Source organism: Cinclus cinclus, chromosome 5 (genome assembly GCF_963662255.1).
Source record: "Cinclus cinclus chromosome 5, bCinCin1.1, whole genome shotgun sequence".
In the NCBI taxonomy this organism is placed as follows: domain Eukaryota; kingdom Metazoa; phylum Chordata; class Aves; order Passeriformes; family Cinclidae; genus Cinclus; species Cinclus cinclus.
In genome coordinates this window covers 17127273-17199361 of record NC_085050.1, presented here as the reverse complement: position 1 = coordinate 17199361, position 72089 = coordinate 17127273, and the positions used below count along the sequence as shown (strand labels likewise).

The window sequence follows — 72089 nt, the reverse complement described above, 5'->3', positions numbered from 1 at the left end:
CCTTTGAACCACTAAGTCATCAGTTTCGAAACACCCCGTTTTACTGGCTAATTACTCAGCAGAACATGACATGATCAATGATCTGAAAGTTTTCAGCTGGTTGTATTGATCAAATATATAAACAAAACACAGCTGTCAGCTGCTTTGAGTTTACTGCTGATGAAGTGATGTTTAAAACAATTAATTAATTAATGCTCAAACACAGATGAAAAAAAACCTTAGCCAATATAAAGGAGCAAAAATGTTTACTAGTCAATTAATTTGCCTTATAATTGATTTTTTTAATTGTTTGACTGGCAAAACAGAAGTGTGAGCTATAATTACCAGCTACCTATATTAGCTCCTTGTTTTCAAAAATCTCTGTTAATTATTTCTAAAGTGAAGGAAGTAGGACCACTGGTGCTGCCAAACCCTTTTCAAATTATTGGTGCTAAAAAAAATAAATATCAGAAAATGCAAATTATTACAAAATGTGAAGGTTGATTACTTTTTGTAGAAAAAGCAGACAGATGAGCAAATGCTATGAAATGCTGAGGCAGAGCTGGGGCACACAAAGGAGTTATGGTAAACTAATGAGCTTCCAGGTGTTGGCTGAGCTTGGGTAGCTAATAATATTTGCACTCTTAGCCTGGAGCAAACCTGAAACAAAAGGTGTTGGATAAATCTTCAGAGAAAGCATCCTCTGTTAGTAGGACCAACCCCAAACAAGAGTCAAAGTTTGCAAAGGCACACCACTTTATGAAGAACAACTTACTTCACTCCTCCTTGACCTACTCTGAAAATAGGAACAATTTCAACTTTTAAAGGTGGTAATTTAATTTCTTTCTGACAGCAACAGAATGATCCAGGACTCAGTACTATCTTGCCTTTTCAGAAGTGTCTATAAAACAGGGGTTGCTTTCAAAAAGGGACTTGGAGTCAAATTCATTATTGGTCTTCTGGAAAATGTAATTTATGTCTTGCTTAGCCAGGTAGGAGGCAATCTAGCTGTTAGAAAATAAGGAGCTGAGTTAAAGGAAATGGAAGGGGAAAGAATTAAGCATTAAAAGAATACTATTTAAAGAAAGAGTGAAAACTGAGAGATTAATTCACTGTTAGTTCCATTTTATCTCTTGTAAGTACATTTTTTAATTCTTTAAATCGAAGTGCTTCTGCTCTATGTGCATTGCCATTATTTCCCTGGAATTGAAAATGTCTGTTTTGTTCAGCAAGTGCATGTTAGAAATCTTGTGCTATTAAAAGATGGTGCCAATGTTAACTATAATACAAAGGATTAAATCTTAACTAAGTAGTATTAAAAAGCTACTCTATAAACCTTTAGGTTATTGGTACTTAAAGATTTTTCAAAGAAAAGAAGACCAATATGAAGGATTAATAGTTAAGGTTATGCAAAATCCACTTAATCAGCATGGCTAATTTTAGCTTTGACTAAAGCTGCTGGCAACTATGTGTATTTTGCTTTGGGGCTTTACTTTTGAAGAGAGTGATGAATATATTTTTGAGGTAAATTTATCTTAACTGAAAGTCTACCTAATGCTCCTTAATTGCTGAAAAAGTGACTTTAATAGCATTTGCATTTAGGAGAGGAAGAAGATCTTCAGCTGCTCATCTTTAAGACCCTAAAACAAGCATTTTATTTTCACATTTATGTAATATACTGCTTGGCTATAAAACAGGTGAATTTTATAAACAATGCATTCATCAACATGGGCATTGCTAATGAAGAAATAATTTTTCTCCTGATAGTACATACTCTATTCAGAAAAGAGCCTAGAAAAACTGGAGCATACTCTGAGGATACAATTACTTGCCAAACTATCTGGGGCACAAATGCTGAGAATGAGGGTCTTTCATTGACAAATTCTACCTAAGGAAGGCAGATGCACAGTGTCAGCTCAAGTAGCCCAGGCATTTTAAACCAGAAATAAAAACTTGCTAATACTTACAGCACTTTTACCTGGCTCCAAAATCACAACTGATTAGATCAGTCAACATGAAGTAGATTAAATGTGGTTATGTTCTTAGCTTAAACCAAACTATATGAATACAAGCTCTATGCTTTCTGTCCTGAAGATAAAATCTGACTGCATCTTAAACTGGTGGGGTGAGGTGTTGAGAAAGCAAGGGCTGGGCATTTCATGAACTCACCTTCACAAGGCTGTCAAAATCTTGCAGGAGGAGCTACCCTTTATATTACAAAAATGAAGAGCCATGGTCATAATTCCATAGTGGATGATAAAGGGCTTTATCTCATGAAAAAAGTGGGTAAACCTAGTTAAATGAGATTATTAATATACAATTATGTGAAATTTGGGTAAGTGTACCTATGTTAGCTCACTGCAATTATTCACACAAACAAGGTAATGTTATGTTCAAACATATGGCAAGATCCTAGTGTACTGCTATAGAGCAATTTAATTTATCATTAATTGAAGTCTCTTCAGGTACTTTCGATGCAGCTTTTTTTCAGTGTCATGAATTAATTAATTCATTGAAATTCATGCAGCTTTGCTTTCCTACACCTGCTGTCATGGCCTGAGAAGGTCATCCCACTTTCCCATTCTCTTAGCATTTTCATGATACTTTTTCAGTGGAACATATTTATCTCTCAGCTAGAATCATAAGGCATGATATACTGGAATAGATTCATCCAACTATGAGAGTATTCTGTGTGTAGCAATAATCAGCATTTTCAGAAGAAAGCCCAAAAACTCCCAGTGAGCAAATAAACTCTCTCAGCCAATGGTAAGGTCTGGAGAAGGCCTAGGCACTTTGTACCAGAGCTGACAACTGCATGAAATTAAGTCAGTACACTCTGTCTAAAATTAGGCAAAGTGAGTAACTGAACAAAAGGACTTAGGGGAAACACAGAATCTCAACCTGTCAGGAGTGACGCTTTTCCTTCCGGTAGAGAATTTATTCTGTAATGAAGGTTGTGTTTAGCTCTGTGTATTTACAAAGGTTGAGTTTCAGCTAACTAGTTGATGTGCTGATAGCACTGTTATTTTGATAGCAATTCTGCACTTGACTAAAGACTCACATAAATATTTGGGTGGCAAACTTATGCTGCTCTTGGTGCTGCCATGGCCACATCGCTATACACAGCTGTGTTACAGATTGCCTCTCCTACAGGCAATATCTGCAAGGGCCAGTGTTACAGGGTTTTTCAGTGTTATAGGGTTTTGGCATGTCTTGGATATATGTCCCACTAGAAACCACGTGTCCCCCCATGGCCATGTTAGAAAAGATGCCTTCCAAATTGCAAATGGCAATTGAGTTTAGATTTACTAGATTCAATGAAACTGAGATAATACATACTGTACTATTTCCCTTGGTTAAATGTCATCCAGTAATAGAATTCTGCCTTTTAAAAATCTTCCTACTCCTGCCCTCTACTCTTACTCAGATATTGTCTTTGATTCTTGTTTTAGATAATTGCATGGTAGACCACTGCATGGTACTCTTTGCTATACCTCAGAAGAAGCTGTACCTCTTTGATTGGAAAAAAATTGTCAGTAGAGATTTGTAGGAAGTATGTCTTTGAAAATGAATTATGCTAATAGTTCGGTTAAGCATCTTCAAAGTAATAACTTTTCTGGTTTTCATTGTAGACTAGCAATTGAAGAACAGTAACTATGAGGAATAACGATCTGAGCCTGAAATTTCCTGTGCAGCTATAATTCAAATTTCTTCACCTTCAGAGAATCACACAGCCCCCATTTCCTTATACAGGTGCTCTTTTTTTTTTTTTCTGAAGGTATTCAGAAAGGGCATATGTATCTTTATATCTTAACATTTTTTATCTTGTTTTGCATTTTACTTATTTATGTGACCTAATGCATTTCTGTGGGGTAGAACTGAAAAACACTTTAAAACTTTGAGAACTACTTATCTATGTGTTTCTACATAGGTATTTATGGTATTTATGTATATGTTTCTACGTAGATATTTATATTACATCTTCTCAATTAATAAAGGAAAAAAACTACCCTTCTATATCTTCTAGGAAACATTCCTGAAAATGTATTTTAAGCTCTGATTAGACCTCCCTATATCAGAGGCAGTTACTTTGGGTTTTTTTTAAGTGAAAGTATTGCTACTTATGAATAAATTTGTTTAGGTATGCTATAAACAATGGTTTTAGTTTCAGAGTAGATGCATCTATATCCATTATAACTCACAACAAAGAATTGTAAACTTTGGAGGCTATGTAAATCTCTGTACTCTTCACTGTGCTGCTTCAAAATACCAGGGTCTAAAAAAAGGCTGAGAATAACCTGGAATGTAAAAATTGGGACATTAGACAGAGTATACTATTCCAAGCAACTTTTGAAAGCATGCCTGGCACATTACTTCCTCTAAAAGAAGAGGTAATGGTGTGTGGGCTTCTTAAAATGCCCTTACTGCCTGTTGAGAGAAACTTAAAAGATCTCATGTCTGCTGTTTTCACACTGCATCAACTCCAGCCATGTGGGCCTCCAACAGCAGCAACTCCAGAGTCACTCTTGTTTACTGCCTATTCCACCCATCATAAGCAAAATTTCCCCTCTGTATACTGCATATACCCTTTATTTTCTTCTCAGCTAGAAGTGCTTCCAATCGAATATGTATTTGTATGCTGTTAAAGGTTGCTGCCATTCTTTTCTACCAAGTGAACGTGTCTAAGTAGAAATTGAGTCATAAGGGGAAAAAACTCTAAATCCATCAGTTTAAATTTCGTATTTTAGACTCTTAAATTTATCCTAAGACAATATTGTGATGGTACTAGTACACTCATATAAAGTAGCATTCATTATGAGGGAAAACAAAGTTACCTTCATCTTTGCATCTTTACATGTGATTCTTTCCCTAAAATAAAGCCCAGTGAAGTAATTTTCTACTATTTAAAATATAAGTTCATAACTTTTTAACCCCAATCTATCTAATAATGTTGTATCCTTGCCCCTTTTAAAATTCACTATTCAAGCCATGTGGTACTTGACTGAAATGAGAAGGCTCACTGCTTATGAGTCCAAAGCTATTCCTGGGGAAGTCAGAAGCAATTTTGCATTTATTTCAATTTTAATGTAATCTGGATTACATTAAGGGTGTAAAAATGACCATGGCAAAAATTTTATTGACTAGGATTTTATTTGTGCCATATAAATACATATATATTTATTGTACTTTAAAATAAACACTATTGAAATCTATGTACCAACAAAATCAACTCTTTAATAATTAATGCTATTTGCTTTTACTTGTATAAAATACTTAGTTCATTGTATCTGCCTATTATCTGTGCTCTGTATTTCAGTCTTTGGTTGTTTTTTTTTTTTATTAACAATTGATGTCTCCTCTCACCATTATATTTTTATTCTAACACTAAAATACATTTGTTGTGTTTTATTGTCAGATTTGATTAGTTCACCTGCTGTTCAGGTGTGTGCTAGCCTTCTTAACTTGGAAAGGTTGTCTCATAAGAATCTGCAAAACTAACTCGATAATCATCCTTTAAAACTTCTAAAAATGTTCCTTTCCTCTAACTGCAATGAAAAGTCACAATGATGACTGAGACAATGCTCCTGCTACAATTGTTGTCTGTAAGTAATATAGTCGCCAAAAAATAGAGGTGACTTTTTCCCTCTTCACCAAAAATCAATTATTGCAAAACCAGTGCATGGCCCTACCTGCCAACAACTATTTGCTGCGGTAAAAACAAATAAATAATCATATGAATCTTTATTAGATTTCATAAAGAAAACAGAGCAAAAGATCCCAAAGACATGTAGTGCCAGTAGACATATTTTTTTCACTCAGTGAAAACAAAAAGACACAAACATTTCATGAATCCTGCAATTTTAGATGAATGGACAGAAATACCATTCAACAGAAGCAATGTCAATAAATAAATTTGAGATAATCCTGCAGCAACCAAAGCTCTATTTAGATATGCTTTGGAATATTTAACGTATCTAAATAAAGCAAGTCAGCTGTGTAGCAGAAAACTGATGCTGATGTAAGCTGTTCTGGTGCTGGCATAGAACCAAAATGGCTGTCATTTTTGCTGGTCTGCTCAGTTTCTTTATTTAGGTGTTTCTTACATGAGATGCTATTTTATGGGGTTGGTTTTTGTTTGTTTGTTTTTTTTTTTTTTTTACTTAAGAAAAAAAAGAATCCCTTCAGGTCTAAATTGAGATGTGTAAGATGTTTGATCATGAAAATTGTTTCTGATCTACTCCCGGCTATCAGCTCAGCTGGAAAAGTTTTTCAGTGTTTGATTTATTTACCTGTGTGTTCATTTTGTGCCGGTTCAATTTAATCCAACTAAACTTCTTTTTGAGAGTGCCATGTGCAACCAGGATCAGTGTTTTACTAATGTTAAGAAATTCTGTCTACCACTTTTGCTTTGTGCATTCATTACTTCATCGAAGAAACCAATTAGTTTGGTTTCACTTGATTTATGCTTTTTTCAAATGTGTTACCGATTTATCACTGAATTTTCTTCAACCTGTTTACATACTGATTGCTCTTGCTTTACTAATTGTTCCAGTTATTTGTCAGATATTGAAGTTAAATTCAGTGGCCTATAATTCTTCATTTTCCCTCAACCCTCAGTTATTCTCTTCTTTTAAACTGTGATATAATTTCAGCCTCCAGAGGCAAAGAAACATAGATGGATATTAAACTGAGCAGTAAGCAACAGTGCAACTAATAAAATCTAGATCAATTAACCAATGACTTAATGGGCAAAGGAGAAAGTTCTGCTTAAACAGGCCTAGCAAGGTCCCTTCCACTCTTGGCTTACAAGACCATATCATATCCTCTCTTAATTCCTGTACTTCTTGTTTTCTGTGAGTGTGTATTTCTTCAGGGTGCAAGGGAGAGTGGAGTAAAATGTTGTCAGTTGTCTGTTTAGCACTTTAAATATAAATCAGCTGAGATTAAAGTTCACTGCTTCAGCCAAACTAGAGCTACAACGGCAACATCAGTGCTAAGACTGTATAGCAAGAAATAGATGGCAAGAGCCAAAAGTTATGTAATCCATGTCTTTATGTGAGTGTCACGGTTTAACCTTGCTCACCACCTAAGGCCCACACAGCTGCTGCTCACTGCCCTGGTGGAAGATAGGGGAAAAAACTGGAAAGGTAGAAAAGAAAACTCATGGGTTGAGATAAGACAGTTTAATGGAAAAGCTGCCACCCAAAAAAAGCAAGGAATTCATTCACCATTTCCAATGGGCAGGGAGGTGTTTAGACATTTCCAGGAGAGCAGGGCACCATCAAACACTGGCTATCACTCCATATGTGCCCAGCTTCCTCCTCCTCCTCCCCCGAGCTGTATATGCTGATCATGATGCCACAGGATATGGAATATCTCTTGGTTCAATTGGGGTCAGCTGGCCATGACCCCTGCCAATTCCTTGTGCATGCCCATCCTCCTCACTAAAGGAGTGGAGTGAGAAGAAAAGGCCTTGATGCTGTGTAAGGATAGCTCAGCAACTGCTAAAACATCCCTGTGTTTTCAATACAGGTATATCTGGGCATGGTATCTAGACAGCACAAAGAACTGAAGGTAGATCTATAAATTAACACACAGTTCAATGGGCTCCCGATTCTCAATGTTCAGTTGCAGAAAAAAACCACAGTAATTGAAAATAATGGTAAATGGGAACAAAGAAGTTATATGGCATTGATGAGGCTAGTATTGTAATAAGGTATACAGGGTATACAGTTTTGGTAACTGTTTGGGGGCTGTGGGGCAGCTTGAGAAACTGGAGGGAGTAAAGTAGAGATCCACAGAAGGGAAGACCTTTGTACGACAGAGATGGTTTGGCTTTAAAAAGACTGTGACATGATATGATTTCAGTGTATTGATACAATTCCTGTGCATTAGATAAAGAGTGTTGAATAATGCCTTTGTACTAGTTTTTTTAAAAAACATAAATAATTTTTAAAACTAAACAGTCACTGGAAATAGATTACTAAAAGAAGCAATAAATTCTCTAGCTCTGGATGTTCACAGAAATATCTTTCTAGAGAGCTTGAATCAGTTACAATCTACTGAGTTCAATATGGACTTGTAATGGCTTCTTATATGTTAGATTATATGACTGAACAGTTTCTTCTGACATTAATTTCAAGGATTCTTCACCCTTTCTCCAAAGAAATTATCTCTTACCAAAATACTCTGATGCCAATCATTGCTCATAGCAATGCAGCCTTCATCAAGGTCTACAGGCACCAATATTGCAGCTTCTCACATTTATTGCAGAGGACAAGGGATAGAGTCACTTTTAGATCACCACTGTGGAAATCATGATTCATTTAAACAATAAAAGTATTTCAAATTTTTCATTGAGACATCTGATCCTGAGAGTTGGTAGTTTTGCAAACTAGAAATGTGCAAATCCCACTGACAAATTTTGACTTTTCTATATTTTGGTTTTATCTTGGTTTTAATGAACTGCTGAAAGTCAGTTCCTTCAGCCAATAAGTGATTGCTTTTCCTACACAAACATGTGATATTTTAGTATCATTATTATCTACAGATAATTCTAATTACACTGGAAGAAAATGGGTGAGAATCTTTATTATAGCTGTTGGCAGAGAACCTTGTGTGAGAAGAATGTGATTCACAGTTATTCAGAGCACCTAGTAACTAGATTCTAAATGAAACAAACTCAGTCTTTAACACTAGTTTTAATGGAAAAATATAAAACAAAGATCAGATCTGCTGGGAAAATAGACAACCTTTTAAATTAATATTCCCTGAGCCACAATTAATTTAGATTTAATAGGACAGTTAGTGTATGTTATATGAATACTGATTATTAAACACTCAGCAGTGATTAAAAGTTATGTAATAGATTCATAACAGTGAAATTGATATGGACCTATAGCTTCACCATAATACTCTTGCAAATATGCTTTAGTATGTAGCTGCTGTTTGTTTAATATATAATAACTGTTCAATGAAGTCTAAATTAAATTCTTGAATCTCAATTGCCTGGGAAGTACAAAAGACAATTTGAAATGTGTTTACTATGCTGTGTTATCATGATAAAATCACATTGTTTTGAAAAAAAAAAAAAAAAAAAGATGAGCAGTCTGAAGTGCCTGCTTGAACAAAAAGTTTTCCCTGGATAGTTTTACTGCCAAAAATCCCATGGAAGTGCCTAGATGTCAGGATGATTAAGTATGCAAAGACCAAGATCCAGAAGTTTTGCTGATGTTGACATCAAAATGAAATGTTTTCTCCATTTCCTTCTGTCTTTGGAAGAAAACTTTAATTATATATTAATTGCTATTTATTATTATATTTCCTACTGTTCTACTTTTTATGCTTTGTGATTATTTACCAGAACTATAAATAATCCTACGGATAAAATGTACTTGAAGAAAAGATCAGTACAAGTCTCATTGCAGATTGTTTAGACTGTAGTTTTATTTAGAAATTGAGGGTGCCACAGAGATCACTTCTTTAATGATACAGCTCTGCAAGCAGACAGGCAGCTATAACCTACTGCTGTGGCTCCACCTGCTGAAAGGTAAGGGTTTGAGTTCCGAAGGAGTGCCACAGTAAGGCACCGTGCTTCTCCCATCCACTGACTGCTTTTTTCTCATCTCTGCACGATATGGCTGTGCCAGGTGTGTGTGTGCCATACACAGTGTACATGCATCCTGGGTACTCGACAGCAAGGATCCCAACCCCTGTTTCAAAGGCAACATCTTACTTATTGTCATCAGTGTGCCCTCCTTCACTGTGGGTACACCTCTGAGTCCAGGAGAGCTTGCTATCATCCTCCCTTTCTGCTCTTCTGACTATTGCCAGGCCTGGCTCAATCCTGCAGGATACTGTCTGAGCCTCAGTCTTGTATCAGTGTGGGACTCAGCTGTCACTGGCCTCAGGCCAGTGTAGACTTTTTTATTTTTGTTATCACATTAGCCTTTTCCCTCCGGTTTTTCCATTTAAATTTTCTGCCTGAGTTCGAGATATCATGCAGGGAAGAAAAAGAGAATCTCTTGCTTCAGGCAACATTATACAACCAATAAATTTGGGAGTTTTCTAGAGTTAATGTTCTGTAAAATATAAGGTGAAAATATTTGGGAATGAAGGACATGCTTCAAACTATTCCTCTTAAGGAAGCTTAACTTCTGAACCGTTTGAATTGCTTAAGCATCAGACAGCTTTTCTTTCATATGCATTGTTCACACAACAGCACAAATCCCCATCTATCTACCTAGACATAACCACCACCACCACCTTATAACAACATCACCTTCCTTTAAGCCATAAGCCCTGCTATGTTAGTAATGAAGCAGTCCAGGTTTTGTTTTCCATTACAATTTTCCCCATAATTCTGAGTGTTTGAAACCTACCTACATTATAACATCTATTGAAATATATAGCGAAGTATGACAAGGAGTAGAAGGAAAATTATTTTATTTCCACTTTTATTAGTAGATTATTACTTAGAAACCTCTAAGTACATTAATGCTGAGTAATGTGCCTAACAGATGAAAATATTTTCAAAAGGGGCTGGAATTACAGTCACGCATTTTAGAAAAATTTTAATGTTAGTTAAATGCTAGTTAATTTTAAAAACCCCTACATTTATCTCTTGCTCTTCCATGCAAATATATATTTTTATAGCTTTATCTTTATTTTTTTGTGAGAAATCATGTAAGATATAGAGAAAGTCAAAATGTTACAAAATTACATGAAACAATTATTTGAAGGCCAAATACATAAAAAGCAGTAATGGAATTTGTATGTTAAAAAGAAATCTTGTACAACATATTTTACATATTTTTGAGCCCTTCACATTGCTTTCTAAAATTTAGAGATAGAACAATATTTCAAAGTCAGTGCTCAATTATACAATATACAATTATAGGCTAAAACAGCAGAAGAGGAGTGAGACCCTGTATGAGTCTGCTGAATCCACTTACAATGCGTTTTTTTTTCCCTTCAGTCATGGCAAAGAAAATGAAAATCAAACATGAAAATATTCAAGGACTGACTATCCTTTCCGCAGAATTGAATCTGGTGGTACTTCAAGTTCTAATACACAACATTTCAGTGTAATTCAGTGCAATTCTAGCTTAATTTGGGATTTATTGATAACCAAACCCAGAGATCTCTAAATGAACACCTTGGAGAGCACTCTCCTTTTAAGCATTTCCAAAAAGTTTTCCATAAGAAGTATACAAACTAAGTCAATGAATGTTTATTATTCTGTCAAAGTATTTGTGAAATATGTCTGCTTAAAGAGCAACCAGGTAAAGGAAAATACTGTTTCTCCTCAGACTCCCACCAGAGGCTAAAAACTCAGTTTTCTCCATTACGCTACTAAAGCTGAAGGTCTCTGACCCTTGGCTTCTCCAAACTGGGGAGAGGGGCTTGCAGAGAATATCTCTGTGTCTGAGAAGAAATGGAGAATTTCCAGCATGAAAACATTAGCCAAGCATTTAGGAATACCTGTGTATTTCACACAGCAGAGCTTGGGGTAACTCAGTGAACTGGCTGACAGAGGCAGGGGTGCAGTACTACAACCTGCAGCTGTGTAAGAAGTAGTTGTACAAAGGTGACTCTGTGCCTGCTTAGATTTAGTGATTACCAACAGCAAGCCAGCATGTGTCAGCAGTTATCATCACCTCCCTGTACTTGGAATATCAAATAACCACAGTATTGCAGACATAGCTGAGGGCAAACCAAACGCTTCCTCTTTCTTGACAGTTGCTGTAGCAAACAAAATGTAATTGATGATGTCCCAAACCATGAAATGTGGTTGATAAAAAAAACTCTGTGACAGTGAGGGGAAAAAAACCCGTAAGACATGAAGGTAGAGGTAGCCTGGGAGTCCCTTGAGAGAAGAAATAGGGAGCAACCATTTCAGTGAAGGTGATATTAGCCCAGGAGAATGTGAAGTGATGTAAAATAATGGATGATTTAAAAAAAAAGAACAGGAATAAGCAAAGAAAAGAATCAGAATGAAAGACATAATGTAAAAGTTCCTATTTATCTCTCTGACCTGAGGACAAATGAAGAACTTGAAATGCTGCCAAAGCTACCTTTGTTTACACATAAACACCATAAAAATTTAGTTGCTTTGCTCTCTTTCCCAGATCCTTCTCCTTATATATACTGGGTACAAAAAGTTACTAATTAGTAGACTAGAAAGAAGGGAGGAAATATTGTCCATTTCTGTTGTTTCCCTTCCCTGCATAAATTTTTCCATTAGTACATTCAATTTTGAAAAGTAATTTAAAGTGAATGTACTAGTGGCAAACTTTAAGGAGGGAAGGGAAACCACAGAACTGGATAAAATATGCTTGTTGGCAATTGGGAAGAAAAAGCACATTCAAAAAAGTTCCAAGTTATAAGGCTCACTGTGAAGAAAGCATCACCAGCACCAACATCATCACCAACACTGGTGGAGAATGAGGGGATTGAGGGAAAGTCCGGGGATTTTTCAGTGCAGAAAAAGAATCAAGAATTGCAGAAAGAAGTGATATTTTAAAGCAGATGCTACCCCAGCTGTAGCAGTAAGCTTTGGGAACAACTTGTTTTTTTTTCTTGTATCAGCTATTATAATAAAAGGTATCTCCTCCCTCTATAAACCTTGTCTTTCTTGAAGTTACATAGGATGGCTTACTTTGCTGCCCAGGTGGGAGGTTTCACCCTCTTCCCTCGTGCCCACCTCTCTCTTCAGCTCTGACATTATTTTAACCCTTTCCTGTTGTGACTCAATAACCTGGCAGAAAACTAAACACAAAAAAACTTTTTTGTTGAATGAAATTGGTTCGTTGAAAAATCAGGTAATTACAGCAGGTGGAGCAAGAGTGAGGGCATATATCCTGAAGGTAAAGAGGCTGTTAGAAAAGCAAAACCAACAGGACTTTCTGGTTTTTGAAGCAGCTATACTATGTGGCTTTGTTCTCATATCCTTAAACACTACAACTACAATAAAAGTAGTGACCTAATAAACTTGACATAGGTATACTGCATTTCAAAAAAACCCCAAACCCACACATGAAATTTGTTAAGTGACTCCTGTGGGACATATGTTTTGGATTAAGGGCTTTCCTGAGACAATGTAAGAAAATACATTTTCAAATATTTGGCACAGAACAGAAGTTGCAGTAATTTGCATGAGAGGAAAGATGAAGGGACAAGCATAAGCCTTCAAGAAGAGACTTGTGCTTGAGGCCTTCAAGCTTTTGGAAAACAGGTGAGGAACAGTGGAATTAGATTCATTGCAGAAGCAGTAAAACTAAGGAGAAAAATCAACAGAGAGCAAGACTTGTAGGTTTCCATAGTAGCATCTTAAACAGAGGCATAATTTGAAATTGTAGTTTTGCAACTGGCATCCATAGTTAGATATCTTAGTAGGAGTGGTTTCAGCAGAGATGAAAGAAGAGAGCAAATAGTGCAGAAACATCAAGCATAAGTAACACACAAATCTGTACATTAGAAAGAAAGGAATCTGACGTGACATTAAGATGAAAAGCAGTAACAAGAAATTTGTCTCTCTGGGACTTTAGGAAAATGGAAAATTATGATTGGCTGTGATCACAGACATCAGAAGCAACAGTTCACCATTTCCATCATCATTATCTTTAGATTATGTGACCACATGGATCACCTCAGTGATACAACTGATCAAAACATGCATTGCCACAAACACAAGACAAGGTTGAGAAGCAAGTAGCTTGAGAAAAACAGGAGAATATTTCTTTCAGTAGCACTGAAGTGCAATCTTGATTAGCTATGCTGAAAGTGTGGTGATGCCAAACCAAAATTCTGGTTGGATCAATAGTCTAAACTGGCATATACTGCCCCCACTGCCATAAGAGGCAGTTTATGCCCTACCTCCATGCTGATCCATCACTCAACACAAACATTTATGTGGCTGTGCAGAAAATTGGGTCATGTTATTGATGTAGGTAAAGGCTCTGGGAAGAAAGCAGAAAAAGGGAAGAACTGTTTAACCCAGCAGTAGTTCTGAGGGAAAATGTAGCTTGGGCCATGGTTTGATATAGTTAATCTAGCTTTACAACTCCTGATGCCAGATAAAAAATTATAAAACTCTATGATACAAAGCACTTATCCAACACAATTAGCAGTAGTTTGAATTTGTTTAAAACAGTGCCCAGAATGGAAGAATTACCTGTATACTGGTGAATTTTATGCTAATTAGACCTCTCTTCTCTTACAGTTAGTATAACTGCAGCATAAGAGCAAAAAGGGATTGTCAGCTTTGCATTTTGTGTCTGACCTAATTTGGTTCAAGTGTAACAGTGGCCTCACATCTCACCCAGATCAGGTTGGTCCTGTTGAATGACTGCGTGGCACACAGACATCATATTAAAGTTCAGGGACCAGTGTCTTCACTCTGGTCAACAATTTCAGTACTTAGAACTTGTTTCATCTTCATTTGTAAGAGGACACAGAATCTAGGAGTAAAGGGTGATCGTGAAGTTTTTTACTGCAATCTCGTTCCTTTTGTTCCAATAATTCCAATGGTTTGCCAGTATCCTTTTTTGGTTACATTTAAAACTGAGTCACAGTCTGAGTGTTCAGCATTATTCAAGGACACCTTATGTTAAAGATTTTGTAAGACTCATTTTGGCAGCTGTTACTGCCAATATCCAAAATGGCATTTCTGTGTAACAGCAGGTAGTTTGCAGGATGCCATTTGCCAGTTCTCTACTCAAAGGCTGGGGCACTGCGAGCTCTTGTTTAGTTACCAGAACTTCCTTTGGGTTCTGCAAAATCTGTCTTAAAATTTTTAAAGTAGGTCCTGCCACTTCTTGTAATTTGATTAAGAGTTCAGTAACAGTTATTTTATTATCCTCACACCTACCAGAGGCAAAGAACACATTGAGAATTTCAGCTGTCTTTGGCACAAAAGTGTTCATGCCTGGCTGTCCTGGCTGCAGAGAAATACGAGGACATGACCTAATTACACCCGAGAAAGCAGTTTCAAGTGTGCCATGGAAACACACGTTGCAGGTAGGTGGGGCTTTGTGTGTGTGGCTTTTTCTACAGTTGAGATGAAAGATACTCAAATAACTTTTTGCTATCAAGTGGGAATAACTGGTTGCCTCATTTTGCAGGGACAATTTGAGGAAGAATGTTTAATAAGTATAATTTACTTGGGGTTATGAATTTTGAAGCCATTCAGTAGCTAGGCAGGGGATTATCTTTCCTCCACGAAGCACAATCAGCGACAATCCCCCTTGCAAGATTAAGGAACTGGAGCAGGAGGGCAAAAGCCAAGCTATGGAAGCGGAGGAGAGTTAAAGCAAAGCGCCTTATCGAGGAGGACAGAGCTCCCGGCAGTCGCAGGGCCGCCGGGCTCTCAGCCCGGGAGAACCACAGCCGCGGCCATGAGGGAACCGGGGCCACAGTTGCTGTCCCGGCCGCGGCCCCCGCCGGCGCTGCGCATGCGCGGGGGATCCGGCCGCCACCGCGGCGCTTGCGCAGTGGGGCCGCGGCCCGGCGGGCGCGCTCGGTACCGCGGGGTCCGGCCCCGGCGGGAGGCGGCGCTGCTGCCGCCGCGCTCGGCCCGGCCCGACCCGACCCGCGCCACACAAAGGCGGCCGCGGCCGCCACGGCTCCCGTCCGCCCGCCGCTCCCGCGGCACCGCATGGCGGCGGCACCGCCCCCGCGGGGCTAGGCCGGGGCGGACCGGAGCCCCCTTCTTCCCTCCCTCCGGCCTCTCCCGCCCGGCCCGTCCGTCGCCGGGAGGAGCGGAGCAGGGTCCTGCTCGGCCCCGCCATGCTGCCCCCGGGTCGCCGCGCTCTCTGCCGCTCGCAGCGCCGTCGCCGCCGCCCGGCGCGGCTCCTGCCCGCGCTGCTGCTGCTGGCGGCGCTGGGCGGCGGCGGTGCCGCGCTGCCTCCGGGCTGTAAGTACGACGGGCGTCCCAAGAGTGCCGGCAAAGCGGCAGCGGGCGGCCCGGCGGAGGTGAAGGTAGTTTGTAGCAATCTGGAGCTCGCTCAGGTCCTGCCTCCCGAGGCGCTGCCCAACCGGACGGTCACCCTGTGAGTACCGTCCCCGCGTGGGGGGTGGGCAGCCTCGGTGTAACGTGGACGGGCGGAGGGGAATGGGAGCGGCGGTCTGAGGCAAAGTGGGGTGGGGTGTGGGGGAGTGGGAGCGTAGGTGATTCGCCCTGTTACTGGGGAAAGCGCCGAGAGCGGATGTACTTTTCGTGTTTTCCGGTAGTGTCTCGGGATGGTGATTTAGAAGGAGGCGAGGTGTCCCTTAACTCACCGGTGGGGAGGCACCGTCCCGTGGAGCTCCCTCTGCGCCTCCGCTCGCCCCATGGAACGGCATCCCCAACTCTCCTTCGTCCCTCAGTAGGCGGGCTGTTTTTGTGCGGAGGCAATCCTTGTTTATTTATTTGAATAACAAGTTTCAAACAGGATATGCAACCTAATCCCAAGTAAAAAAATAGGTTGCCATTTACTTAGACGTAAGTGTGCGCATGTAAAGAGAGGCTTTGTAATTTGTTTTCCTTCCTGAGACATCACCAGATCACTCTAGCAAGGAAGTTCTTAGAATGGTTTGGGTTGGAAGGGAGATCCCAAGATTAGGTGGCCCAATTCCTCTGGCATGGGCACGCAAGATGACTCAGTAGTAGATCTCGTCAGTGAATGGTCCCAAAAGTGTAACCCTTGTCCTTTCTTTAGAGAGGCTTATTGTGCTTGTGCTACCATGGGAGGACTCAAGTGCAGCCAAATAGCGTCCAAGAAAACGAATTAAAAGAAACTGAAATATATGGTCTAGATTAAGATATTTGTCTACTTAACTGGAAATCACAGGTTTGAAAGCTCTGCCAGTAATTCAACATTTAAAAAGTGCAGAATGTGCTGTCATGAGAGCAACAATCAGCTGCTTTTGTGAATGTTGACAGCACTGAAACCCCAAGGAAGAGTGTTCTTCCAGAAGTCTTAGTGAGGTGTGAGCCCAACAGATGCATGGACCTGGACCTGTGAGAAGAGGGAACACAATAAATGGGAGCTGAATAAGGCTGAAGTAGTTGTTCTTAGTTGGAAGTCTGCTAGGGTTCAGATAATATTTCTAAATTACGGTGAGAAATGATTATAGATGTTCCTATGTGAAGTTTCTGAAGTAGAAAAGAAGGCAACAAGTAGGAGTGATGGTAGTTTGATCAACAAATCTCTTAGTCTTTGTTAGCCTCAAATGCTTTGCAGCTGATTAAATGTTATGAGTATGGTACTATCCATAAAAATTTTGATACAAATAGATGTTAGTATGGTTGATATACTGAAGTTCACTGTGGGGTTCTTTTGGTTTAAAAAATTTGAATCATAGCTATGACTGCTGTGAAAGACTAGCAGATACCAAACACAGCAGCCTTGCTGTGAGTGGATCTTTGTTCATCATTGCAGTGACAAAAGAATTTGGAAGAATGGCTCATGTTTCATCTTGATTTTCATACTCCTTCAATATCTACATACACTAATTAGTAGCTTTCAATTTACCAGCCTTTGAAGTTCATAGCAACTTCTGAAACGTTTATTTTTTTGATTTGAGCTTTTTAGTAGACAAAGCAAGAAGCAATGTCATTGTTTCATTGTTACTTGTAAGAAACATCATAATTGTGTTGATGAATATACACTTCAAAATTTTGCTTATATATAAGGCAAGGATTATTAAGCCTATGACCTCCTTCTTCCAAGAGAGTGGACCCTAACTGTTGTGTTCAGGTTCAGAATTAAGCATGTTTGTTGGCTCTTGAGGCCTGGCTTTCTGTTCTGTCAGAGGTTTTTTTGTGGGGTTTTTTTGTGGGTTTTTTGTGGGTTTTTTTTGTTGTTGTTGTTGGGGGTTTTTTTTGTTTTGTTTTGGTTTGGTTTTTTGTTGTTTTTTTGTTGGTTTTTTTTTAGTTATTATTACCAAATCCGTGTTAATTTAGATAGAAAGTGTTGTGATCTGTGGGGTTTATCACCAAATGTCACTTGACTAACATGTTGATTAGTAGTGCCTGGATTAGTTGTTACCTAATCTGCCTAAAAACGATGTTTTTCCCCACCCCCCAAGTTGATACTTAAAATTGCAGCACTTGATGAATAGTTGTCTGATTAGAGTCAAACTGCCCTGAGTTATCTTGAATCTTGATTCTTGTGGGATTCGTCTATTAAGTACTATTTCTATTAAATCTTTATGGATTATTGGATCACTGCAGAGAGATGTAGCTGAAAATAGATCGCTGTTGTGTATATCAGCTACATTTTAGTTCAGTTAATTTTCTCTTATATAACTTCTTGTTTTTGAATGAGTTAGGAATAATGCAAATGAAGTGATTATATGCTGAAATACTGATTTCTCGCTTATCAAGCTCTTAGATTTTCAGCAGATTAGCTACTGTGCCTTCAGCATTGACCATTTCTTTTTTCCCAGTGAAATAGTTCTGAGGACAATAGTCTCCAAGAAGGGAGAAAATAAGAGAAATAGTGAAAAGTAGGATAAGCATACAGCATTTTAGGATGCTGGCCAGGTTCCTTTATTGCTGCACAGCATTGTAGCTAGTGGTTAATGATGATACAAGTTGGACAAGGTCACTTACAAAATACGTTGGGCTGTATTTGCCACAAAATATGTTATTGCCCCAGTAATTAGGTCAGTGTGATGAGAGTCTTCAATTACAATTCAGGGAAAAAAAAAATCCTAATTTGATTTCAACTGATAGGAGGTTAAGTTGTTTCATGGCTGAGGAAGAAAAGCAGACATGGTTGATTCATGATTGAGGAAGAAAAGCAGACACGGGATGAAGAGTATTAAGGTATGGAGGCTGTTTATGGGAGAGTAAGTAATGTGTAGGATTTCTGCCAGACCTGTGAATTGGTTTTCCTTTACAATCCGGGTCGAACTAGCTGTTGCTTTATGGGGCACTTGGGTAAAATTCCAAGGTGAATTCAAGTTCATTTATAGCTAAGGAAGGGACTTTTTCCTAGCATTATATAATGACAGCTGATTTGGATGTAAATGAAGGGTGTATCTACATTAACACCATCGATGGCTTTGACCTTTGTAGGTTAAGCAGACCTATGACATGCTTTTGGTTTGAAGATAGCACAACAGGATGAATGTAGCTGTGGTTTGTCTGCCATCCTCTTTATTGTAGTAGACATTAAAGCCATTGCCATGTTGCACATTTAAGCGAGGAATGCACTGTACTCTTGTAATAGAAGCCTGAGATGAAATATCTGTTGCTGTCTGTTGTGTTTCTTGGTGCAAACCCAAATGATGATGGAGGATACATTGTTTCAATTCATTGGCTGTTAGCCACTTGTTTTTTGAAGAGAATGTGTAAATCCATTGAAGACAGGCTCATGAAGCTTATTATTTGTTGAGAATATTATTTACCTGTTACACATGTTATTAGAACAGGAATCTAAATAAGCAAAGGAAAGGCATATATGCTCAGTAAAGAATTGCATTCAGGAGGCTTACTGGTCTGCAAACAACTTTGCCTAAGCACATATCCTCATAGGAGCATAGGAGTGTCAGTGTTTGCACTTTAAAAAGTATTAGGATTTGCAAGCCAGAACGTTTGCCTGGGTTAATGTTCAGAGCTTTTCAAAGGTACCTTTAACTGGATTGCTGTGAGGAAACATTTTAAAATGTTACAGTTTTCATCCATCTCCTAAATTAAATCACATCAAACCACATACTTACTTGGACTTCCAAATAGCTCTGCAATTTTTTTATTTATGACACAAATTTAAATTTCAAAAGTTCCAAAGCAAAATGTGTCACTGATATTGCAAGAAGCCACTTGTATTGCAGTGTGTGATTACATTGTAATTATCTGAGTCGTGTAATGTAAATGTCCTCTGTGGAAGTTGGCCTCTTTTAAAGTACATTTCTGTTTACTAACTTGGTGGTACTCTTGATAGCTGTTGGTTTGTTTGTTTTTTTTGTTTTGTGGGGGTTTGCTTGTTTGTTTTTTTAATAGTCAATTTTAGACTGTTAAAGTGATCAGTACTAATAATTTGGGCAGTGATACCATTTTTGAAGGTACAACGTGCTAATAATCCCCATTAAAACTTTTCTTTAATACACAGACTATGCAAAATGCATCTACTTATGAACACAAGGCAGTACAGAGATAGTAACTGAGAACCATGCAGTAATTCACAAGTACATGTCTTTTTATCAGTGACATCTGACTCCTAAAAATCATTAGTGTGTAATTTACTGATAGGCTTGTGTTCTCTACTTCTATCACATTTTGTGTGTCTTTTACCTTATTGAGAAGATAACCAATTTTGTGCTTTTCTGTATGTACTTTTCCAGCAGGTATTCATTGCAGTAGGATATTGAGTATGTGCACTATTCTCTTATTGTATACAGTTTTGTATTATATTTTGAGCAAGAAAATTCCAACATCATAATATGAACAGTGTTTTCTTCTAAATTGCAATATTTTAGTTCTATCTGAAAAATTATTCTGCTTTGGAAGACATCATGTTAGGTGGTTTATATGTGTCCACTGGGATACACTGTCAAGATTGAATAGTGTTTTCCTATTTCATGGAGGGCTGCAGTAATGACTTTAACATACATGGTGGTTTTGTAACTAGCAATAGTCTTCATGCAATCTTGTATTCAATTATTGTATTGATTCATAGTTCTTTTTAATAAAAAACCCCACTTCTGTATAAGCATTTTTAAGTTCTTTTATGTGCCTTTCACAATGAGATAACTGTACTTTTGATTAAATACATGAGATAATTAGAAATACGGCTTCTGTACAAGCGATACAACTGCAGCAGTTGTTACAAACCTGGGGCTGAGGTTTTGCATCAGAGCTGCGTATTGGTTACTGTTGAGTTGAAAGAAAGGGAGAAGGACAGAGCTAAGAGCTGCAAAATTCTGGAGACCAAATTTGAGTTTTTGTAGTGGAATTTCCTAAGAAGATACCATAAGCAATGCTCTTCATGTGTTTATTAGCCCATTAGTTAGCCCAAAAGCGACTATTAAATGTTGAATGTGTTATGCTGTTTCTAGCCACAGGAAGATAGATGTTAATCTTCACAATTAATACATTTTTTATTTTATTGTTGCCTTTTATTGATCAGTAGTATTCCTGCGTTTGCTTCAGAACTGTAAAATACTAAAATTTTTATTTTTATTTAATGCGAAGAGTAAAAGAATTTAACTAGAATTTGTGCTGCAGTGAAGAATGAGTAACTTCTTATGTCTCATTGCTTGAAGTTTGCTCATGTTTCAGAGGTTATTTTTGTAATTTAAAACAACTATGGAACTGCAAGTTTAGATTTTTCAGAATGTAATGGTCCCCATATGTACTTGCATGGGCCAGATATGTTGCAGGTTTATGGATTTTTCATTATGGCCTTATATAGTCTATCTTCACCATTACAGTCTATAATTTTTGAATCTATTTAGTTTAAATGCATTTTTATATTACTAGTTAATCCATGAAGATAAAAGCAGTGGAGCATTTCTTTTCATCAATGATAATAAACTTTAAGTATGCCACATAAAGTATGTTTTTTGTGAGTTTTGCTTTCTGTATTCACCTCGTATTCACTCTTCAGCTGTTCAGCAGTGAAAACTGCAATGTCTTGTTGCTCTAGAGTGCTGGAGATCATATCCCATACTAATGACTGTTCATGTGGATCACTGTTGTGGCTTCTCCTTGTGCACTGCCGCAGGGCACGTCCAGTGGTGCAGTACAGCGCTGTCCTACGGCTCTCCAGTCTGCCCTGGAGTGAGTCAGATGCCAGTGCACTGAAGTGCAGAGCTTTTAGGTCCCCAGGAGAGCAGACCACCTGCTTTGGTTGAGTGTGGGATCCAAGCTGGTCAGCCAATTTTGGCTGGGCTGCAGAGTTGTCACTTCTCGAGAAGGAACTTGACCCTTTTGGTAAGACAGACCAAGAGCTTTTTTCAGGGAGAAAGAAACCCAAACTTAATGAATGCAGACTGATTAAAGACATTTAAGAAATATGCAGCTTAATTCCACAGTTCTGTCTGCACTGGACAGTGTGTTATAGGATTTATCCAGACTCCAGCTGACTTGAGGGCTGTGCTGTCTTCAGGTGTTTTGTCTAAGAGTACAGGCTGTGCCCTCTGCTATGTCACTTCAGAAAGAAGGTGCTTCGAGGTACGGGGAGGAAGGTTCAAGTCTAGATACAGAGTGAATTATGCATTAAGAGGCAGAAGCTGTTGCTGAGAGTTGGTGTGGAAGTATGGGTTTCTTTGAGTGGATATCTCAGTTATAGAGGTGGGAAACCAGTAAGCTTAAAAGGGAATTAAAGGGGATGAAGGCTGAGTATAAACTGGCTTGATGAATTCCCAAGCAAGATTCTTGGGAATTTAGCAGCTACCCCCAAAATCATTGAAGACAGGATTGACATCTTCTATGATATGGGTCATATAAGGAATGGTAGTGGTATAACACAGTCCAGGAAGGTTCTTCTGTTGCTGTCCACATGATGTGCTGTTTCCACCTGAACCAAGTTACCCTTAGGTTTCTAAAATGAGTCCTGTCAGACATTCTGGACAACTTATTCCAATGCTCAAACTGTTGTTTTAGGATAGCAGCCTCTGGTGTTAACAGGAATTTAAAGCAATTCTCAAATTTGTGTGCTAATGGGCTTATTGATGTTTCTGTGGGTTCTGGTGACTTGACTTAGGGCTGTGTGCTGGAGATCCCCTTCAACCCTCACTTCCTGCTTATGACACAGGGATCATGAGATGCAAAGGCTGAGGAGAGAAGATTTCACCCTCTGAGTGGGGAATGTCTGTTGGTAAAACTGCAGCCTAAACTGGAGCTCATGTGTTCATACCTTCACCTCCCAGTCTGTCGCTGTGTGAATGTTTGTGGGTTTTGCCCTCCCCTCCCTGGCTTCAGTACTAGCATTTGTCTGGCTCCATGCCTAGTCAGTTCAGGGAGCTAAGCAATTCAAAAACTGTTTACTTCTGTAGGATTAGGATATAAATTTTTGTAAATGTATCTCTGTGTGCCAGCAGCTGACAGGAAGTGCTTGTTAACATGTCTAGACAAAGCACTTTCTAGAGAGCAGGTGCACCTGATAGGAAATGTGAATACATGTGAGATTGGGTGTGACAGTCTACGCTCTAGTTAGTACTACTGTGATATGACATGGAGAATTTATTAATTTATGGGCCATAGCTGCTAAAGTTAGGAGTGGCTGGCAAGGCTTCAGTGTGCAGTGTTTTGTATGAAGCAAGTTGCTTTCTTGCATGTATGTGTGAAGTTTGTTTGGGTCAGGTAAACTTGCACTGAACTGCAAATCACTAGGAATCCTAAAAAGTGTACAGCTGGTGGTTAAGTGGGAAAATCAGGCGGGAGCAGAAGGTAGTAAAACAAGATAGTTATTACAGAAAAAGTTGATCACGACATCTTAAAATAGTGCAGATGCTACAGATAAAACCAGGGGAGAGAGAACTTGGAGGAAGCTTCCTAGAATGAAGTGGTCACAAGGGTTAGAATTCCAGTGCTTTTTATTTGCTTTAACTAACACAGTTAGTGTTGGAAGAAACTTGGTGTAGCTGTGTCCTCTGAATTTTCTCTTTGGTAGGCTTTTGAACCTTGGGATAACTACGAGAAAGAAAGAAAGAAAAGTTTGGTAATTTTGTAATTTCACAAGAACATATTTTGAAATTAGTGTGATTTTCAGCAACAATGCTACTCATTCTTGCATTATATTTTCTCCCTCAGTTCTGTCCTTTTCTAAGGTGATTTTTATTTGATACTTTTACATAGAAAACTTGCTGTGTTGCTCCAGTGATTGGCACTGTATTTCACTAGAAATAATTTCTGTCCTTAAGAACAATTTGTTTTTAATGAGAAGCAATAAATCAAGCCACATACTGAATATCAAGAAAAAGATTCTTTAATGGCACTGCGTAGTGAGCATTGCTGCTTGAATGATCCAGGGGTTGTGTAGGAAAATAAAGATTCCTCATTAGATTATATAAATTTAGAACATTACCAGTTAAAAATGGAGCAGTATAAATAGACACGGTTTTAATTCTGTAATTTCATTACTTCTGAGAGGTTTAGTTTACAATTTTAATATTGTTTAATATGCATAATAATGAAAGATTGCAGGAAATCTTTTATCTGTTGCAACTTCTATTTTGCAAATGTTTTATTGCTAAACTTCCCTAATTATAATGTTTTTGTTGAATTGGAAAATACTGCCTCCTTTTGTTAGTGTTTTGGAATGATTCATAGTTCTTTCTCTGTATAAAGCTTATGGAGTGCTTTCAGAGTTACTTTTAAGCAAGTACAGTTTGTGTTCTGTTCAGTCTAGGTTTCTTTTCTTTTGATTCACTAGTTGGCAGTGACTAGTAACTCACTAGAAGACAAAATACTAACTGTTCAAAAGTACTGGGTTTATATCCTTGTTAAGTCACAATTTCTGCAAGATAAACTTTGAGAAATGTGTTTCTTTTTCTATGTTCACTACTTTCAGCAGAAAGCATTTTTCTTGGCTGTTTGCAGAAGGTTATTTTAATCTGACTTTTGCTGGCTTTTCCCAGTTCTTGGGAGTATGCAGTCACTGTGAATTGATCTGATTTATTATCAATTTCCTGGCTCTCCACTTGTGTCTTCTAAACTGTGTTTTGGAAGCTACTTCAGCATTCAGCTAACAGTAACACTGTTGCCCAGGCTTCATACAGTTTTCTTGGTGGCCATTTTGACTATTTGGTAATGGTGTTAATGAATGTGTGTGTGTTTTGATATCATCTTCTGGATCAGGATTAATTTGTGATGTTAGGGGGTGCTTTATAAATTACTGTCTAGTTGACTGCTGTCTTAGTGATACTTGTTTCATAGCTGACAAGCCAAAATTGTTTCACAGAACAAAACTTCTTCTACTTAGTACTCATTACCTCATTTTAATGGTAAAAATGGACCCTCTCTAGAAAGAGAAAATTCAGTACAACATCTTTAGTATCTATTGCTAAAATTCCTCATAGTACAAAGGATAGACTTTGGGTTTGACTGTTTTTGTGTTTTGCATGCTGGGCATCTACTGCTAAAGGTCTCACCAATAAGTTAAGAGTCATAATTTAGTTTCTTTGCAGTTTTGCCAAATTTGTCTGCCAGTTTATAGAGCAAAAGGGAAAATGGGCTTTCTAATCCAAGATATATTCAACAAAGAAACATTTCAGCAACATTTTTGGAATAGGTGAAATGCATCTCTCTACAGCAGCTCTGCTCAGAGGAGGAGGGAATTGCTTTCTTGTAAGGTGACTTGAGACGTCCATAATTCTTTCCAGAACCTACTTTTCAGCTGCTTGTTCTTCCACATCTTACTGTGTTAATTCCCATGGACATTCCCCCCCCCCGCCCAGGAAAACATTGTCTGTATTAGCTCCACATTTTATTTTCTGATATTTAAGTGTTGGACAAGCAAGATGTGTTTGTTCCAAACAGGCATTGTTGATTATTTAAAAGAAAATAAAAATCTCATATGGAGCTCATAGGAAATGTGGAGCAACACTGATGTTGGGCTGTGGAAACCCCTTCATGAAATCTTCATTGACATTATTTTTGTTTCCAAGTCCTTGTTAAAGAATTGAATAAGATGGGGATGAGTGCAGCTCTTATCTCAATGGTAGCTCTCTACTGTTTTCTCTTTAGACTTCTTAATGATGGAAAAGTTAGCATATTTTCAGAATTACTTGCCTCTTGGAGAAATCATGGTCTTAAACTATTAACTTAGAATTATTATTGATCACAAATAATATCCTCTGCCTAAGTGGTACATAATAGTCCATCATTTCATTGTATATTAATGTACAGAAACCATGAAAGTGACTGTAAAACATCTGCTTGGAAGTAAATGGTTTATTATGTTTTGTCTTCTTGTGCCACATCTCTTAATACTTCAAGTAATGTATAGACTGTATATTAATAGCAAGTTTTAAACTGCATTTTTTTAAAGATTATACAACATTTTTGGGTGATTAAGTGTTTTAGTTTATATGGAGTGTTGTAAAATCTATCATTTGTTGTACTAAACCTTTATGGTTGAGCAACTAAGAGCCTCTGCAGAGAAAATACTAAATCAGTCTGACTGTAATTTGTAAATCACACTCGAGAGAAATTTACCTTGTACCCCTATATTCAAAGGCATCTATGCTAGGCCTGTTATTTTTATAGGCAATGTCAGAATTTTTTTTTTCCCCCATACAGAACTATTATTGTTATTTAGTTTAAATTTTGTTCAGTCAGTTATAGCTACTTCTTAATTTATTCCAGCTCCATTTTGAATAACTTCTTTTTCTGGAAAAAATACAGGTATATCAATAAATCTTAAGATGAAGTAAATTGTAACTTAAGATACAAGTTAATTTCTGTGCTACCAAGGATTGTCATTTCCTTGCTTGTGTTGACTTGGATCAGCATTGGCTTGTGAATATCATGGGGGTTTTTTAATTTCTCCAGAAGTCTGGAATTGGTATGATTTTTTTGTTGTTGTTGTTGCTGCTGCTGTTATGCCTTCTGTTCAGTTTGCATTAACTATTAATTATTTTTTATGAGCTCCTTCATTTACTTTTTTATATGTTATCACTATTTTTCTTCATGCATACATTTCTAAAACTAGGCAGCATGTTAAAATAAAAGTGTACTTTATTGGCTTTTATTTAATGTGTCCGGAACCTATCATTTTTACAAATAATACTTACTGTTTAGGTGGAAACCTTCTTCTCCTTGAAGTAGGAGGGAAAGTAGTTTCAAGACTTTAGGATGTGTAATTTTAATGTTTCAGGTTGAATTTTACTAGTTTTGTGGGCATTTCAATTTGTAGATTATTATTTTTATCGCCAAACTTGCACTCTTGCAAATGTGTATACTGGTTTTGTGTTAAATGTTATACCATTCTTGATAGAAAGATTCACTGAAATACATGTACATTTTTTTAAGAGTACCTGGGCTTCCTTGGTTTCTATGTGTTTTTAAAAACCAAGCACTGTTTCAGTTGTTCATCTAGATTATCGTAGCTGCAGCCAAGGGAAAATTTTCCTTATTTTGTCCTTTTGAGGTACCTTAAAGTATTGGACTACAGAACTGTATTTTCACAAGAGCAGATGCTCTTAGCTGACACTCCAGCAGATGTTAAAAGCATTATAGCAATACAATAGCAATTGCTCAATATACTTTTGGGTATTTTTTCCCCTTCCCCACCATTCCTGTGATCAGTCTTCACCTGGTATTATCTGACTGTGTAGGATACTAAGGTGATCACACTTGTGTAGTTGGCATATAAACAAATCTCCTGGGAGATGTCCAGGATAGTTTAACATTTGCAGCTTTAGGAGCAGTAGGCACCAGGGATGACTTGAGAGGAGCTGCAGAAATGCATGGTGTGATTGGAAGGTGAGAAGAAGGAGTGGAATCTCCTCGTTTTGGCATCAGAACTTGTTACCTTTGTTGAATGATTTAAGGTTAACTTCAAGAATTTTCAAACCTTCCTACCATCAGGCTGGAAATGAAAGGATTTTCAAACAGTTTGTTCAGCTGTCTTGACTTGTGTATGTGAGATGAGAGATTGAGTCAGAGCCAGAACTTTTAGACAAAAAATGCCTGCTCTGTGCTTGTCTGAACTACAGAGACTTGAGGTAATTTGAGAAACCTGGAGAAGAAAACTGTGTAGTGTAATACACTGCTGTGTCAAAATGATGCTGTTTTCATAGATTGCTATACCTGGATTTTAGTTTAATCTTATTCATTTGGCGTTTTGAAGTATTAATCTTGTCATTATGTAGTAAATTTTATGCACTGGAGGAAAGAGGGTGATGTCTGTGTGTGTGTGAGATTGCTTTATGGCTGTTGTAAAGGACATCTGATAGATGTAGTGGACTGGAAAGAAATCTCATAGCGGCACCTTTAAGTGCAGAAGTTATCCAGCCTGAAGATGTAATTGGTGTAAGTGAAGTGCAGGGATATGTTAGATATGAAGGGTGCATTTGATAGAGGATCTGTCTGATATTGAAGTGACTGTAGCAGAAATTGTGGAACAATCTGACAGAGTGAATTAATTTCCAGGACAAGATTGTTTGACTAAAGAGCTTTTAGAAGAACTTGGGGATGAAACTCCTGAAGTCTTGCTTAGAATGATTTTTCAAAAAACATGATTTATGAGGACTGTAGGATAGCAAATGCTCATTTTTATGAGTGCATCACTATCTGCAGGGTTCGAAGTCTGATATTTGTGTTGAACAAGTCATTACAATTTATAATGGATATATTGGATACCTGGCTAAAGATAAAGATACCATGGAAAATTTGCATATTCTGTAATGAGAAGCTCTTCGCCACAGTCATTTGGAGTTCTTCAGAATCAGCAAAATATTTACAAGGTTGATCCAGCTGTTATAATGAAACTTGCTTTTCTAAAAGGTGTGTCTGTCTCTTGCCAAAGGCAAGATGAAAAAAGTACGTCAGTCTTAAATGGAGGATCATCAGATCAGCAGCTGACTTGCTAAAGGATAAGAAGAGGAGGTGGAAGTAAATCCTTCTCAGTGGAATGGAGTCATAGAGACCTGTAATGCACAACTTATTTCCTAATGACCTGTAAAACAGTGTGAGTAAGGGGTATACCTAGTTGAGCGAGTTGATTGGTGTAATAAGAATGAGGATAAAGTAAAGAATTTTTGAAGAAGTTTGTAAAAGTAATTGGGCAATGAAGTGGCAGCAGCAGCACACTGTATAAATGTATTGGGAACAAAACCACCCCTGTCTTATGTAAGCTGATGGGCATTGAGCTGACCAGAAATCTTAGATTCTTAGTACAAGTGGTAAAGGCTTATATGTTAGGAATTGCTGTGGAAATTGTATGAAACAGAACATCATTATTCCAGTATGTAGATTTGTGACTTGTCTGTGTGTTGAGTACTATTTCAGATGCGGTAGTCTTACCTCACAATTTTTAGTGTATTAAAGCTGGAAAGAACTCAGAAATTATTAAGGTGGCACAAATGGCTTTTGTGTAAAGAATAATTAAGTAAAACATGGATTTTGCATATGGAAAGAGACATCTGGTTTTGTACATAATTGCACGTGGTAAAAAGAGAGTAAGTGGATTGATTTCTTCGTGTTTCACTGTTTAGAAGTGGGGAACATTAAATAAAACTGGCAGGAGGTGTTTTCAAAACAACTGAAATGAAGCATTTTTAATGGAATGTTGTACTGCAAACCCTTTCATAAATTTTGGCATCTGCAATACTCCTTGACATGATTCCAAAGGTAAATAGGCTGTTTTTTGGTGGCTTTTTTTTTTTTTTTTTTGGTTGGTCTTTTTTGTCCAACAGAGAACTATGTGGATGTACAGAAAAGCCCTTCTAAGTAAGGAAATACCAGCTCTACAAAAAATTTCTTACCTTGAGGATAAATAGGATCTGTTGTGATCCATGCAGATGGCTGTGATTGGAGGCTAGGCTGCTTGGCAAGATAGGCCTGATCCAATTATTTCAGTAGAAGAAAGAAATTTGCGGTTAAGTTGTCCTGTAAGAGAAGAAAGAATAGATGAGTGATTGCTGAGCTTATTTGCAGATATTTTAAGAAGATTGCATTGAGAAGTAGAATGAATGTATGAAGGATGGCTGGGAAAGGTAGTACAGTCTGGGAGAAGTGTGTGTGTGGTGAAAAAGGATAACGGAGGAAGATGCTGCTTGGTAAGAAGTGTAAGCTGCGTAAAAAAAAAATATTACCAAACTTATAATACATTGTTCTTGATTGGTTTTGTTTACAGGATTTTGAGTAACAATAAAATAACAGAACTGAAGAATGGTTCCTTCTCTGGATTACACCTTCTTGAAAGATTGTAAGTACTTCTTGAAAAGCTATTTTCACTGTAAAAATCAAGTGATATACTGTTCGTTTCATCAAAAATTCTGGGAACAGTATGTCCTAAATAAGGGATCTGTTCTTTATTTTCATGTTTTTGGGTGGGTTTTTTTTTGTGATTGAAGGGTTAGCATAGATAAGTATTCTCTTAGTATGAATGAATTAATTATTCAATAGTGTGAATGGCATGTAACAGCAAAATGGGGATAATCTCACCTGCAGGTGAGAGGGCAGTTTCAGTGGGAAGTGTACTAGAATCCTGTGATGGCTGGATTTGCTTTGTTGGTTGTTTCGTTATGCAAACACTGCATTGTAAAGAAAATCACTTCTTAAATTCCTTAAGTGTCAGACCATTTGTTGAACAGTTGCAAAGTATATTTGCAGGGGAAGCAGATGTATTAGAGCCCCTAAGAGAGAGTGTATTTATTAAAGATTTGTTGTTGACATTTATTTTAAGAGTTTTACTGCTTACTTCACAGCTTTGGTGTATACTGAATGTACAGGGGGTGGGAGCGAATCTGATGGGAGTAACTTCTTGGATATCTTTTGCTTCCCATTTTCACTTTTCCTACAGATGATACATTGCCTATGAGATAGGAAGCAGCATTGTAGCTTCTCTTACAGTCAGCTTTTTTCCAGCTGGTAGAAGGTCAGGATTGGCAGGTTGATCTACCTGGGAGCACACATGAACTTTAGAGATAAGGATTTTTCTAGACCATTTGACTGGGAAAGTAGCCAGTTTCATAATCATCTCACAGCATCTAGGAAGAGTTCCAAACAACTTTCGGTTTCAGGGGATTAAAAGTATTTTATGCTTCCTCTAAAACTTGAAGGCTCCAATCCCAGTCACCTGATCTAAACAAATTCAAACACTTCTACTATTCCCTCTGTCACATACAAGAAGAAAGCATCTTTACACTGGCAGATGAGCTTTATTGTAGAAGTAAGTTGCTGTGCCAAAGAAGCAAGGTTATCAGCAATGATGGCATTTGCTTAGGTAATAACAACCATCAGCAGATGCCTTTATTTGTTGAAACTCATTACAATTTTCAGACAGGAAATACTTGAAACTCTAGATAGTTTGAGATAATGATTTAAGTTTTCTTCATGAATCCAAATTCTAATTTTCTTTAAAATCATAAGAATGCAGCTTTCTTCCATTTAACTCCTGTCATTTGTAAGGGGTTTTTTTTGGGTTATTTTAATATCTTCTTTCATGAAAAGGAAAAGAAAGCAGAAGGGCTGGCATGTTTTGAGCATTCAAAGTGAGCTGGGATAGCAGTGTTTTAGAGGATATGGTAGTCTCATCAGAATGAGAACACACTTTATTGTGCACTGTTGTAGGAGTTGATGCATCAACAAAAAATAATTAATGGCCAGATGTCTTAATTATAAATGGAGGTATAACTAGTGTGCTACACTAATTATTAATGATATTTTCCTATTTTTTGTTTTTGTGCATGCAATACTTGTTTTAAAGCTATAGATACTTGACCATAGTAAAAGTAAATTTTTCCTTTTTAAATTTTTTGTGACCTTGGACAGAAACTACTGTTATAATGAAAATAGTTTTTCAGACAACAATAGATAATGAACAGTAAAAGGAAAAACAGGTTGAAACTCAGTGTAGTAACTATTTTAAACATTCACATTCTATTAAGTAGTTTCAAATTATTTTCCTAAAGTTCATTGCAATAACTTGCATGTCTTAAAAATAGCTATTTTTGACATTTTTGCTTGTTTTTATTTTGTCTTACTGCTCATGCTTCCTCTTGTTTTCCTTATGTGTGTTTTTTTTTGCTTTGTAGATAAGTTCCTTTCCCCACATTTCATTTAAGAGATGAAATGGAGATAACAGAAGTAAATTATCAGTATTTAAGTAGTTTATTCAGAGTATGATTGCCACTTTACTGCTTACTAGGGGAGAGATTCTGTATGCATTTCATGCTTGTTTATTCATTCCTTATGAAATTACACTTGATAGGAAGAACATTTGCCATTTAGTGGTTTTCAGGTAGAGACTCTATATGTGTTGATATATTCAAATAAAACCTTTATAAAGGCTAATAAATCAGAGGAGTATGTCAGGAACATGTGTCTGCATAATAATTGATTGAATTTTAATCAATACTGACAACTTTATAATTCATCTGTTAACATACTAAACTTTTTTCTCCTGTTTTGTTCTTAAAAATTTTAATGAAAATGTAGTTATTCTTAAATGTTTTCTGTAATTTTATTTATTTTTCTGATAAATCTGGGGACATGGTATCTGCAGCTGGCAACTTGTTGGACTTCAGGTTATTGTTTTACTCAAACTTGTTATCATTTGACCTCATCCCCATCTGATAATTCTTCTCTGTTAGTTTTGAAAGGGATACATTTTTGGGCATACAAGCAAAAAAAGTAAAACAATGAGGAAGTGCATTAAAAATGGTGGCCCCAGGTAGCTGTAAGTCACAGTTTTAATAAGCAATAATATTTACAAATGTGTTAATTTATGATAATGTAAATTTTCTAATGTTATTTTGTAAAGAGGGTGATAAATTTACCAAAATAAGAGTTTAATTTTACTGGAAAGTGAAATATGTGTTAATTAGAGTTGAGAATAATTATGGTATGTCTGCATCTACTCTTACAGGGAAAAAGGTATGCAAATAAGAGTAATCAGGTCAAACATTTTAACTGTCTTAAGTGGTAATAAAAGTGTCTATACAGAACGATGCTAAGTATTTTAATCTCCATTATGTTTTCATATTAATTTGAAATTCAAGAAAATCAAGTGCAGAGGATCCTGCAGCAGGGGAAGAGTAACCCCACACACCAGCACAGGCTGGGCACTGACGTGCTGGGGAGCAGCTCTGCAGGGAAGGACCTGGGCCTCTGGTGGACACCAAGTGTCCCCGAGCCAGCAGTGCCCTTGTGGCCAAGAGGGCCAATGGTACCTGGGGTGCATTAGGGACAGCATTGCCAGCAGATCAAGGCTGCTGATCCTGCCCCTCTACTCAGCCCTGGTGAAGCTCATCTGGAGTGCTGTGTCCAGTTCTGGGCTCCTCAGTACAAGAGAGACATGGAGCTCCTGGAGCAGGTCCAGAGCAGGGTGACAAAGATGATGGAGGGACAGGAACATCTGTTACAAGGACAGGCTGAGAGAGCTGGGTCTGTTCAGCCTGGAGAAGAGACAACTGAGAGGAGAGCTCAGTGCTGCCAAGCACCAGGACAAGAGGCAACAGTCAGAGACTGATGCACAGGAAGTTTCACCTGAACATGAGGAAGAACTTTACTGTGCAGGTGACTGAAGGTGGAACAGGTTCCGCAGGAATCCCACACTGGAGATACTCAGGAACCAATCCCTGTGCTGTGGGATGATTGCATGTGGCAGGGAGGTTGGACCAAATGACCACTGTAGTCCCTTCCAGCTTGACCCATTGGGTGATGCTGGGAAATTTAATAATTTAGCCATAAGGATTTGTTTAATTTGCTTGCGTAGAATCAACACCCTGGAGAGCAAATGAAAGTATAGGCTGACTTTGTAATGTATAACCTATTTCTGTAATTTCTTACCTTGTGGTCTACCTTCATTTCACTCTTGAAAAAGCATTTCATACAGGAAGAGTCTATGATAGCTAGTATGTTTCCTATCTGACATTTATTTTCAAGTAATGTTAAGGAAGAAAAGATAATTCATCCAGTCATGTTAAGAAAATAAGGTGTACATGTCAATATTAATATATAGGCATAGTTTGTTTGTGCTTGCAGGATGCTTTATAATAATTAAGACAGTCTTCATTGGCTGAGACAGAAAGCAGTACATTTTTAAGTATGTAGTGCACTTTTAAACCATAGATAACTAGCTACTGAAATGTTTCATTACAAAGTGTAATAAAATTAAAAGGGTTTTTTTTACATAGCAAACCATATTTACATATAGGTAACCTTTCATTTAGATACTTTTTCACATCTTAACAAAAACATTAGGCACAAAAAATATTTTTGCTGATGAGTTGTTATATGTCCTCTTAATAATGGTTTTGATAAAGGGCTGTTCCAATTTGACACAACAGCATCTTCTGTCATGAGAATGGTTAAACAGGGAGTTACGTGATGGTGAAATCTGCATCCTGTGAGGTTTTCAGGCCTTTATTGGATGTAACAGTGGGGCCATTGATCTGATTTAGTTGTAATTTGAGACAGAATTTGGAGTACATGACTGACCTCAACACATCCCTTCAAAGTTTTTCTGCTATCCCAACATCTGTTAGTGGCCTTCACTGATGAGTATGGGGTACCCTTAACTACAGTGTTTTTTAGATTTAGGAGAAAATTAAGGATCTTTTAATAGATCTTCAGAGTAAGATTGCTCTACTGCTTGGCTTGTGATTTGTTCTGTTATAGGGGTGGATTTTTTTTTGTTTTGTTGTGGGGTTTTTTTGTTTTTTTTTTTTTTGTTTTTTTTGATTGGTTGGTTGGGTTCTTTTGGGGGAGGTGGTTTTATTTTTGTCTGGGTGTTTTTTGTTTGTTTTCCTTTGTTTTTTAGAAGGATTCTTGCTAGGTGGAAGATAGTTACTATAATATAAAAGATGTTACTCTAATTCAGATCCTTTTTTGCATTTCTTTTGGAGAGATTGTCTTTCATTTGAACAAATAAATATCTATAGATATATCTTGTTTGTTGAGATTTGCCAAAGAAAAATCAACATCTGAAATGATTAATTTCCTGTTGCTAAAACTAAAATATAGTTTATATAAATGTATCCACAGGTGTTAAAAACAACAAAAACTTTAAAGCTGAACACAACTTTCTAGTGAGGTTGTGTCCCCCACCTCTCTTTAATGTGAGAAATACAAGTCTGTTGGTTTAACCACCACTGTAATTTCTTCATTTAAAGACTGTCCTACATGCTGCAATCCTGGTGGTTGGTCCAGCCTATGTTCTGTTAACATCTTTCACTATTTCTGCAGAGCTGCTAAATACGTCAGTGCTGTGAATTTTGAGATCTTTTGGCATCTTTTTCTGTCTCTTAGTTTTCCTCTGCAAATGCTTTTTGGTAGATTGTTATACAGGTAGTGCCTTCCCAAGGACTGTCTCTGGGAAGGGTTAAAAGCCCCAACCAAACAGAGACTCCTCAACTGTTGTAGGCTGAGAAAAGTCTTGACACTTCCGAGATTCATTAATATGAATCCATTGCAGTGGATTTATGAAAGAGTTCTATCAAGGAGTACTCTTTTAATTTATGGAGTGAAATTAAAGATTCCTGCTAGTCTAGACTGGTGGATTTCCAAGGCATGTTGTCAAGGTTTTTTTCCCTCAGTGATTTCAACAGTGAGATTTTTAAGTAGGAGTTAAGTGATTTTAAGTCAAAGTTTGAAATATGAACAGTAAGTATAATTTTTCTTCCCTGCTTCAAAGATTGATGGTTAATGAGTGATGAACACCTTAACTAGCCTCAGATTTATCATGGTCTGGTATACCAGGGTGTGTTTATATGCCTGCTGAAAGAGCCAGTTCTTCAGGCTCCTGATACTACTGCACTGGCAGTTCTTGCTTCCATCACAAGGGAAGAAAATAAAGTTGAGATAAGGGAAGTGTGTATATGAAAATTAATTTACTGCATGATGAATTTAACGTGTTTCAAGTGTTTAAAATGTGTAGGTAGAGCATTCAAGAGTGATCCGTGTGCCATAATGCTGTCTGTTGTACCATGATTTGTTAATCTGTCTGCAGGAAATGCTGGTGTGAAATCTTGGGATGAATTTTATTTTTACTCATGTATATCTATGTGATGGTAGATGTAATCCTCTTGTACAGTTCTCTTTCAAGCAGAATTATTAATGTTGTAGATGTAGGAGGTCTTTTTTTCTACTTTTGCAAATTCAAGCACTGCTTATGAATGAAAGTACTATTTTTCTATTCAAATACAGAATATTTAGATATTAACAAGGAGTGAGAATCTTTACATATAGTAACAAGCACCTCTGAAGTTTCAGATAGTAGTAAAGTAAAAATCTAGTGTTACTAGGTAGGTGGAAGTAATTTTAGTTTTTGTGCAGTGATGAAGTTTATTCAAAACTGTGTAGGTGCTGTCAGCTGCTTTCTGTGACTTTTGAAATTAAGCTGTATTTGCAGAATATCTCAAGTTAGGAGTTGAAACTCCTATATCACTTGTACAATTAATAAAGCAGCTTGATTTAGTGGTTAGCTTACATTTCTCCTTACAGTTTCTGGAAAATTAAGATTTAGAAATTTGCTCTGAATTTTTTTCAACAGCTGTATTTGGGATTTTCAACTAGGACTTTGTATTGTGCCAGCAACAGAAGTAAAATTTTTCTCTATTGGGTCTTCGGTGTATTTTTAAGATTATGTTTTGCTTTTTTTGGTAGATGTTGGGCACTGCTGAAGTATTGAAAATTGGATAGGCTACAGAAGACAGCATGGGCTAGACCCTGTTATACTGTGTAATAAGCAGGTGTCTCACTCTGCATAGCTGTATCCAGTTCACACTGTGGCAAAGCATCTTTGACTATTCCATTTCATGTGATACAAACTGATAGAATGTTTACTGGAATACGCTTGCTTTTTCTGTTCCTTCTTGCAGTTAAAATATAGATTTTTTTCCAATTTTGAATGATGCTGTGTTAGAGAATGTAAAAAATATGTTGGCTTTTTTGTTTGGTGTTTTGTTCTGGGTTTATTTGGGGGGTTTCTTGGTTGGTTTTGCGTTGTTTTTGGGGGAAGGGTTGGGTTTAGGGGGGCATTTTTTGGGGCTCTCAAGCAAATTGAGACATTACATGCATCTTTATATTAATATCTCTGTTTTAAAGTGTAATTTATGGTAAATGCTGGGTGTGTCTTAATTTTTCTCCACAGGGATCTTAAGAACAATCTTATTAGTACCATAGATCCAGGAGCTTTCCTGGGGCTCTCATCTTTGAAAAGACTGTAAGTAGTAAATCTAGCTAGTCAGTTTAAACGAAACAACCAAAAACTCTTCTCAAAGGCAGTAAGCCTTAGCTTCTGGAAGTTTAGACAGCAAAGTTATTATATATTAAAAGTTGAATATGTATATGCTGTCTAAATATATATACACACACATATATAAAACAAAGTCTGCTTTCAGTCTTACGACTGAAGAACATCAGCTGCTTGTGGCTTGGCAGCCTCCCTTGTTCTGACAGTTGCTTATGTTATTCCTTTCTTACTGTATTTGAGTGACTAGAAACGTTGCTGGGTGGGCGTTTGTTCAGAGCTTTGATTCCATTAAGTCTTGTTTTGTTGAATGTTAAACTCATTATTTTTATTTTCCAAAGATCATGGTGGAACATAGAGTCCCTTGATATTAATACTACACTGAAGTTACGGCACTGTTAAGTTAACGCTGCTTTATTGAAGGTTTTGCCAACATTCCCATTAACATAGTTTTGGGAAGTTAAGCTTTGGCTGTCATAGTTCCGTGTACCAGATAAAACTTGAAAAACAAGCACTCAGCATTATTGTTTTTCTTTTTTCTTTTTTTAAATACTTCAGATTTTTGGAATATGGTTACAGCTTTTAAGTCTTAGTGATTTTGCCACTATGTCCCCCTCACTCCATGTCTGTCTTAAATTTTTAGAGTATATGTGTTCATTTGTAACTGAGCAGATAATCTGGCTCACTCAAAAGAAAAGTGTGTTGGTAATTGCGCTTTCGAAAACCTTAAAAATAAAACTGAAGGACCAATTCTGGGTCATTATTTCTTGCAAGCTTAAATTTTATTGCTTTAGGATTTTTTGGCAATTTAATTAAAAGAAAAACAATTTTTAAGTATTTATTGAAGTATAATTATAGAATTGGCTTTATGTATAATAAATGCATTAGTGTAGGTCTCAGTCACGTTAAAAAATTAAGTGATGTACTCTGTGTGTGTGTGTATATATATTTTACACACACATATATAAATACTGCACAGATATGAAAATTTACTTGGTAGGAATGTAAGCCAGGCCTGTTTAAGGGGATATATTGCTAAGTCTTGACTTGTTGAATTGTATATGGACAAACTATAATTACTTATAAGATGGATTAAGGAGTCTTTGTGAATATGTGTACACCCATATATCAGTACCCTGTGGATTTGCCTGAAAAAGACCAAATATACATGTGCAATCTGTTACTTATGAATTTTTGTTCAAATGCTTCTGTTAACAGACTGTATGTCCTTTGGAAACAAACGAGTTTGTTCCAGTTTTTCCTTTTTTCTATTTATAGTGACTTAACTAATAACCGAATAGGCTGCCTGAATGCAGATATATTCAGAGGACTTGTAAACCTTATTAGATTGTAAGTATCATTTGCCATATATAAATACACTAAAGTTTTAGCCTTGCATAAGTTAACCTTCTTTGTTTCCAGGGGAATAGTTTATTTAAGTGTGCTCTTGAAAGACAGGGCCTGTCGTTGTGGTTTGTTACTCAGTAGCAAGCTTAAAAACAAATGTTGGGGCCAACCCAAACCACACTATTCAGTGATCTGTTGGCCTTGCAACAGTTTTCCAGTGTCTTAGAATAGCTTGGAAGGAGACTAAGAGACTGTGCAAAATATTTTCTTTTAAAAAATATTTCAGCATTATGGACTCTTTGAGTATCCATGCCTTCTACAGTGGCATTGGTGTCAGTTTGCTTTGCTGACTGTCTTGCATGTTTTTAAGTCCTTCATTTACTTTAAGAGGACAACATGTAAGATTATGAAATATTTCCCTGGTTGTTAGTTTCATGCATGCAGTGCTTTCACTGATATATAGAAAGTGGTATAGATAATATTTAAAAAATCATGAAATATTTCCCTGGTTGTTAGTTTCATGCATGCAGTGCTTTCACTGATATATAGAAAGTGGTATAGATAATATTTAAAAAATCAATCTGGTAGATTGAATATGCTTCTTAGAGCGTATTAATAGGAGGACATCACTGTGAGCAGCAAAATTAATTTTACACTTCTTGAAATCTATGCTCAACATCTGCCAGTTGTTCCTTTAAATAAAAGTCTCTGCATTTACATTTTTTTTTTTCCTAGTCTTAAAATTCTTCACCTGAACCAGGAGTATTAGAGAACAGTTTATTTGGAGATTTTTGCTAGGCTATTGAAACCTGATTATTATTCTTACAGTCTTGTGAACTATGACAGTGTTGTAATAGTACCTTGTAACTTTTAAACATAGAATTTTATTGAAGAGAAGTTTTTTTTATTTCATATGTCACTTGTCTGAGGGTGAGTTCAGATTGTGATACATTTATTTCTCAGGAATCTTTCTGGAAATCTGTTTTCTACACTTACACAGGGAACATTTGATCATCTTGCTTCACTAAAGTCTCTGTAAGTATTTACTGCAACTAGTCCTAATTTGCATGATCATTTGTCTTAACAAAAATGAGTTTATATACACTTCCTTGTATACGTTTTTTTATTTTTAATTTTAATCCTCATAACTATTATCTGAAGAAGCACATGGCAAATGTTTGTATGGGTATTCGGGTTTTTATACAACCCTCTTCAAAACTTCCTTGCTATTTGTTACATTTTTCTGAAAAAACAAAGCTATTTTCACATCTGGGCTGCCAAAAGTTTTATTCTGTATGTATAATTTATTAATTTTTAGTAAATAAATAGCATTTTACAGCTTTATAGCAAAGGGACCAAATACATTTAAGGAAGATCTTAGTCCTTCATGAACAGTTTAGTTGTGTTAAACATAACAGTGGATAAATCTCAACCTCATGTTATTTTGCTTTCTCTTGGTTTCATGGGTTGTAATCTTGTGCAAGAAAGAAAGTAAATTTTTAAAAAAAAGTGCTGATTAACTTATGCTTTTCCCTGGTAGTCATGACAGGTAACTCTATTGGGACTTCAGCAAAAGCTTTGGTTTCTGGATTTGACATGGAGTTAATTACTTGTTTATAAAGGAGAATGTTTCTTTTCCCCCCCCATCCCTTTAATTGTTCATAAGTTGTTATTTTTGGTATTTTAATTGTCTGCATAAAGATTGCATTAAAAACACCACAGATTTGACAAGAGAACCTGGATATAATGGCTGCCAATATAATAATGGTTATCTGGATGAATTCATGTGAACAAACACCAAATGAGGTTTTTTCATGGAAATGTTGATTTAGTGTCTGTAGTGTTCTGCCTGTGATGTTGTGTTATTCTCTAGACATCTGCAAAAATAAAAAAAAAAAAATCACTAGAGGCAAAAACCAGTGTAGACATAGCCATATGTTTTTGGTACATTTTTTTTCTGTTTCTAAACAGATGAAATATTAATTTCTGAAGATAAAATTAATTAATTAATCCCTTAATTTAGCTGACTTCAGCAAATATCTACAGGAGATTTGGTATGCCTTTTTACTAGAAGGTACAGAATTATATAGGGAAGACTGTGAGTCAATTAAAAGCCTTATGATTTTCATGTAAAGCAGAATAAAATTGTGTGAATATTGCTTCTGAAAAGAGCAATTGTTGAGGAGCAATTTTTATTTCCATTGATTTTTACTGTTAAAGCATTTGATCACCACAGTGAAGCAATGAAGTGTCTTCTTAGGTTATAATGGTGCATATTCAAGCAATTCTTTATTGTTCACCTGAAGTAGCATGAACACTTTCTGTGAAAGAAATTACTAGAATTTTTTTCATATATTGCTATTAAATACTCCTCATATTTATGGGGCAGATTCCTTTTCTCAGGGAGTATGTCCTTTTGTTCTCAGAGTACAGCTTGCAGAGGATTACACTAACTTCCAGTAGGTAGAGGTAGGCAACTCCGGTGTAGGTAGAGGTAGAGGTAGGCAACTTTGCTTGTTGCCTTTGTGTCCATGGCAATGAGAGGCGTTGCACAACTGTTGATGTCAAGCTTTCAGACTTCAGAGTTCTGCAGTTTGTCACTGTAAATGCCTGTGTTTTGTTGCAGAGAATTTCAGACTGATTATCTTCTTTGTGATTGCAACATACTGTGGATGCATCAGTGGTTAAAGGAAAGAAATATAACTGTACGTGAGACTAAATGTGCTTATCCCAAGTCACTTCAGTCACAAACAGTGACTGGTGTTAAACAGGAGCTTCTCACCTGTGGTAAGCACTCCAGACAGCTCATACTTGTTTTCTAATGCATGCCATGTTCTGTTAATATTAGTGAACAGACTTTTTTGCTTTATTTCATTTCCCTAAAATTCAGCACTTAGATGACAGTGGTAATAGTGACTCATTTTCAGAGGTTGATCTTTAGTTGTGATTCATTATTGCTTGCTTTTGGAAATAAATAATAAACAAACTGATGATGGCAGTTGTTAGTTTGTAGAAACAAAGGATAAGTTACAATCTCAATAAAGTCCTTTTTCCTGCTAATCTGTATTTCTGAGAGATCTTTACGTAAACATCACAAGAGGTATCAGAAACCGGTAACTTCTTTCCTAGGTCAATATGTGAATTATTCTAACCCTAAATTTCAAAAGTTAGAAGGTCTTCATTTTATGAGTTACTTTCCTGCATTCTGTTTTTGATTAGCCTTCTTTCTGTGACAAAACCATGACCAGCTTGCTGAACTTTTTTTTTGCGTTGGAATTATGACAACTGTAAAAGTAAAAACTCATGTGTTACTGTGATTTTGAGTCCTAGTGGAAAGAACCAAAATGCATAAATACCTTTTTCCTTCAAATTTGTATTTTCCACTCTTTTAGATGTGGGCTAGCAAGAGTCTTGAAATATGTTACATTAAAGGAATACACATTTTGAAAAAGAATACAACGATAATCTATATTCTTCAATTTCCAATGCATTAAAAGTAGTTTTTGTAAGCATCTTGCCAGATGCAACTTTATATTGACATATAAATAATTGATACTCGTTTAGTATATTTTTCTTCTCTTTGGAACATTAGGTATATAACAGATTCTTGCTATTAATTGTGGTTTTATGTCTTGAATTCTAGAACCACCGCTTGAATTACCATCTTTCTATATGACTCCATCTCATCGTCAGGTGGTCTTTGAAGGAGACAGTCTGCCCTTCCAATGTATGGCTTCATATATTGATCAAGACATGCAAGTCTTGTGGTATCAGGATGGGAAGATAGTGGAAACTGATGAGTCCCAGGGTATTTTTGTTGAAAAAAATATGATTCATAACTGCTCACTGATTGCAAGGTGAATCTACAGCGAGAAAATGTTTTTTCATGCTTCTTTCTTTCTACTCTGATTGACTATTTCCATAACCAGTAAGACCCTCCCATATCCTCACTGAGTGAACGTGTACAAAGAAACATCCCTAGTAGAGAAGCAATGTTCACACATCTCCTGTTAACGATAAAGTTGGTGGAAGGAGGTCTAGAGATTTCATAGGTGAAACCTACACACTTAAAATGGGATTAGATAGAAGTTGCAGTTAGGCTTTAATTTTCTGCAAGTTTCACCCAAAGCATTCCTTTAAAATATGTTTGTGGTAGGACACATTTGTTTTCATGGCATGTTAAAATTATGAAAACGTTGAAAACAAGGCATTTAACTGAATTGCTCATGGATTCTTTACTCTTTGTTTTGAGCATACAACAACAGTTGTTAATACTGTTCTCCAGCAGAGATCTGTAAGTATAATTCTATTCTGCCTGCAGCAGATTGTTGACTTGTTCAGCGTCTACAGTGTGGTTATATATCCTGTAACTACATTAGGAAATTAGAGCTTCCATGCTTATAACAAATAATGCATTTGGGAATTTATTTTAGTTTGGCCTTTCTAAACAACTGAAAATTTTGTCTCAAATAGCAATGATAACACTTGGGGAGTCTGGACTTCTCATCTCTTCTTTCTGAAGTCTAGGGACTTTTTCCTATGGCTGTTTTTTTGTTTCCTACCTTGGTAAAATTGAGACCCCAAAGAATAGTAAATATTTCTCTGTTAATTACAGTGCATAGAGGTGTAAATAGCTCTGGTTTTATAAGATCGCTCATAGCTATATGTAATTTGATATTTCTTCCATTGTCTTTCTGTACTTAATTCATCCTTTGGTAAAAGCTTATATAAATGTTACTGCAACACTGTTTGGTTTTGTTTGCTACTTTTGTCTTTCCAGTGCATTGACAATATCAAACATTCAGGCTGGCTCCACAGGAAACTGGGGTTGTCATGTACAAACACGACGTGGGAATAACACAAGGACAGTAGACATTGTGGTGTTAGAAAGTTCTGCACAGTACTGTCCTCCAGAGAGGGTTGTGAACAATAAAGGGGATTTCAGGTTAGTAACCTCAGTTTTTTTTCAGAGTAAAAAAACAATCTATTTAATATCACTTCTAACTAAGATTGTATGCTTTAAAGGTGCCTGTGTGGATGTTTGCTTGTAAATGATGTGTAATACTTTTTTAACTGTTCTAAATTACTATGTGTTGACAGACGTACATGAAATTATACTGTGAAATGTTAAACTTTGATCCTGGTAATACATGCTTGAAAGTTATTGAAACTAACCTTTGATATTTGAAAAATAGAAATGAAATTATTGGAATAGTTAAACTTCAGTAGATTACCTTTAAGATAAAGTTGTACCACATACTGACAGGGGGATTTCTGCCAGGTTGTCATTCTCATTTTAAAAACCTTTTGCTACTATACGACAAAATCACTATATAAGAAATATGTAACATAGTTTGGATATTTTTTCCCCCTGTGAGTATTAGAGTAAACAATAAAAACGGTGCTGCTTTCCTTTAATGATTATTGGGACTGTAGTGGTAGCTGTGATAATCCTTTGTGTTGAGTGTTGCAGAGTATTTTATTTTTTCTTCTTATCTCTTCACCTGTTTTCCCTTTTCTGATCTTTCTGCTGCTGGTCACTCTAACAACACGTTACTCCTGGAGGTGCCAGCTGTAACTGATAGCTTCTGTATAGATTCTCTGTATGTAAGGTAATTCCCTTTATGACTACTCTGTGTTTTAACTCCCTGCAGTAGTTCCTACTGAGAATTAGTGTCTGCAATAGCATTGTGTTCACTGTGGTGCATAGGATTTCTTAATGTTGTATAAACTGCTTTTATCCACTCATTTCACTTTTCTTATGCTGCTTGGCTGTGTTGATCTTCTGCTTGGTCTTTTGTTTTATGGTTAGAAACTTTTCCCTGTGTGCATTAGAGTTTTTAGTCATCTTCTTTGTATACAGCTAATCTAAGACCATATATCTGTTATATTAAGAAATTAAAAGTAAGTTCAACCACATTGCAGGGACATAGTTTTTGGGGGGAGGAAAAAACAAGCTTTCAATTACAGAAGACTTCCAATTGTAGAAAAAGTTCACTTAAAGTCCATGCTGAGAGCATTATTTGCAAGCTGATCTCCTTTATGTTCATCACTTGGACAATTTGAGATGGGTGAGTATGAGGAACTATTAGTAAGGGACTTAGTGCTAAGATCACTTGCTGCACAGAGGCAATTTAGAATTACTGAAGAACTTCACTCCCATGTTGTAAGGAATTATTTATATAAGTAACTTTGTGTATGTCCTCTTTTTACACTGTGGTTGTTTCAACTGCAGGGATAAGCATTACATTAGAAAAGGAGAACTTCCTGCTTTAGATAAAAGGTGAAGAAAGTCAAACAGATGCAGGTTGTATTCATCAAAGAACACATCTATTTAAATCACTTATGCATTTTTTTATGATACAAGTGTGAATTGTTCTTCTTTGATTTGCCATTAGAGGTGAAAACAGATGGTAAAGGCTTATTTTGAAGTGTTTTCCATCAAATTAACCTGTGCTGTTCAGTGACTGTTCAGTGTAATAGGATTTATCCCCTCTGGAATTCAGTAGAAAGAAATAAGATTTCAGGAAATGTTCAGCATATCAAAAAGTTCACTGTGTCTGGGTTTTCTATAACAGACTGCCACTTGTAGCTAGGGTAGAGTAATAATAAAGACTAATTTTTCACCTTTGAGAGCATATGGAAATAGGGCTTTGACTAGTTTGAAAATGGTTCTGAGCAGATGGCTGTAAATGATCCTAGGTGAATTTGATTTTATAGTTTCTTTAGTTGGAACTGGTTAGTCATTTCAGCTTGGATGATGTTTCAAAACTGGCATCTAAATTTTTATCCCTGCAGAGATGGGATGGCAAAGAGTAACAAAGGAGGGTGTTTGTCTTCAGTGTCTTTGGCTTGGTATTAGTTCAGTGTTAGTTTGTAAAGGTTAGGCAAAAACTTCATCATGGAATCTATTTCTTTAATTTAAATATTCCAAGTCTTAGTCAGGTAATATCCATGAGTATTTTACAGTCAACTATTAAATTGAAAATAGTTTGCATGTTAAAATACTTCTACTTCAGTAAATCCTTTAACTGTTGTGTTCAGCATAATTTTATGATGGTAGTTGATAGAATTATTTTTTTAAATATAAGAATTATTTTTTTGAAAAGTGTTACTCATTGTGTGTAATATATTTTAAAACTATAATTATGCTGAATTTATGCATCTACTAAGATGTAATAAAGAGACTGGACTGACTGTAAGTTAATGAAATTATGATATAAAAACTCATTGTAACTGGAAGTTACTGTTCATTTAAAGAAATTGGTGCTTTCAAAACAGAGTTAATATGTATGAAGGAAAGGATTCTTTTATAATCTCATGGTCTGCCTTTTTCTTTTCCCCTGAAATAAAATTAAAGTGCTTAAACGTAAATGAACCATCCTTTCCCCCACAGCTGTCTGCACTCATGTATATGTGATAAATTCTGAGCACCTAATTATACAGAGTAATGAAATAAGGGTGTTGATACAGCCTAGATTTGCACTTCTGCTTGCAGTTGGGTAAACTGTGAAAGATAGTCAAGCTTAGACTACCAAGAAATTAAGAATATAGTCAAACATACATAACCTTTGTTTGCATGGTAAGAATTTCATGACATTAATCACCTTTAGAGCTCTGCTGGAAGGATGTCCTCTCTGTCTTCATGGAGACTGGAGAATGCCTCTTTAGTTCATGTCATACAGGTATTGGGAGGAAGCAGTTCATGACTGAGAATGGTACAGCTTAACATTCATTTAGCAAAACCAGGAAATAAGAGAAATGTAGTTAAAGCTAAAATTAGTTCCCCTATCTCATTCACCACTGTGCTGCAGAGAAACTTGTACCTACACAAGGGGTTTTGTGCAGGGTACAGGAAAGGGGATAAGGGACGCTGTTGCTTGGAAGCATTTCTTTTCATGGTGCTGTGCATTTGTATTGTTTTTGTGATGTGAGATTGCAGCACAAAGCTCTTGAGTTTTAAATTTCCCGCCTTTTATGTCCCGTTTAGTAGAAAGCTTTCTAAAACATACAAATAATGCATTAATCTTAACAGTAAAATGTTTCTGTACATATCTAAATTTTTTCTAAAGGTAGCATAGACTATAAGACTATCTGGCATTGCTTGTATTCTTTTGAGAATATTATGGCAAAAGATGGTAAAATATGGTGTAGGGAGATGAATGCAAAGTAAACTCAGGGAGAGGAAAAGGACTAGAAAGAAAGAAAGGGGTAATAAAAATGGGGAAAGTGGTGATAAGAAGAGGGAGAAAAGGCAAATAACCGTGTAATAATCTAATAACCTTTGAAATAGCATTAAACACTGCAACTCTCACTTTTTTTCTGTTTGATGGCTGTTGGAGTTCTCTAGAAGATATACATAGATGTAGCTTAGAAATAATACTTGTTTCAAAGCATAGTAATTAACGCTCTCCTAAAAAAATTTCTATAGTTGAGTCGTAGTGTGAGAAACCAGAGGGAAACTGTTTTCTTTTTCTACTTTTTTAGCACTAGACGTGAATAGTAAGAAAAGGAACAGCATATGCCATATTTCAGTAAAAATATTTTTCTTGGAGGTTGTGTCAGAAAACCTCTGTCAGGACCACAGAATTTAAATTATTCCAAGGCCATGTGATACTCAGTCTGTAAGGTGATACATTCAGTGAAAACTCAGCTTACCACACTTTTACTGTAAATGCTTTGGAAAAATATAACTTTCAGGAAACTGTAAAGACAGAGATAAATACCCCTTTTGAAGTGGCATCTTTGATGTGGAAACTTAATAGAAAAATTTCAGCATTGATAAATGGTTTTGGAAATTATGTTTTTGTACTCCAGCGGCAGTGTTTCTGGAAACTTGCCTCTGCATTCTAGAAGTGGAGGTTTGAGTGTATTATGCAAGGTGTCTGTGGGCCTACTTGTCTTGTAACAGCTGTGCCAGCTAATTTATTAGTTGTCCTCATCTGCCTGTTTTCTTTTTAGCTTCATTCTCTGAAGGCTTATTATAAGTAGATAAAAATTGGGAGCACAGAAGTATTTCATGTTTCTACTTGTTTTTCCAGTCTGTGTTGAATCAGAGTTTATTTCAGTTTGTCCCTACTGACATTTTAGAGACTTGGATAAGTGTACATTTATTGTATCCTGCTGTCCTTCCCTTCCTTCCCAGCAGATGCGTAACTTGCTCTCTCCATGATAAGAGTTGGCCAGACATGATCCAGTCTAATGTTTTGTCAACTTTCTGAGGTGCATGTAACATTGCACTAAGGCTACTACTGGAATTGTGGCAATTCACAATATTGTTGTAATTTTTTTCTGTAGAAGATTTTTGTCCTTTCTTTTGCCTTCTTTATAGCTAAAAAAAAGATGTTAAACTCTTTATCACTGCAGAATCTATACATGTTCTGGAATTAATTTACTTTCTCTTAAGTACCTTGGTATGGTTCCAGGCATTCAAAGTCTATGCTAATTATTTTTACATTTCTTTCTTCTTTAACTACCTCCATTGTCACCAAATCTGGTATAAGTTTTTCTTTCTGGTATTGATTGATGGTGAAATTTCTCTTAATTACTTGAGGTGGCTGCTGAGACTCTGAGTGTATGTGAATGAATATTTGCTGGGCTGGATGAAGCTCTGCTGGATATCCAAATAATCTTCAGTCTCTTCTAGTTCTCAAATACTCTAGTGATGGTCATGATAACAAGTCTCCATTTCTTAATGAGATTATATCACTGCAATATGGAGAACTGCCTTGTAATGTTAAACCTGTTACAAAAGGTAGTTAAATTTAAGTCCTGGTTTCCTAGTTTAGTTTGTTGTATTTATCATCTAGTCTTTTCCATTAGTTCTCTTACCAACTTATAATTCTTTTAATGATGTTGTAGTACTGGGATGCCACGAGCAACTATATTTTTGTTACCTCTTGTCCAAAATTCAGTAGTGGTCAAAATGGCCTGAATGAAGTGTCTTTCTTCCATTACTGAACATGTTACAATTATTCTGTTGGAACTAATTATGAATAAATGGGAATTTAAGATAGAGAAGACTTCTAGTATACCCTAAAAAGTTAATATCTTCTATTCTGAATATAATTGAGAAATGTATCCTTTTGCCGTAGTCCATCCCTGCAGTTAATTGTCTTCTCTCAGGAGGAAGTGTGATAAATTCTAGCATCTTGAGTAAGAGGTGTTACTTAACTGAGGGAAGACAGTGCTGACTTCAGTTTTTGTGTTGGCAGTATTACATGAAATTTTTAATTTCCTGGAAATGGAACATCCTTCAAGGTGTTTACTTCATCCTCCTGCAAACAGAGAAATTTTGTTTATTCAAGTATCGATATGTTCTTAGCATTTCTTAATTTCAATGATAATAGTGAATAAATGGACATTTACTAAAATGCAGTCCAGATATAAAAGACAACTTGAAATCACAGTGTAATCCACCAATTTTTTTTTTCACCAATTCCAGTTTTTGACTTAGCTGCTTTGTACAAGACCCTTTGAAATACTTAAAATTTAGAAAAACTATGTTAGCCGTTAAGACTTTTACAGGAACTTGACATAATGAGGCTACAGAAACCTGGGGATGATCCAGTGAAGCTCACTTGCTCTCAGTTTTAGTTAAACCCTGTATGTTGGATTGTTAAATTTGAGATGCTGAATATTCTGCAAGTTAGGTATGTAAGTTTTTTTACTTCTAAAATTTAAGTATTAGTGCTCTGAATGATAAAATAACACTTATGCATTTGAGCTTATGCATATAACAGGGTAGAGAGCCAGAAGCAGGGGCAGGCAGACTGGCTGCTATTCCTTGTCCTTGTCCCTTCTGTCTGCTCAGCATTGCATCTTAATTCAGGCATGATTTTCTTCTATTGGTATTTTTTTTCCATGGGTCAGTTCTGCTCTGAGTGATTGAACATGAATTGCAGTTTATTTTCTGGATTTTTTTTTTTTATTATCTGTGTTTGTACAGATAAAATAGGCAGTAAAATTAGAGGAGAAAGTGGAGAGCGCGTTTGGAGTTTTTTTAAGAAGGACATAATTTCACATACCTTGAATGAGAGGAATTCTGTTCTCCTGTCTTGACATTATGAATAATTTTTTCCCATTAATTTACATGTGGCATTTTGTTTGCAAAGCTGGTCAGAATGGCTGTACTGCTGCTACTACTGTTTCTTGAATACTGCAAGTACAGTCTTCTGTTTATATCTGCAGTTTGGTACAAATATGAATGCAATTGTTTGAAAGTTTTATTGATGCATGTGTAGAGGACAAGTAGAAAGCAAGACTTGTTTTTATAGTGTTAACAGGGAATTTTTCATGAAGTAGGCAAGGTTTTTTTGTAAAAAAATTGAAAACTATTTTAGTTGTTTTATAAGCACCTTCTCTCCACCTGAAACCTCATGAAAGAATTCAAAAAAGCATGCCAGCATTAGAACTCATTTTGTTAATAGACACAAATATGAACAGCTTGAAAATACTGAGGATGAGCCAAGGTATTGCCTTTAAGTAGTTTAGAGATGCTTAGTTTTGAGTGTCTCTTTATTTCATGTTGTAGTGCTTAATCCTTTTTATTTACTTGTCATGTAAATTTGTCTAAATGTGAGGGGTTTTTTTTTCCTTTTGACTCCCCAGGTGGCCCAGAACATTGGCAGGCATCACAGCATACCTGCTGTGCACACGTTATTCTGCTGGCAGTGGGATATATCCTGGCAACTCACAAGATGAGAGAAGAGCCTGGCGCAGATGTGACAGGGGAGGGTACTGGGCAGATGAGGACTACTCCAAGTGCCAGTATGCAAATGATGTGACTCGAGTTCTTTATATGTTCAATCAGGTAATTTCTGCTTTTCTGTAAAATCAAATTATGAAAATGTGATTAATGAAAATAAAAACTCAGAAGACCCTTTATCTTCTTTAAGGTGGAAATACTGGTGGTCCAGATAGGTTATGACACAGGCCTCTGAATTCAGTACTGGAATTTATAGGTTAAAAGCTTGGTTTAGTATCTGTTTTGAGTGCCCCTAGATTGAAAGCGCAAGTAAAATTTGTTCTTTGTACTTAACTGAAGCAGAAGAGAATGGCTTGTCAGGATTATTTGTGTCATCTGGATGCCCTGTTCTGCCCAAATGATATAAAGAAACAAGGCAGACTTAATCTGTAATGGAGAACAGATCTTTTTGTTAGAGAAGTAGAGAGTAGTCAAACTCTGTTCTGCCTTTGTAGCTGTAAACCTTTGATAGATTTGGTGTGATTGATAAGAGTTGACTAGTGTAAGTAGTGAATATTAACTAGGCTTCTTCATCTGGTAGCACTTAGCATGATCCAAGAGATCATGTAAAATTGTAGGTATGAAACAACATTTTTCAGCTCCAAGTTAACTTTGGTTTATGTAGTTAATGCACACTTCCACAAATGCTGTTCTGCAGCGATGTACCCAACCTTGTCTGTGTAGCTGCTGTGTTGGAAATTACTCCATAAAGCTTTGAACTTCTGCTTTAAGCTTGTTTTCCAACTCGTGCAGTCAGACCACTTGTATGGATGCAACAGGTGAAACCATGGAAATATGAGATTGTTTTTGTGTGGTGTTCTGGCATTTGTTTGGTGGTTGGTGTTTTGTTTGTTTTTTATTAATAATGCTTGGTCACTGGAGTTGATGATGTTGGTAGCACCACTTATGTTTAGCATGGAGCTATGGTGCTTGTCTGTGCCCAGGGTAGGGTTTCTACATCTTGTGTGGGTTTGGAGCGCTCCAGAGGATCTCACATTCTTTTAGGGGAAAAGTTCACACTACCAATCTGAAACAGGTCAGCCCCCAACTGGGACAATCAGCTCTGAATTGGTATTTTCCCCTTGGAATGTCTTAGATTTATACACAGTGAAATCTTGATGTCCAGTTGATTGGGCTAACTCCAGTTTGAGGCAAAAGATTTGTGCTGCCTGTTGTGTAAGATGGGCTGATTTGCTCCGTCTGTTTTCAGGAACTTCCTAATGCTGACATAGCTTTTTGTTCTGCTCTGGTTCCCTGAGGACCCCTGAGTGCTGACCTACAAAGATGGCAGGAGTGAGAAGGAAAGAAAGGGAATGCCTGTACTGGCCCAAGATAAACTTACAGATTGACATAACTGCTTTACTGCTTTATATTCCTAGCACTAGAGGTTCATGCCATGGCTTGGTCACATGAAACAGTTTTGAGGGCTCAAATGAAGAGCGTTCTTAATGACTGGTTAACAGGAGACAGATGATGCTGGGGATCACTTTGTCATTTTCTGGGACACAGAAAGGTGGAGTGTTAGCTTAACTAGACCTTCAGTGCAGCTGGTTTGCTTTTTTCTCACCTGGGAATTCACGTTTTTCTGCAAGGACTGTGACAATTCAATGCCATTCCTGCCTATGTACTCATAGCTCAGCTGCTCAAGAGCTTGTTGTAACTGCTTTTGGTTTTCAGGTTGTGGAACAACATTGCCAACACTGTGTTAGGAAGTTTAAAGTCTAAGCATCAGTCTGGTATCTTCACTAAAGCAAATTAATAATTATCATGGGTGAAGTAGAAAACTTCCAATTATCTACTCAAAAATAAATGTGCACAGGTATTCTATGCTGAATTTTTTTTAAAGGGAGAAGGGGAGTGTTTTGGGTATGGAAGTTGTTTTTACTTACGAAAGTTGCCTTCTTCTTGTGTGTAGTAGGTCTGGAATTTTTAGCACTATTCTGCGCAGAAGTTTCTTGTCTCTGAGACCAGTGTTCAGTGTAATCATATTACATGTTTATAGCTTTTAAACAAAGGTAGTCGAGCTGTTTTGTACATCAGAACTTCGCCAGACATTTAAAATCGAGTAAAAGATCACATCTAAAATAAAATGAAACCTTTTTAACATTCTACAAGAGCATTCATATTCCAGTGTTCTTGTGTGTGTATTGAACAGGTACAGTTTTAGGTGAAAAGAAATTCATGATTGAAGAAAAAGTTCAAAGAAATTATATAGAGAGTCTGAATTTGGAAGTTGACTTTATTCAGTATGTGTTAGGACTTTGAACTTTATTTGCACTTTAAAGCATGACTTTTAGCATATTGACAGAAAATTCCATTAGTTGCAATAAAATTTATGTACAAGTGCTGAGACTGGCAAGGATAAATATGTAGTTGTGCTTATGTAGCACTATTCATATTCAGTAGGGCAGACTAGATATCTCCACACCAAAAACCAGAGAGAGAGCGAGCCTCTCTAGTTTGGATTGTCATGGACAAATATGAACATCTGAACATGAGCTGATAACATTAGCACAGCTTTCCACTGTACTGTGTAAAATTTCCTAGTTTGGGTCCCTTCTGGCTCAGGCGTGTTGATGTTGTGTATTTAGTGAAGAATTTTCCCGTGCAGGGTTTGTTTCAGGAGTGAAATCATGACCTTTGTCATAGTGAGATTGGTCTTGGATTTTTGTGTGTATGCCATTCCAAATGCTTCCTATAATTACAGAATTGAGAGTGAATGCTGTGGCACTGGTATGTTTGAATTGGTTTTGGCTTCTCTTGCTATAAAATGCTATAGTGAAAGAGCTTTGTGTTCTTATGCCTTGGCTTTGGTGAAAATTAAAATAAGCAGTTGACAGTACTGTTCTGGGGAGGTTTTTTGGGGTTTTTTTTGGTTTTTTTTGGTTTTTTTTTGGTTTTTTTTTGTTTGTTTGTTTGTTTGTTTTTTTAGTGCAATACCTCTCTCCGTTCTAGGACAATAATGAAAAACCCAGTTGCTGGCTGCCAGTACAAACAGTAGTTCTCTGGCTTGTAGGAAATGTTTTTGCTTACAGATAAGGTGGTGGCCCTTTGCTGTTCAAAACACTGTGATCCCTATGGGGATTGCTCTCCTCTTTGGATCAATGCTTATTTATTAATTGGTGAAGTGTTGTCTCTGTCTTGTCCTTTTTAAAATGCTCATGTTTGTTCTCTGTGTAGATGCCGCTCAACCTCACTAATGCAGTGGCAACAGCAAGACAGCTCTTGGCTTACACAGTTGAAGCAGCAAATTTTTCTGATAAAATGGATGTTATTTTTGTGGCTGAAATGATAGAGAAATTTGGAAGATTTGCTGAAAAATATAAAGAGGTAACTGGATAATTTGCCATCACTTTAAAGATAATCAAAGTGTTTGTCCTTAAGTATTCTGAGCAGTGAAATATTCCCAACATTAGATGCAGGCACTGAGTTAGTAGATTGCCAGATTCTATTCCGTGTTTTTGTTTGTTTAGTAGGTCCCTGAAGTTGCTGACCCATGGTCACAGACTTTGCATTCGCGCTGAGATGATCCAGCATTCACTGGACCTGTAATGTGAGTAACACCTCTGGTCAGCACTGGAGCAGGGAGATAGGTACAGTAAGTCTGTTTTTATTTAATATGGAGTGGGTCACACAGGTTTTCATTGGTACATTCTTATCTAAAAACGCAAATAATGAAAGCCTCAGAGATCCTCTCAATAATGAATAAAACAAGACTTATCTTCTCCCCTTCCACCATGATAGACTGTCTTTATTCAATATTGAGCCGTATCTCTAAGGTTTTCAGTACTCCTCTGTCTTGCAGGATATAACATAAGACACTAAAACAAAATCTTAGAGAACGCTCATTGTTGGGGAGAAAAATGCAAGTAGTTGAATAGCCCCACCAGTGGGTAGAAACTCTCTGTTTCACTGCTGAACAGAGGTTATATTGATCTCACTGTACAGTGCATGTTGGGAAGTTGGAGAGCACAATGCCTCGAGTTTAAACTTGTGCAAAAAAAAAAAAAGCCAAATTTTCCCCATCCACCCCCCAGCAAACTATAAATGCTGGTTCTGCATCCTTTACAGAACTCCTTAGAGGATTTTCATCTTAGACAGTGTTTTTTTTTCTCAATGGATTTGTTTTGAAGCCAGCCTGTGATTTTCTGATACATTTAAGGAATATGAGTACTATTTAATGTAAAAATTCTAGTAGCTGTTAATGAGGTTTGATTTCTTATCAGGTTATTACTCTACAAATTTGTTCTTGACGCTGTTACTCATATTCATTCGCTTACACCATCTTCTTATTCATTCCCTAGTTTGTGCTAAAGTGGCTATTCTGAAAGAGTCATACAATAAATAATAAACGGGTTCAACTAATAGCTCTTTCATATCAGAAGCAACAAGACAAATGTTCAGAAAGTTCTTACAAGATTAACTTTAGAATACAGCTGAGAAAACTTGTTTGATAAATAGGAGAAAGAATAATGTGTAATATATTTTAGAAGCATGAAGCATCTTGAATTCTGTGACTTGAGGATATTAACACTGCTGGTTTATTCTAAAGTCATGGTTTGTTGATCTGTGGAATTTGTTACCATTTCTCAAGTAGTAATATGTCATGATAAGCACTTTCAATTAATTCAACTTCGGTGTCGAAGATCTACTGAAAGGACTACAGCCTGCAAATGGTACTTAAGGGTCTGTGTTCATTAAGAATTTTTACTGATTGTCACTTCTGTTCCTAAGAGAGCCAGTTCTTAAAATAAATATTTTCTATTCCAATTCTTGCCTTTATATTTAAAGATTTTAAAAAAGAAAGGCAATTTATTATGTTCTCTCCTTACTAGTAATATTCTGGGAAAAAAAAAATATATTAGGAAGCCTGCATACTAAAGGACGTATCTTCCTCACCCTACCTTTTTTTCTCTTCAAGCAGAAAATTCCAGTCCCTAAATTTAGGCACTGTGAATTGCATTTCAGTCAATTTAACTAAAAATTATACTCACTTTGCTTTTGGTGAGTATTGTTATTGCTCCTTAAATGTTATGAAAATTTGGTGTAGGTGAATGTTTTCAATGTAGGTGCACATTATTTTTGGTAGAGCAGCCTAAATAAATAAGTTCCCTTTATAGTTTGTATTTTTTTTTTTTATACAGAAGGCAGGGTGAGGACTGTGAATGTAAAACAATGTAATTGATGGTTTGAAAGCAGTGCTGGTACTTATGGGTATTTGCACGTCTCATGATATGACCTAAAACATGTCATGCAAATTTGAAGGCAAACAAGAAAGCAATAAAAAATGTTTGACTTGCTAAAAAGAAGCAAAACAAAAGGGTTGTATGCTAATTTTTGCATGTTTTGCTCTTTTCCTGTTTTCTTCTATCATACATGCAAACTGTAGTATAGGTGATTTATAGTTTTAGTTTCCAAGTTGATTGTTAATAGTCCTCCTAAGCTATTAGTACAGTACAAAGTGGATTATTGCACCCTTTCCTTTTAATAAAATATTTATCATGGGTTTTTTTCCTAAGTACAATATAAACAGACACATTCTATTGGCATGACATTTTTCTTCAGTGGGGATAAATGTCCAAGTCAAAGTATTTCAGGATCTCAACGTGATGAGGCGATTGAAATAGGAGCAGCCATTTTCCTTGTGCTTTTTGTGCTGGCAACTCACTTTGTATTTTCTGTTAATGATCCTACCTGCTGAATGCTTTCATACCTATAAAAGAGTCTTACTTCTCTTCCATGTCAGCTTGGCGATGTCATGGTGGACATAGCAAGTAATATTATGTTGGCTGATGAACGTGTTCTGTGGATGGCACAAAGAGAAGCCAAGGCTTGCACCAGAATTGTACAGTGTCTACAGAAAATTGCTATGTATCGGCTTGCAAATGGAGCTCAAGTTTATTCTACTGTAAGCATGAATTTGTTTATTTATTTAGAAGAGGTTTTGCTCGCTCTTGAATTTGAATAGCTTTTTATTTTTCTTAATAGAAGCTGGCATTATCTGAAATGCCTACTATATCTGAAGGGAGTAGAGCAGTACTCTGAAAAGATTTATACCTGCCACATAAACTGAGACGGCTTTCTGGATGTGTTTTTCTGTGAAGGCAGAGAATCCCTGTAAGATTATTTGTTATCCTGTCTGTGGTATGTAAAAGCATTTCGTGTTTGATTTTTGTTGTCACAGTATTCTCCAAATATTGCTCTTGAGGCCTATGTAATAAAGGCTGCTGGTTTCACTGGGATGACTTGCACCGTATTTCAGAAAGTGGCTACATCAGACCGTACAGGACTCGGTGATTATGGGAGAAGAGACCCAGATGGAAATCTAGATAAACAATTAAGCTTTAAGTGCAACGTTTCAAATACACTGTCAAGCCTGGCTTTAAAGGTGGGATGCTCTTTTTTTGCCTACTGACTTTGTAATAATATATATGAATAATTTGGTAAGCAAGTTTATTGATATTAATTTCTATGGTTAAGTTAGCGTTTTTGTGTAATTCAAAATGACTGTGAGAAGAATTAAAGGGATAAAGGATAATAAATCTTGATTATAAAATAGTTGTTTTAATGAACACAACTTCTAATAAGTAGGTGTGGTTTTCTTCACTGTAAGGTTGTAACTTGAAAGATACTTTTAGACTTTTTCATAAGTATGGAAATTGAGATGCTTCCTAGTTTGTAATAATCCATCTTTATTCTTCTGCATTTTCACCTTCATTACATATTAAATCAGACATTAGCAGTTTCCTTAAAAATGTGAAATATTCTGCTCAGAGTAATTCTGTATTTAATCATGAAATAGAAGATGGAGCTGATTAGTTAATTTGTGTGCATGTGCATATACACACACAAGCACACACATGTATATATTACATCTATAAGTGGGTGTGTATAAAATGGAAACACTTCCTCATATTCCATAAAAAGTACTTTTCAGTTTATTCCCCAACTTACCAGTTTGTTTTTAGCACTTAATTTGCTTGTCACTGCAAGATGTATATTGCAATTTATACTTACGTAATTCTATGAAATTATATGCACGATTCTCACTCAAGTTTTATTTATATGCTGTAGAACCACCCTGTTTGTACACGGCATTTTGTTTTGAATGGTACTAGTGCACAATTGCAGCATTTCTCTCTGCTTGTGTTGGTTGCTGCTTCTAGTTGCTAATAGTCTAATATGGGAAAACTCTTAGTATTTTACTAATACCAACTTTACGCTCTGTAACAAGGTAACTGCAGAATCTTAACTTTTTTTTCTTTTAAAAAAATTTTTAAGACTTCAATAACCTGATTAAGGTATTTTATCCTGGATTACTTGGAAACACTGTTGAATAGGTTGGTCAGAATACATAACTTGCTAATTGCATTCATCTCTGGCTCTACATATAGAGGAGTTGCTAATTTAATCTCTGTAAAGACCATTATTTTCTCTTTGAAACTTTAAAAATATGTTTGTTTCTAGAACACAATTGTAGAGGCCTCTATCCAGTTGCCAGCTTCCCTTTTCACCCAAAAACACAAAAGAGAAATCAGACCAGCAGATGAATCTGTCTACAAGCTTCAGCTTATTGCATTTCGCAATGGAAAGCTTTTCCCGGCAACAGGAAATTCAACAAATCTGGCTGACGATGGGAAACGTCGTACAGTTGTAACTCCAGTTATTCTTACCAAGATAGGTTTGTTTCTGTTACTGTTTTATGATCTTCAGTAAACAGTTTTGACTCCCTTGTTTTGATTAATGTGTATCCAGTAGAAGGTTTTAGCATCTCATGTGTTCCCTGATGAGAAATTCACGTGGAAATACATTTCCTTTGTAACAGATGGATTAAACGTAGCCAGTCACCAGGTTCCTATCAATGTGACGCTGCGGCGGATTGCACACGGAGCAGATGCTGTGGCAGCTCAGTGGGACTTCGATCTCCTGAACGGACAAGGGGGGTGGAAAGCTGATGATTGTCGCATCCTTCTGTCTGATGAAAATATCACAACCATTCAATGCTACTCCCTCAGCAACTATGCTGTTTTAATGGTATGACACGAATTCAGTTTCTTTCTGGAACTTAAAAAGGTTTCAACATACAGTTCTTTTTGGGTTTTTTTTCTTGTGTTAAGGAAAACCAGCATTCTCACACTCCATTTCGTATAAAACTAGACATGAAAAATACATCTTTAGCTTTTAGCTTTTGTTGATGTGAATGTTGAGGTAAGATGAGGTTTAAGTGGAAATCTATCAAAGTATAATTAACTGGGTAATAAATAATTATTAAACAACTGGATATACTAGGAGAAAACAATTTTCATATGCAAATTACTATATTATAGGAAGATGTTTTAATAAGTTAATCAAATTAGTTTTTATGAACTTTAGTCTAATAATTATAGATTGTCTTCAACTGTTACTACTTGTTATTTTAAACTATCTTCTCTGTGTTAGATTAGATTTGTTGACTTTGTCAGTTGACCAGGAATGTTTTCCCAGATATATTTTTCTGTGATCTGTAACCAAAGACAACTATTTCATTCCAAATTAACTGTTAATTCACTAGCATGTAGGTCTGTTGCCAGGAGAAATCTGTGGAAATGGAAGGAACATCAAAACACTTACTAACTATGAAAAATATTTTTGAAATACTGCTGAAAAATAGTATCTAAAATCTAAGCATATTGGTATCAACGAAATGGTTAACTAATTATGAAAAATGTTGCTAGAAGAGACACTTTATTTTAGTGCTCCTCAGTTGGGAAGCTGAATTTCTTCTTTGTCTGTTCTCAGAAGTCTTAATTTCAGAATCTGGCCTGGGAAGCTTCCCTTTTCATAGATGGTGACTGCTACCCTGCTCATCTGTAATCCCTACAGATGCTAAATTATGAAATGTAATACATAAATAGGGTGTGCTGGTAGTAAATTGTAGTAATAAGAAATAGTCCAAGGTTTAGGAAATACTGTGAAATCTAAATTTGGTATGGGTTTGTGGCAGTTAATGTGTTCTGTGTGGAATTAAATATATATTTTTGTGTAATACACATGGAAGAGAGGGGATTCCTTTATGATGATTGGTGGATTAGAAGTTGATGTTTTTATTTCGAAACTCAGATTTTCAAAAATCTTTCTCTGAAGGGAATTAAATGGTAAATACCAAGTTAAACTTACATAAAATTTACTTACATGTCAAGCTTTTTAAAAGAGCTCAAAGAGAGCAACTTTTCACTTTACCTTTGATGGTACTGTTTTAAGTTACTTTAAACTTCTGCAATCAAGTAAACTTTTACAAGTAGTGTTCCTTTCTTCGATATTTTTAAAATATATAATCCTTTCCTAAAACATAGTAGCATTTTTAAAAACAGAATTAAACTTCATTTCTACATATAATATGCATGTAAAGAGAGATTATGCTTTAAATTACTCACATTTCTGTCACCTGAAGGAAGAGAAATTAAAAGCATGTTCAGTCTACTTCTACAAAGACTATTTCTTAATTAATGCGTGGTAAGATTGTGTGAATATCCTCTTGTGAATTATGGAGGGAACTGTTGACAATATGAAATCAAGTTAGAGGAGGGGGCAATTTTCTTCCTTTTTTGTCAGTAGCTCTTGTATACTTGCTCAAAACTATTATTCCTTAAATATTTAGCCACTTTCTGAAATGTTAGGCTGTAGAGACTGGAGAGGAGGGGGTAGGTGGAGGGGCACAGAGTAACACTCATCTGACATGTTTTTTGCACACAGATATTACATTGCAGAAACTCTGGATGTCCAAGTGCTGCAAAAAAAAAGATTTTCATAATGCCTATCCATATATTAACCAAAAATGCCATAATAGCCTATTTAATTTCTAGCCTCCATCATGTTGTGGAAGTCTGGGTGCTGGTCTTGGACTCAGTTTTAGAAGTTTGCTCTTTAATCCAGCAGTTGTCATTAACATCAAGTACATGAGACAGCAGTGGCAGGAGGGACCTGAACATGATGGTTCATCGTCCTGTCTGGATGGTGAATGACTTAACCAGAGCTGTTTCACTCTATTTTAATCTACTTTACTTTAGTATGTCTGTGTATAGAAGAAAGGAATTTGTAGTGTACTGACCTTCATACATTTCAGAACATAATGTGAAGTCCTCTGATAAGGAAACACATATTGAGTGCCTGGTTTTCTGATCTAGTGATTAAGGCAGATGCAGTTGCAAAACTTTGTATTTATTTGGAGATTATCTTCACCACTGTTTAATAATAGAAGAGATAGCCAGAAGGCTCAGCTGAAAACTCACAGGCTGAACAGAGGAAATAAAACCCAATAGTGGTTGAGAAGAAACAAGAGTTCTACTATTTAGCTGTAAACTGGTATTCTTAATGCTATCTCTACTGTTACTGTACTGTCATTCTTTTTTACCTAATAATTATTTAGGATCAGTTTATCTCAGAAATAACGTTATTAGCTCCCCTTACTCTTTTTACTTGGTCTGATGATAAATGTCAGTGCAATGGATAAAGAATTCCATTGATTTATTCCATTGGTTATTGGGTCAAGGCCTTACTATCTAGGCAAGCCATGTACCGAGTTTCCTCAGGTGTTTTAGAAGATTATTGTAAATCTTGTGGTTTTGTAGCTCTCATTCCTGAAATTCACACCGACACATACATGAGATGTTGTTACCTGATACCAGTCTGGTAGCAGCAACCAGAATTGTCCTGTAGTTTCTGTTGCTTGGTACTCATGGGCCAGGTGTGACAAAACATTTGCTCATGCTTGTAACAGCAGTGAGTTCCCAGGGATCCCCAGCTGCATAACAACTAGGCCATGGATAGTGTTGAAATGAGATGACACGGGCTGCCTGAGGCATAAATTCTTATCCTTTTCCAGGTGCCAAAGAAAACCAAATAGATAAGAATCAAACTGACAACATGATTAAATTAGTTCGAAATGAGGTTGTTGAGTTAGTTAGGAATAACGTATTTATATTCTGATGAAAGAACAATTGAAGGTATGGTGAAGAGACTGTTGACTCTAATTGTAAGCTCAATTCAAAAACTCTTTTCCTGTCCTTGAAATCAGATTAGCTATTTTAAGATTAAAAATATCACTGTTTTTTCTCAAAGCAGACTGAAACTTGCTCCTAATCTTTTACTGTTCTTTCTTAATGCTAAGTTTTTTTTCTTCTTTTCCTCAGGACACTTTTGAACTTTGCTAACTCCAGAAGTTTGAGTGACTCACTCAGAATTATAGGGGAGAGACTTTTCTGTATCGTGTCCATTCCAAAAAAATTACTTTTAATATATTTCTTCACTAATCATAGTTAAATAAGTTTACTGTATTTTGTGCTGGGGACTACAGGGTTTTTTTTGAGTTACCATGTCATGTCTGTTTCCTCCCCACTCCTGGAACTCTAGTAAATTGTAACTGCTTCAAAACAGAATTATTGTTTTTCTTTTGAGTAAATGAAAATGTCATTCGGGGGTGGATTCAGCAAATTTATTGAAGCTATAGACCTGTTGACTTCTTTTAGAGTTATCAGCAATCTATTCTGGTCAAACAGTAATCATAGAATAACAGTCTGCTGGGAATATCAGGTGCCATTTGGTCCAGTTAACCCACTCAAAGTTTGACTGCCTTTAAAGTCAAATCTTAACTGCTCAAGGTCATATTCAGTCAAGCTTTGAGTATCTCCAGGGACACGGTCTCTCTGGGCAGTATGTGACCACTTAGAAAATTCTGATTTAGATACAGGAGAAAAATCCTTCTGTTACTGATACTGTTAGTTTCCTTTCACTGGTGGATGGTTTAGCTCCAAGAGGAGTTTGAAAGAGTTTGATTTGGTCCTTTATACCATCCCAGTAGGTAGTCCAGTACAATAACGAGATTTCTCCTCTCTTCTTCCTAAAGATAAGACATTTTCTTCAGCCGCAGACACTGTATACTTCAGTCTGGTGATCATCCTGGTGATCTGACTTGCTCCATCCAGTATGTCAGTGTCTTTCTTGTGCTGGGGAGCCTCAGATTGCGAGTTCTGCAGGGATGGTCTCTGAGTGCAGATCACCACTTGCTCTGTCAGTGCTCACACAGCAAAGCATAGCCTTGGGCTATAGGTGACACTGCTGACTTCTGGTCAGCTTTTGTCTACCACTAACTCAGGTTGTTTTCTAATCAGTCCAATGCCCAACTTCTATTTTTATGTGCATGGGGTTTTTCCATTCCAGATGCATATCCTTTAACATTTTCCTTTCCTAAATTTCATGATGTTTTATCAACCCAATTCTCTGTCTCACCAACATTGCTCTGATTATCCTCCAATCTGTTAATCGGTCCCCCCAGTCTATAACATCATCTACAGACTTGCTGAGGGCACTTCCTGTGATGTTCTTCGGGCTGTTGAAGATAGTCACAACTGAAACACACAGTTATTCCACATCTGTACATACATTTTAAGATGAAGAAAATGGTGTCTTTCTGTAAGCTGCTGACCTCTCTGTATCTACAAGAATATATGAAGTTGAACTGTTCTATAAGAACTGTGACTGCATTTATAAAGGTCAGCCAGAACAGCAGATAATTTCAGAAGAAACCCAGAAATAACAAATAAATAATTGGAGAGTTGTTTTGGGATGGGTGGAAAGGGAAGGAAGACATTTCACCTAGAAGGTGTCTGTTGCTTCTTGTGTACCCTGTCATTCCCCCATCCTCAAGAAGTAGATACGGTGGACTAATGTTAGTTTTTTGTTGTCAGGACTTGACTGGAGCTGAATTATATACACAGCCAACTGATCTTCTTCATCCAGTAATTTATGCCACTGCCATGGTTTTGCTGATGTGCCTGTTGATGATCATGGTCAGTTACATATACCATCACAGGTAGGAATCAAAATTACCAGACTAAGAAAATTAGTTGGATCATGCTTAGGACTACCTTTTCTATTTTGCTAGAGCATGTTATACTAATACGCTTTCAGTGTTTCTTCCCTATAAAATTTGTTGATGCAAACTAACAGTTACGCAAGTAGCTATTTCATTTTTCTTGAGTGTGATAATTTAGCTCTCATAACCATGTCTCTCTTTTAATTCTTCATTTTGCTTCATGATGAAAGAAGAGGCCATTCAGGAATAATGGTAGAATTTAAGAAACTGCTCAGCCTTTTGCATTTCTGTTGATGTGAAAGCTTGAATCCTAAAATTTTTAAATCAGGCTCCAAATAGATGTATAAAGCTGGTAATAGGCGGGCGTTTTAATTTCTTGTGATAAAGTCCAGAGAGTGTATTTGATTACAAAGTATGTGATAGTGAGGCAATCATTAACAGGAATTACATGTTGTTTATCACAATAATATCTTGCTAATTTCTGAAAGCAGTAATGTAGCTGTGTTTTATATTGTCTAATTTGTTTCTTTTAACAGTGTGATCAGGATCAGTGTTAAAAGCTGGCATATGTTAGTTAATTTGAGTTTTCATATTTTCCTGACATGTGTGGTGTTTATTGGAGGCATAACCCAGACCAGGAATGCCAGTATTTGCCAAGCGGTAAGTAAAACTTATTTAGTGGTTTTGTAGTACTGTATATTAATATGCCTCCCTTGCCTCCAGCAGAACTGTAATGCTGTATAGGCATTGATCAAAATTACAAAAATTTAGACAAAAAATGAATGTTTTGCTTTAAGTCATCTAGTCCAAGATCCCTGCAATAAAGACAGACATCTTCAGCTAGATCAGATTGCCTAGAGCTCCATCCGACCTACCTGCAATATTTCCAGAGACAGGGCACCTAATACCTCTTTGGGCAATCTGTGCCTGTGTTTTGCCACCCTCATTGTAAAACACTAACTTTCTTACATCTAAAATAAATCAACAGTCTTTCACTTTAAAGTCATTCCTCCTATCACTACAGGCCCTTGTAAAATGTGCAATAGATTTCTTTTTCCTGAAATTCTACCACAGAAAATAAGTTTTACTATGAAATTATTTTATAGGCCTGTATGTGGCCTTTACAGGCCCTGTGAAATCACATATTCACAGGTATTAAAATAGCTATTTCCATTTGCTCAGTAGAGTTGAAGGAGAGGGGAGAGAAGTGCTTTAAGCCCCTGTCCTTTATTGAAACTCCTTTTTAATGATTTGCCCTTCTAAGATTTGGCCATCTCAGTTTAGTTGCTGTGTTTCAGTACAACAGTTGCTGCTTTCAGTCAATGTTAGTGACATTTAACTTTTTTTTTTTAATCCAATGATTAAAAAGTTTTTCAAGTCCCTCACCATAATATTCCATAGTGCTTTTTGTTTGAAATTTCTGAAGTTATTAGATTGACAGTTCATATTGTTGCAATAAAATATATCCCTGATCTGTCTCCTACATGTGCACACACGTACACACACTTTTTTCTTACCTTCCTGGAGACAGAAATCCTGCAGAGGAAACCTTGTGATACCGATAGACTGTTTGGAAAGTTACGTGTTTTTACTGGTGACTGAAGCTAGTAAAAAACCCACTCGTATTGAGCTTAATAGGAACAAAGTTGTTGCCCCTTCTACGTGCATGTGCTGTCCTTTGCAGTGTTGGCCTGTGAGTGAGGCAGTGAGGATAAAGAGATTGCACTGTGAAGCAGACTTGGCATAAATGTTTGGGCAGGCTAAACATCTAATACACTTTCTTTCTTTGAATTATGTTCAAATTGCTGATGAGTGTTGGCTGGCTTATGTTTTGCCATCTGCTCCATACTTGTCACAGTATCATGTATCCTTTGCTTGTTTCAATTTGGATAATATCTGTAACACAGGACATTTTAAATTAAGTCTTTCATAAAATATGGTTTCCTGAAGTTTATGATTTATATGTACACTTCTGAAATTGCTTTTCCCCTGTTACCAAGTTTTCCATGCATGGGTTTGCATTACTACTTTTGTTGTTGTTTTAAACTATGATGACTTGACACTTAGAGTGATCATATAAAATAAGAGGGTTTTTTTTCTCTTGAATTGAGTTTTTGAAAATTTCAGCTTTATGGTGACTTGCGAATTTAATGATTACTGTATTAACTTAGTAGAAAGGAAATATTTGGGAGTTAAATCTTTTATTGTTGTCTGTTTTTCTTTTAAGGTTGGGATAATTCTCCATTATTCCACTCTTGCAACGGTACTGTGGCTGGGAGTAACATCTCGCAATATTTACAAGCAGGTAACCAAAAAAGCAAAAAGGTGTCAAGATCCTGATGAGCCACCTCCTCCACCCAGGCCTATGCTGAGGTGAGTTGTTTTCTTTCTGTGGTTCCTTATTTCCCACTTGCTACATTAATATTCTGACCTGAAAATGTAACAAGTCACTCCCCTTGCCTTCTCTCCATAAAGAACTGTAAAGTTCCTTCCAGATTTTGCTGTTCCTCAGCAATGTTAAGGAGGATGAGCTGAAAGACTATTAGTTTTACTGTATTACAGATGCAGTGCTGGGTTGCTGATTTGTAAATTTAAAAATTGCTAGTATTTCAGCATCACCACTGAAGGTTTGATTAGGACTTTAGATAGTAGCACAACCCATTCAATTTTCAGAAGAAAGAATGTAAAGAACTGTTAACAATTAACAAACACTGCAATTTAAGGAAATCAAGTTAAATGTATTTCCCAAAGATTGTTTACAAATTATTTGAAAAATAGGGGTGTCACTCATTATCAAATGAAAATAGTGTTCTTTGTGAGGTCCTCCTCCAAGGATTTTCATTTCTGAAATCCCAGAAATGAGACAAGCTAATTATATGTTAAATTCACATATGTGAAATTTGTTACTAGAAAATACTGATGTACCTTGTTCATGTTGCCTCCTCAGCTTTTGGATATTAATTAAAAACTGCTACACTGAAATTCTCCACAAGGTGGCAGAAGTTGATTAACTTTGATTAGTTACAGGCAAATATTTAAAGAGCTTGATTTTGAAAGTACAGAGGCTGCAGAAAAACAGAGGTGCTTTTCTGATTATCTTCAAGTAACACTTTCTGTACTACATACAAGCACTTTTTTATCCCTTATTATGTATTACAAAGTTTCTGCCTCAGAAAACATTGCAGTAAAATTATTGGCCTCACACACATGAACATGCCATTTCAGGTCTGAACACCTCATCTGGAACACTGGTAGTAGCTCTGGAGACAAGCATCCAAGACAAGAATGGAGCAAATATGCTTTATCTTTTTCAGATTTTCTCAGTGTTTAACTTCCTGTGGATCAGGGATTTCCTCAGTCAGATGTGTGATGTTTTGTATGGAAAGGCCACAGAAGGATTTTTTTTTCTTCAGCTGTCTTTTCAACTTAGGTTCAAAATAAAACTGCCCATAATGGAGAGTACCTGTACCAAGATTGGTTTTCTCTGGCCAGCTCCTGATTGCTGCATCAAGATACAGAATAAACCACCATCAGAATCTGATCCAGCAAATAAATAACAAATTCAGTGTATCTTGATTTCCAAGAAAGTAGTATTTTGTTTTAGACTCTTTTTGTGTCTCAAGTGAGACAAGAGTAATTTCTGGTGGGTTATCGAAAATGCAGTGGAAAAGTCCAGGACCACCATAATAGGTGTCTCCTGTTGATAAAAAACAAATGCTCACCCACATGTCACAGTAACAGTTTCCACTTTTGTGAAAACCTGCTTTCTGATTTGAATTTGGAGTGGATTAGTATAAACTGCAGGACTGAGTGCTGTTAATTTGAATGATTATCAGTAATTATTAATCTGCCACTAATGAATTCAAAATGAATTCATTGAAATCAGAATGAAAAGTGAGATACTCCAACAACATAGGCCCTTTTTCTTCTCAAAAGTGTACATTTTTCATTAATACCACCACAGGGAAGCAGGAAGTATATACTATAAAATTACAGAGTCCATTAAAAAACAAAACAAAAACAAAACCTGCCATCTGCTGACCCCCTGCAACCAAAAAATTTTTACATAACAGTATATGTAATATTAGGCAAGCTGATCTCTGGAACACAGGACATACTCATTCTAAGATTCCTTATTCTTTTCCAGCAGTTTACAACTTCTGACTGAGAGCTTTTGCTTTTTCCTTCTAACACTGTATAATTTTGTTCAGTGTCTGGGAGTGGGAGGTGAGAGTGAGCAGCTTTGAGAGAGAAGCAGTTTACAGAAGGAAGAGAAAAACTGTAGTGAGGAGGACTTAGAAAACAATTGATACTGCTGAAGCCCAATCTTGATTCACCCTGTTTAGTTTCATAATGAACTTGTGTGCCTCCCAAATCCTGGAAAGCTCTAATTTCCTTCATGGTGTCTGAAAAAAATATTTTCCCCTTAAGCAGCTGCTGATTAGTTTTATTTTTTAGGTTCTATCTTATTGGTGGAGGAATCCCTATCATAGTTTGTGGAATAACAGCTGCAGCAAACATCCGAAACTATGGCAGCAGACCTAATGCACCTTAGTAAGTACCCTATATGTGAGAGCTCTGTCATGAGATTTCTTAGGCTTGCTTTTCTCTGAACACTTGTTGCAATTAATTCTGACTCTTCCAGAAAATGTAGCACAGACAAGATCATTCCAATGACCTGAAAAAGCATAAGTGACTTATGCGAGATGTTAATTTATTCTTTGGTTTGTTTCTTTTGCAGTTGCTGGATGGCTTGGGAACCTAGCTTAGGAGCATTTTATGGACCTGCTAGTTTTATAATTTTCATAAACTGCATGTATTTTCTCAGCATATTCATACAACTAAAGCGTCACCCTGAACGCAAATATGAGCTGAAGGAGCCCCTCGAGGAGCAGCAGCGCCTGGCCACCAACGAACATGGGGAACTGGCCCATCAGGATTCATTGTCAGTGTCCCTGGTGTCCACATCTGCTTTGGAGAACGAGCACAGTTTTCCAGCACAGCTTCTGGGAGTGGGCCTTACACTGCTCTTGTATGTTACGCTGTGGATCTTTGGAGCTCTGTCCATCTCCCTGTATTATCCTATGGACCTGATCTTCAGCTGCTTTTTTGGGGCAACATGTTTAAGCCTCAGTGCCTTTCTTATGGTACACCATTGCATTAACAGGGAAGATGTCAGGCATGCTTGGATAACAACTTGCTGCCCAGGAAGGAGTACATACTCAGTGCAAGTAAATGTGGCACCCTCCAGTTCCAGTGGAACCAATGGAGAGGCCCCAAAATGCACCAACAGTAGTGCAGAATCCTCATGCACAAATAAAAGTGCCTCAAGCCTAAAAAATTCTTCTCAAGGTTGTAAGCTAACTAACTTACAAGCTGCAGCAGCTCAGTGCCACCCTACTTCTCTGCCATTGAACACAGGTCCTCAACTTGATAACAGTCTGACTGAGCATTCAGTAGATAATGATATCAAAATGCACGTAGCTCCATTAGAGGTACAGTTTCGGACAAACGGACACCCAAGTCGGCACCATAAGAACAGGAGCAAGGGCCATCGTGCCAGCAGGCTTGCAGTGCTGAGGGAATATGCTTACGACGTTCCCACGAGTGTGGAAGGAAGCGTGCAAAATGGCTTACCCAAAACTCGCCAGAGCAACAGCGAAGGGCACTCGAGGAGCCGAAGAGCCTACTTGGCATACAGAGAACGTCAGTACAACCAGTCCCAGCAAGACAGCAGTGATGCTTGCAGTACACTTCCAAAAAGTAGCAGAAATACAGAGAAAACAACAGCTACCAACAACAAAAAAGATATTCTAAGGAAACCGATAGTGGCCGAACTTGAAAACCAACAAAAATCTTACGGCTTAAATTTAGCCATCCAGAATGGACCACTTAAAAGCAGTGGACAGGATGGACCTTTGCTCACTGCAGACAGTACTGGTAATATTAGAACTGGGTTATGGAAACACGAAACTACTGTGTAGCATTATAATTCGTTGTGGGATGAATTCATATAAACTGTGATTACACATTCCTTAAAGCTATTAACACTTCTACAGACTGTTTACAAACTGTAGGTACTTTATGCAGGAAGGGAACAAAGATAATATGCCAGGCAAAAGATTTTATGCATGAACCTTTGCTGTTCTTACTAAGATGAACTCTTGCTTGGTATTTTGTGAAATTTTTTTTGAAGTGTCAGTCTTGAGAGATGCAGAACACGACTTTGTACATTTTTTTTTACCTGTAACCCTGCAGATGTGTCCACAACACATTTCAAATTTGTATTTAAATGTATAATAAATAGTATTTTCCCCAGCAGCCCGAAGTTGTACTTATTTTTAAAATCCAACAAATATTATTGCACAGAATATCATATTGATTTTACTGTTTCATTATCTGAAACTTACAAGATTCCATTACTAAAGAAAATACTGAAGTTATAGTTTTCTACACTTAAATTGTTGATACCTGGGTGTAAACAAGATCATATTTTGTATCGTCCTGCTGCTCTGACCAGTTTGAAGTTGTAGTTGGAAGAGTGGTGCTCAAGGTTGTACCTGTTTCCAGCACTTGTACCCATTTTGCTAAAGCTGTGTGTATTAAATAGCAGAAAATGCTTCTGTGTAATCTGGTACTGATACCACAACTCAGCCTTTAAGCAACAAATGGAATTGGATTATGCATGCTTGGTTAGTTGGTTACCCACTTCAGACTTGCCACTCTTGGGTGTTTTAGTTAAGTGTATCTGAGTTACTGTACAGATCTAACATTGTCCATATTCAAATATTGTGTTAAATAATTTATAAACTTGTTCAGATATGTTTAACCACTTCTTGCCAGATTTACTGCAGCCTCTAATAATCTGATAGTGTGAACTAATCTTGAATGTATTGTACAAACCTCTCCAGTAGGACACTGTTGTTAGAGTTTGGGCTCTATTTTTACTTCTTGTGGGTAGTTACCATTTAAGAATTTTTCAGGAACATTTTGACAAGTGCATGACTCAGTTTTCATTCTATTTTCCTGGTTTCAGGAGAGGTAGCTTTTAGCTTGTATCCAACCTTACAGCTACCATAAGGGTAGACATTCAGAAAAAAGGAACTTACAGGTATTATCAAAGAAAAGAATTTTAGCTAAATATACAAGTATATATCAATTTGGTAAGGTATCCAGTCATGTTAGACATCTGACTGCTCTGCATTTACTGTTTGTGGGTTGTTATTTGGTACAGGAGTGTTCCTTTTGGTGGCAGAAATGCAGTTTTGGACTAAAAGTCAAAACCGGCAGCATTAATCCTATTCCATTCCAAATGCTGCAAGTCATGAAAACTGAACTAGAGGTAGTAAGGGCATGTGCCAGAATAAGCAGTCATCTCTTGAGATGAATTTGTATATTACACAACTAGGAGAAATTCATATGTAGTCTAGCTCAAACTGAGATACTCTTAGATTATTGTATTTTATCAGGTGTCGATACTGTGCTTTTTTTTATAGTAGCAAACATGTACTCATGCAAATAATTTAAGCCTACTTTTTATCTTTAAAATTAGAGTGTTGGAAAAATGTAATCCATGTCTAATATGGAAAAATGTTCAAATAGTCCACAGATTATTTATTATCTGAACAAGGTATGATAGGGACTTAAGGTAGGATCAGTTATCCTTTAGAATCTGCTTGCCCATTGCTTATAGCACTTGTCCCCTTTTCATAGGTTTGCTTGCATCCAAACATGAGTTTAGTATTTCTTGAAACCCACCTTTAAAATTAATTCTGTGTAATACTTCTGCATAGCTTGATAGTTTGCCTTGTTTTGGTGAGATAAAAAAATAAGCTTTTCTCGTAGTACCTAAGCATTTACTCTGACTAGCCTTGGTACAGACAAGGTTATTAATGTAAAATATTTCTTAAGTCATTGCTCTAATAAACGTACATAGTTCCCTCACTTGTATATGCATAGCTACATTTACTTTTTGTCTAACAATTGCTTTGGCTTAGGTGATAGATTAAGACATTGTTCTCTGATACAGTCTTGACAAGCACAATGATACTCTCATCTGCTGCATTTTTCATGAAGAAGCTTAAATTGAAAGAATTTCTGTAACTGAATGGTGGAAGGCAGGTTATTAGACTCTGTAAAAGGTGGGATATTCAATATATTATCTTTTTAAGAAAGCTAGAAACAAAGTCTTCAGGCTTTTTCATACCTTCCTTCCTAATAATGTAAAGCAAGCTTATTTTCAAAATTGTAATTAAACTTCACATGTAAAACCACCTAAATCACTCCAATGCGAAAAAAAAATCCCCGAAACAAAACCACAGAAATTGTGCTTTGGCCTTCTGTGGATCAATGAGAGTGGCTACAATCATTAATCAGATATATAGAGGAAAGCAGATGCGAAGAGAAGCAAAGTGGGGGTGGTTTGTGTTAGCAACAAAAAAAATGGAGAAACTAGAAAACCAGTTGTTAGAGCTGATAAAAGTGAGTAAATGTGTGCAGCCCTACTAGTGGCAGAAGCAGACTTTGAAAAACAAGTGTCATGGGTATAGAGGAAAAGGGTATACGCACACCCTGGTTTATGGCTGAAAATGTTTTGGTGGTTTTATCATAGGGTGTTAAAGGTTGGAAGGGACCTTAAAGATAATCCACTTTCAACTGCTCCTGCCATGGGCAGGGACACCTCCCACTAGACCAGGCTACTCCAGGCCATGTCCAGCCTGGCCTTGAACGCTGCCAGGGATGGAACATCCACAGCTTTTTTGGGCAACCTGTTTCAGTATCTCACCACCACCGACAAATTTCTTCCTAATAAGCAACCTGAATTTCCCCTCTTCCAATTTGTGCCCCTTACTCTTTGTCTTGTCACTGCAATTCCTGATAAAGAGTCCCTCTCTGACTTCCCTGTAAGCCCCTTCAGATACTGGAAGGTGCTATGAAGTCTACACAGAATATTCTGTATTTCTTCCTCGTGTTCATTGTTAAAATTGGCTTGGCATATGGTCTCATTTGCACCTTAATTTGGGCAGAGGCATCTCTTGTTAATTGGATCTCACCCATTATCAGAACACCTTAAATGCTTAATAATTTACGCATTGTGTAGGTTAAGAAATATTTCAAATGTTGGAAGAAACAATGACTTTTAATTATTCTTTCATTTTTACTTAATTATGTTTTTGATCGCTTCCAGATTAGCATTGTGCTGCTTGCTGAAGCTGTTGATATCTTGTGTTGCTCCCTTTTCACATTCCTAAGCCAAGTGAAGGATCACTTTGCATTGGTTTTATTGGGTCACAGTATTCAGATCTTAGAGATT

The 72089-nt window shown here is 36.7% G+C and overlaps 1 protein-coding gene across 1 annotated transcript; it reads left to right on the top strand.

The window, feature by feature from the left end:
* Positions 1 to 15768: 15768 nt before the first annotated feature.
* Positions 15769 to 69086, top strand: ADGRA3 (adhesion G protein-coupled receptor A3). Its single transcript, XM_062493423.1, has 19 exons — positions 15769 to 16031; positions 29772 to 29843; positions 36735 to 36806; positions 38112 to 38183; positions 39144 to 39215; positions 40807 to 40967; positions 41824 to 42037; positions 42961 to 43125; positions 49791 to 49992; positions 53107 to 53256; positions 55673 to 55834; positions 56111 to 56314; positions 57394 to 57607; positions 57752 to 57960; positions 62649 to 62773; positions 63313 to 63436; positions 65004 to 65149; positions 67235 to 67330; positions 67518 to 69086. The coding sequence occupies exons 1-19, from the start codon at positions 15769 to 15771 to the stop codon at positions 68758 to 68760; spliced, it is 3966 nt and encodes a 1321-aa protein (XP_062349407.1). The 3' UTR covers positions 68761 to 69086.
* The last annotated feature ends 3003 nt before the right edge of the window (positions 69087 to 72089 follow it).

Bases quoted from the DNA above. Each gene is read 5' to 3' on its own strand.
- ADGRA3 (XM_062493423.1), top strand. From the start codon at position 15,769: ATGCTGCCCCCGGGTCGCCGCGCTCTCTGCCGCTCGCAGCGCCGTCGC. The intron at 42,038-42,960 runs GTGAATCTACAG...TTGTCTTTCCAG, and splicing joins AACTGCTCACTGATTGCAAG to TGCATTGACAATATCAAACA. The intron at 63,437-65,003 runs GTAAGTAAAACT...TTTTCTTTTAAG, and splicing joins ATGCCAGTATTTGCCAAGCG to GTTGGGATAATTCTCCATTA.